Source organism: Fusarium subglutinans (assembly GCF_013396075.1).
Source record: "Fusarium subglutinans strain NRRL 66333 chromosome Unknown NRRL66333_c0000272, whole genome shotgun sequence".
NCBI classification, from domain to species: domain Eukaryota; kingdom Fungi; phylum Ascomycota; class Sordariomycetes; order Hypocreales; family Nectriaceae; genus Fusarium; species Fusarium subglutinans.
Genome location: NW_023502335.1, coordinates 1 through 53,427, shown reverse-complemented (window position 1 = coordinate 53,427; position 53,427 = coordinate 1). Strand labels below are relative to the sequence as shown.

The window sequence follows — 53,427 nt, the reverse complement described above, 5'->3', positions numbered from 1 at the left end:
TTTTAATATTTTATATACTTTAAGCCTAATTAATTTTATAAAGAAATAGTAATTATTTATTTAATATATTTAAAGTTAGTTATTAAAATAATAACCTTTTAGCTAAAACTAAAATCCTAAGTAATAATACAGGTAATAAATATTTTACCTATATATATTTATTAGTGTTCTCTACCTTTATATACTAAGGGCTAAAGCCTTTTCAACTACTAATAACCTTATTCCTATGTTCTAAGAGCAAAATTAATTGTCCAAGTTTCTCTAATACCTTATGCTATAAGTATTCCAACGGAGGTGTCCTCCATCTATCTGGAGGTTTCATCCTTCATCACATCCATCTTTTATCCCAAGTTATCTTCTATCTCTTTTATATCACAACCATATTCAGTATCTGCACTGCTATATAGCCATGCGTTTTATAACCCTCTGGAAGGCAGCCTCCAAACTCGGCAACATCCTCTCACCAGTACCGTCTCTGCCCTGGCAAAGACTGCCAACTCGGTCGACACTTACGACTATGTGGTGGTCGGCTCCGGTCCTGGCGGTGGCCCGCTGGCGGCCAACCTAGCCCGAGCTGGCTTCAAGACTCTTTTGCTCGAGGCTGGTGGCGACGCTAGTGATGCTATGATCACGAACTCGATGGCATTGACAAACACCGCCGATACCACTGCCCTGACATGGACGTACTGGGTCCGTCATTACGACGATGTCGAGTTGACCAAAAAGTACCAGCATCTTATATGGAAGCTTCTAAACGGAAAGTTGTGGGTTGGTCCAGGAAGCTCTGTACCGCAGGGAGCAGAGATTGTTGGTATCTAATATCCCCGTGGCGCAAAACTTGGAGGATCGTTTATTGTTAACTCTGGCCTTACTTTTCTTCCGGCTAATAGCGACTGGGAGTATATCAAGAACCTCACTGGCGATGATTCATGGAAGTATGTAATCCCCAAACCCGTCTACTTTTTCCATCCTGTCATCTCTGGGAACTCTGTAAGCTAACGTATCGAATCTTAGTTCTACTCATATGGGAGAATTGTTCATCAAGTTGGAAAAGAATGAATACCGCCAACGTGGTACACCAGGTCACGTCTTCGACGGATATGTTGAGACGATTCTAAGCAATGGGACCGTCTTTCACTCTTCACCCCAAGCAACTGCAATTCTAGAGGCCATGGCTGCCGAGGCGGGCCAAGACCCCAAAGACTTGGCAAACATACTGAATGTAGACCCGAACCAAGTCTTGAACCCCGAACGAGATCAGATGACAGGCCTCACGGGACTACCTGTTCATGCCAATGCTACCTGGGCCCGCTATAGCTCGAGGACACGAGTTCTCGACACCTTGCGCGCCGTTGACGAGAAGGGTAATAAGAAGTATCCCCTGGAAGTCCGCCTCAACTCTCACGCTACCAAGGTTCTCTTCGACAAGCCACGAGGAGGCTCACTGCCGCACGCCATTCGTCTCGACTACCTAGAAGGCAAAAGCAGCTTTCAGGGTGACCTTCGCTATATTGCGACAAGCAAGAAGGTGTCACGCAGGGTCCATGCCCGAAAGGAGGTCATTCTCAGTGGTGGATCATTCGGTACACCTCAGCTATTGCTGCTCAGTGGTATCGGACCAGCTGCAGACCTTAAGGCCTTGAAGATCCCTGTTATCGACGATAGTCCAGGTGTTGGCCGCAATATGCAGGACCACAACGAACTTGCTGTCATTGGACACGGTGCCCAGGCCTTCGATTACTCTGCTGCTCCTGGGGGTCCTCGCTCCCAATGCACCTTTGGGGCTCCTGGCGATCCATGTCTTGCACTTTACCTTCAAGGCAAGGGACCATACGCTCAGCCTGTTCTTATGCAACTGGCCTTCCTCAAGACCAATCACACCCCCAACGACGAGCATGATATTGCCATATTCCTTGGTTCTTTCGGATTCCGTGGCTTCTGGCCCCGGAATACCGGACAATCTTGGGATGACCCCCCAACGACCTGGGGCATGCATGGCGTCCATATACACGGTAACAGCACGGCCGGATACCTCAAGCTTCGCTCGGCCGATCCGACCGTGACACCTGAAATCAACTTTCGACACTTCAACGGCACAGGTTCCTCCGACGACATAGCTGCTTTGAAGGACTTCGTTGCTTGGGGTCGCCGCGCTTTCAACCGCGTCCAGCCACCATTCGCTTCTTATAATATCACGTGGCCACCCTGTGCAGGTACTGTCGGTGCCGATGGAAGCTGCTCTATCGCTGGCAATGACGAGGACTTTATTCGCGAGAATATCTTCGGTCATTACGTTATTGGTACTTGTTCCATCGGCCGCAGCTCTGGCAAATACTCAGTCTTGGACTCCAAGTTCCGTGTTCGTGGTGTTTCTGGCCTGCGAGTTGTCGATGCTAGTGCTTTCCCCAGGTCTTCTGGTGCTTTCCCTGTCATTGGCGTCTATATGTTGAGCGAAAAGGCGTCCGAAACCATCCTATCGGGCTAGTAGACTTGTATAGTACCTAGGAATTGCTTGCAGGCGATTTAAATCACATCGGCCAGGAGGATGGGTTATAGAGTCAACACAGTTATACTTTAGAGCTTCAACTTCCACCAATTACGCCAGGATCAGCTTGCCCACGACATGGATCCTCGTCAATTGCATCACTGGGACTACGGCGATCCAATATCGGATAACCATGATCACACAAAGTCCCTAGCAATCCACCCTTAGATCACTTTTACTTCATAGCAATCTATATAGTCACTCTCAGTATATAGACCACACTCATGAGCTTTTATAAAACCAACTTGCTAGTTATTAACATTTCACTCTGAACCAGTATCTTGGCATGCCAGTTGAGGTTATAAAACATTTCCAATGAAGTCACAAGATATCATCTCAATTTGTGCCACGCTCTTCGGCATTGTACAGGCTGGGCCAATTGACTCATGCGATGTCATTTCGGCGACTCCCTCAGTTAAAGTTTTTTCCACTGCTGTCATCGGGTCGTTGGTCGACGATGGTGAGTATTTTCGCGGCATACCCTACGCCAAACCACCAATTGGTCCTCTCCGGCTGAGGCCACCAAAGCCCATTCAAGATTTTGGCACGATTAGGCCAACGTTGTTGGCCCTTCCTATCCACAATTCACAGTCTCAGAGTCATCTCCAATATTCAACCACATCGCGTGGTTATTAAACGTCATGGAAGCGATTTCTTTTGCTGGCGCATTGGGGGCCAAACAAAAGACTGCCTGACCGTCTCGGTCATGCGACTACAGAACACTAAGTCCAATCAGTAGCTCCCTATACTTTTGTGAATGCATAGCGGAGGCTTCCAGATGGGGACTGCGCAGTCTTGCAACGCCTCGATGTTGATCCCCAAGGCAGTATCTCAGGGGAAGCCGTTCATCTTCGTAGGTGTCAACTACCACCTTGAAGGCTTCGGCTTCCTAGGAAGAAGTAGGTGCTTGCCGATAGTATAGCCGACCTGGTCCTTTTTGATCAGAGATTGGCCTTGGAATAGGTAGAGGACGATATTGCAGCCTTTAGCGGTGACCCAGACGCAGTCACAATCTCGGCGAGAGCGCGGGCGCAATGAGTGTCTTAAACCACATGGCTCTTTACGATAGCAACAACTAGTACAAGGGTCGGCCTTCATTCAGGGGAGCTATCATAAGCAGCGGCATGCTGACCTCAGCGGAGCCAGTTGACGGCGTCAAGGCGCAGAACGTTTTTGATACAGTGGTCCAGGAAGCGGGTTGATGTGCAGTCCCAGACAAGGAGAAACTAGACTGTCTTCGTGGACTTGATTACGAAACATTTCTCAATGCCACAGCCGAGATTCCTAGCTATCTGGGATATCACGGAATCGCACTAACCTATTTCCCTCCACCTGACGGTCGTATCATCACCGCCAGTGCAGAGATATTGGCCCGGAAGAAGAAGTACGCAGCTGTACCAATGATCATTGGCAGTACTCACGAGCAGTTCCGCTTCCGACAAACTGCACGTGATAGGCAAGCAGGGACAGTTCAGAATAACATCGCCATGATAGCTAAGAAAGATCTTTACAATAAACCGACCTTACATCGTCACTCCAGCTCACTGTGCCCTCGACTAAAACAACCGGCAGATTTCTTGTCATAACCAGTGGATAGATATAGGATAACTTAGGCAGAACTTTATAGAACTTTACAGAACTTTGAACCTCTATACTAAGTGATGAAAAGACTTATATAATTTAGCCTAAGCGTAGGACTCTTGTCTAAGTTTATTCTACCATTCTCTTCTTAAGTTCCAGTCTTATCTATTCACCCCTCCTCGACTCCTGTACCAAAGACAAAGAAGCAGCCAAACTAGCATTTGCCAATTCCTTGAACACACGCCGAGCCTCACGCAACTCCGCTCTCGCATTATCAAGCTGCGCTTGGAGAGCTGCGATCTCATCAGCACCACTCTGTGGATCACTGCCAGCCAGCTTCTCCACAGCACGGTAGGCAGCGAGCATGTTGTTTGCACGGCTAGCCTCTTCTTCAGACTGCCAGAAAGACCCCGGGGTGCCGAACGGTTGTGCCGTATTCAGTGCCTCTTCCATCTGTGCGAGGGCTCTCGGGACCGTGTTGAACACAGCGTTTCTCTGGATGAGAGGGCTGAGGCGTGCCGACAGGGTGTCGATCTCAATCTCAAGCTGGGCGATACGTTCTCGGAATTGGGGAATTGATCGGACTGTTTTCTGTGGAGGAGATTTCGTAGCGGCAAGATGACTGCTTGGTATAGAAGCTGTTTCTGGATCTTGGATCGAAGCAGCGGGCTCACGTTGTTCCTTTCTGAAAGTCACGTTCTGAGTACCAGTACTTGGTTCATCGTCTGGATTGAGGACTATGTTCAGGAGCTTTTGTCTTGTGGGCGACGGGTCTAGCGAAGTGGGAAAGCGGAGCTTGTTGAGTAGAAAGCCGAGAAAGCAGACAACGAAGACTCCACAGTTGATCGAGTCCTGTTGTTGAGGACAAGCCTGTCGAGAGTGGTCAGCATGCACACGAGGCCAACGAGACCAATGACTCTCAACTTACCATACGCGAAAGGCGGACAGAACGATCAAGTATGCTCTCGAAGCAGCCCTGGATCCGAGTCTCACGTTGTCCGCTGTGAAGGCTGTCATAATGCTCGATGCAAGCTTGCTTCGGGCGCAATACGGCAAGACTCCAATGTTCACCTTGGTACTTGTGGTGAAGGGGGATGTAGATGACCTCGTTGGACTCGCAGACTCTGGCAAAGCCGGCTGCCGGTCGGTGCGACTTATCGACCTGAATGTACAGCGGGTCGAGGACTTTTGCACTAGGGCTTCTGCTGGTGCGTGTGATGTGCTGTAGCAATAGATTGAGCACGTCGTCTGTCAGCTGTGCGGCGGGATCTTGGAGTTGCTGTTGGGCTCGTTGTGAAGTCGTTTGGCTGGTGTCTTCTTCATCCGCAGGGCCATCATCATGATCAAGAATCGATGAAGGAAACGACTGACGGCGGCGGAGTGGTGAGGGCGAGGGGCGTGGGTGAGGGGAGGAAACATCAAGGGCCTCGTAGCCATCGTCATCAAAATGGATCTCTTGCCTAGGGGAAAACAATCCATCTGAATGGTCGAGAGGTGGCCGCTCACGGCGACCGACCTCCACAGAAGGAGAACGTTCGACGGCGTGCTTCGGGCGTTTCGCAGTACGGTCCTGCTCCGAGTCCCTCGACTTTGGTTCTGATTCTGATTCTGATTCTGACTCTGATTCTGACTGGGGATAATCGGTCTCGTCACGGGCGTCAAGCTGACCGCCCGTTCCTGGGTTCAATCCGATTCGCAATTTGAATGCGCGAAGGGCCGCACCAGCCTTATCCTTGGTGAGAATGTGCTCGCCGTATGTAAACGCCGCATCGTGCAGCTCGCCGCCGGGCTTCCATAGGTCGGGCAAGGCAACATGATGCTTGAGCGCAAGCTTGGTTATTGTTGTAAGGGGCGCCGTAGTGCTGATTGAGACGCTCTCTGTTATTCGGGGCATGAATGTCGGATGCGCCCAATTTTGGCGTCCGCCCCAAGCCTCGTCGAGGTAGGTCAGTTGCTCGTCTCTTCGGGCCGCGCGGCGGAATTTTGCCCCGTGCTCTCGGACTTGGTGCTGAATTACTCGGAGCTTGGGAGCCTCTTTGACGAGGCCATCGAGGACCTCACGGCGCTCGGGCGCAGGGAGCTGTTGAAGGTTACGGTTGACGATGTCGGCCGCGGCGACATTCGCTTCGGGGGAGTCGTCCACAACGCGATCGATGAACCTCTTTACCTTTGAACATTTAGCTTCGTACGAGGATTTTGAGTAGGTCGTATGCTCACGTGAGCCTTTCCATCGGGCGCAGCAGCCCGAGGCGGCGTACCAGGCGCCATTTGGGAGGACCACTCATAATGAATCCCGCCAATATCGGCTTGGTGTTGTGGACAAGAGACGCGGGCGACCCAAGACGCGACTGGGGGACGTGGTATTAATAATTGGGGCGGAATGACGTCAGGTTGATTTTCAATTGACACCCTGATGTCATTTTTGGTGGCCGCCACAGCAGCCACAGGAGCCACAGCCATAACTACCGCCACACCTCCTGTGAGCACAAGCCACTGCAGCTGCACAGGTAGGCAACGTTAAAAAACGAAGTGTTGCATCCGTGTAAAGTGTACTCTGTAGATTAGTCACAACGAGCATTCCAGCTTTGATTGAAAGAACCTTCTTTTTTGAATTGAAGGTGGAGGTTGCGTTGGCCTTATCAAGCTATCCATTTCGCGTAGTGAGTTTAATCAGAACGATCAGAGAAGGCTGGGCTGGGCTACCCACAGTGTGACAGCAACCGCTTGATATTCAGAAAGAGTAAGGCAATATGACTTTAGAAGAGTATGGTTAAAAGTACTCAGCAAAGAGTTACCCAAGTTTAGTCTATATTCCCTAGATCTTTAATTACTTACAATAAGAAGGTTATGAGTTCCCTAAACTAACCTAAATTACCCTAAGTCTATTAGGTCCAGCCGTTATATAACCCTGTTTGTCTTTTGTCGGGCACTTACATTGAAGTGGATTGTATCATCCTCTTAACGTGATTTACCGCTCCAAGCTTTAAAGCTCCGGGAGAGCTGACACAGCTCCTCTCATCACACCCTTGGAGCTGTAACGTCGTCCAAACAGGCCAAAGTCAGTCTCCCCGCCTCTTTGCAGAGGCTGCTCTTTCGTGGCCATGCTCCCGTCGACTAGAACTTGGCCGTGGACCTTACCGAGGTTATAACTTGAAAATCGGGTTGAAGCTTTATTTATATCAGCAGCATCGATGCCACGCTCTCTCCATGGCGGTTACTCAATGCGTGACGTCAACTGTGCTCTAGGCCAGCGATGCTGAAGCAAAGCTCCCTAGGCCCAGAGGTTATGTCAGTGACAAACAAAGGTTAACTACAAGTCATTTGTACAGCGAGCCCACCCCGAGGTTCACGATGAGTCTTTCGGATCGGTTAACGGATCACATGAGATTAGGGACTGGGCCTCAAGTTATTATCTACTAATCGTGAGGTACCTGGAATTTATGGTCAGGTTTCAAGAGAACCATTAGCGGAATGCCACAGTACACTTGGACCAGAGCCCCGTCAACTTCACACCAGTATCATACCTAAGCCTCAGACTATCGAGCCAGCAGCCAGCCTCCAGAACTCATGGTTGCCAGTCACCTGTTCCGTAAGCACACAAAGATGTACCCCAAGATCCCTCATCTTCAGCATGTTCGTGTAACACTGGTATTTCATACTGTCATCATGTGGCTGTTATATTCACAATCGCCACCCGTGACAATAAGCCGTACACCTCAGTCATGGTTTAACTTAATCATGTCCTATGAACTTTGGTTTCGGCAACCTGAACCTATTCGACTTCCATGGCTTCACGAAGATCAGCTTTCATTATGAGGTGGGGTATCTCGTCTCTGATCGACATGTCTACCGATAAGCGTTGACGTATCAGTCGATGGCGTAGCAAAGGCAGCTCTCAGAGTCATGCCTGGCAGTATCTTTTCCCTTAAGTCTCAACGGGGGGAAGTACATTCTCAGGGCGGTAATGTGGTCTTCGATCGCTAAGGCCTCATGGCTATCAAGATCAAGTTTATAATGGATTTGTTCGTAAGCCGTTCTGATTGCATTAAGTTAGGCGAAATCTATATAAAAGGAGGCTAGATGCTCAACAACTGGATTGACTCTGCAAACGGATTGCTGTGGGAATGGATTGAGATTGAAAACAGTATTAAGATCCATTCCAAGTCAAGGTCTAGACTATACATGCTTGTTGTAAAGGTTCGCAACGAGATACGGCCTTGAATACCGTGGCGGTGAGAATGTAACGTGACCTCAAGTTCTTTCCCTTCCCCTGAATGACGGCCATGTGCCTTGGGGGCCTCGTAGTGTGATTGCGCGTTGTGTTTTTCGTGGACCTGCTCTGCCGATCTATAAACCTTGTAACAGGAGTAGACATATTAAAAGTAGCGCAAACAAGATAAGATATCCTGAGATATCGTTGAGGCTTATATCAAAGCTTGCAGTAGCTCGTCCATGACCATTGTGATTGTCGCCTTGTTGACCGTGATGAAGAATGTGATATTGACTATTGGTGGCAGAAAATTGTCTCTTTCTCGCTGCAATTCGTCATTCTCAGATTAATTAGGTCTACTCCGATCTAGGGTCCAAAGATAGCTTTACTCTTCGAGTCGAAGGAGTCATAACCCGAACCCTAACTCTCGAAAGTATTTGTCAGTTTTCATACCGTCCACTGAGAGCAATTCTTCAATTGGCAAGTCAAGAACTAGTGATAAGATAGCGTTCATGCATAGCTGAAGCTCGTCCACGAGTCCTATTAGCTTTTTCAAAGTCTTCCCGAGGAAGTGGTGGTCGTATTCTGGAAACATTCTCTTTACAGCCAATGCCGCCAATGGAAGTTCGGCGGTCGCCCCAAAATCCATGTGATCAGCCTTGGTAAAGATGGTGTCGATACAGTACAGGCCATAATCATATGATGTGGAAGATGGGGTCACAGTTGTGAGCTAGATGTGTTATTTGCAGTTGAGACTTGTGGCTGAGAGCTTAAATCAGCGGACAGAACTTAGCTTACAGCAATCCCGCTCAAGTACCCCAAGCTTGGACATTGAACTAATGGGTGTTCCGAGAGTTTCCATACACGGCCTCCGCCCTGGAAAATACCAGTAGATGCCCGCTCTTTGGTGAACAGGCCAGGGAAAGCAGCTCTCGCAGCGACCATAGAATAATACAAGTACTCTGAATGTGCCACGTAGTTGCTGAACTTGTGTGTTATGTGATTGTTTCCAAGGCCAGCAAAGTCCGTAGCAATGATAGCATATCCGCGAGCAACGAGAGGACCCCAAACGGCGGATTCGAACAAGCCAGGTCCGTTTGACGGAGCGCAGCTTCGAGAGACTCCTATGCTGGAGTGGGCGTAGACGACAGGCCTAAAAGTTTTAGACTTTAGCACAGACAAAGGAATCGCGATGAAATCAGTTGAGGGCACTGAAGATCCATCCTGGTCACAGGTCGTGTATTGGAAGCGGTAAATCGAAGTCCCATAATCGATGGCCAAGCTTGAGGTATTTATGGGTTCAAGCTTGAGCAGATCACCAGGACGTGACGACAAGAAATTAGCGGCTGTCTCGTAAAAGGTATAGTCAAAGTCAGTTCCAGTGATTGCCAAGTCAGCGGTGTTAGCGATATCGATAAGCGTTTAACACATTGATCCGCATCCAAGCTTCTCTCCAATCTCCGGCGTCACGTTGAAGCCTCCGGCCTGGCCTGAGGACTGGCATTTTGCATATGTGGTAAGAAAACCAAAGAGCAAGAAGGTTTTTAGGAAAGGCATAAGGAGTAGGTCTATTTATTGATTAACATATGAAGTGCAGTAAGTCCAAAACCTCAGATAACGATGATAGTTTTGATGATAGCCTGGTATACGGTGTAGTCCAGCGCTAGATAGCACATATGATTGTATAATGCTACTAATGCAATTCTCTGGTCTACCTTGTCGATCTTGTTGATATCTGTAAATACATTTCTGACCCCGAGGGTTCCGCAGCTCCGTGGACTTTTCGGCCCTGGTAAATCGATATAGGGGAAACCCGCCGCGTCATTGTGTAGAAGAAACACATAATCTTGGCACATGCCAAGCTAAAGAAAGTTCATCATCGTCTTTAGGGATTTCCTTAATAGCGAGAACCAGGATCGGCAGTGTGAGCGCACAAGGATATAGGGTCCTACCAATGCGTCTCGCGGAACTACGCCCCTCGGACCTCCTGGAACAAACCATAATTGAACACGCAGAAGTGCGAAGTAAGCGCAAGCTAGCCCTAGAAGATGCCAATAGATATTCACACGTTCATTGTCTGGAGAAGCAGTTATATAGCCAGTGTCTGTAAAACAGTAACAAAAGCGTCCGGGTCCTTTTACGCTTCAATCGCCCTATTTGAATAAAACGTCGGACTTCCGGCCAGATGGGCCAGGATAGAGCTTATCCGACTCCGGAAAGCAGTCCTTAGGAGATAAGGTTTTGACAGGAATTAACAAGTAGGGCGGTCCGCTTAAGAGGCTTTCAAACAAGCTCGGATGCGAAGCCTGGTGGCCGACTGCACTCACCGAAGAGTGCAACAAAGCTACTCGTATCCTGACATCGTTTTGCAGGATGTGGATGAGCTTTGCACTTCCCCAGTGATATACTGGCAGCGAACAGAAATCAGTGCTACACTGAGCAATTTAGTGGCTCCTAGGTCTCAGCAGCCAAAAGGCAGACCAGCGGTTCTAGTCAAGATTCCCACACCAGTATTACATGGATGTGTTGGGCTCGCCATGTTCACAACTATGCGGACTGGACTTTGGATGTCTGGCGCTGGTGGATCTGGGGTGGTTGTTGCCCGCAAGGAGAATTGTGACTGGTCGCCACCGTCTGCAATCCATGTCCAGACGTTGGGCTTTGGTTTCATGGCTGGGATTAATATCTACGATTGTGTTTGCCGTGATAATTACTCGAGAAGCTTTGAGGGCATTCAGCAAATTTCGTTTTGCTCCCGGTAGTGAGCTGAGTGCCGTTGCAGGGCCAGTTGGGTTAGGTAGCCTCGTGGAGATTGACATGTCCAAAGGTGATAAGCCCACGTAGAGTGTCATGGAGCGATTGAGACGCAATGTCCTGTAGAATGTAGAAGAGAGACGGCAAGCCGGATTAGAAACGGCGCGTTCCTGTTGCAACGGTGCAGGCCTGTTGGCCTATGATGATATTACTTACAGCAGTTGGGCGTATACTCATGGCTTGCTGCGTTGATGTAGTCAAGATTGATATATGTTAGTTGGCAACAGCTGTATTTGCCGCCTCCCTGGTCCCTTGGTTGTCTGAGCGTTAGACTTTCGACGGATTGTTAAAACTGCAATGAACCTGGTTAGATGAATCAGTCAAGAGTACCTGCATGAAGCCGTGTCTTTTATTTGGCTATTCGGTTCTGTGTCTTTATACGTTCAGCCGGATCGAGGGTGATTGAATGTAGTAACGAGCCCATGATTGGTTGGGTGACGTACGTTGACTGGAAAGGGGGGCGAGTCTTATCAAGAAGAGCTGATGGTTGCCTTGTTGGAGGACTCGAGTCAAATGAGAAAGAGGGGCGGTACGGGCGTACGTGCTCTCCATGGTGCTGACGGATGTTGAGGCCCGCACAATTGTGCGTCTAATCCAAGCTTATCCGTCTCCCGAAGTTTCGATCAAAGAGGGGCCTGTGACACTGAAAAGGGAGGCCCAGCGCACTCTAGCGAGACCCTGATTCACGGAAATTGTCACAGCAGTTTAAAGGCTGTGTAAAGCGTATCGGAATTTAGTTGGCTGCTGATTATGATTGCTACTGTTGCATTTGTCCCGGCTGCCATGTCTCAAGTTGTCTTACATGCCTTCAATGAAAGGTTGGATACTCTCGAGCTTGTATCCTTCTCATTCATCACGATACTCACCAACCCCCTAGGACAGATATTTCAGTCGGTAGCAGCGGTGGTTACTGCTTATGTGTGCTTGGAGCGCATCGAGAGGTTCCTCGAGATAGAGCCTATTGCTAACTACCGACAGCCTCCTGTGACTCTCCATCCCACAGATGATGAAAAGATGCCAACGGGTCTGGGTGCTTCAAGACCCTCGCTTTCAGTCGTCAATGGTAGCCTTGGGTAGACATCCGAAAATGGCACTGAGAAACATCCCGGAAGACTTGAATCACAAATGATCGGTTGGCCATGTTATGTAATGTCATCACATTATTGGGCTTCCAGATATGACTCCAGTTCTTATGCCAGACGTCATGATCGGTATATCTCCGTGCCAACAGTCTGGTCGTATCCTCATCGCTCATTGGTGGGTCGCTAGAGCATGTCCTGCACTTTCTTCAGCCGAGCTGGGCACTTTTGAAAGTTGGCCTCGTGGGGGCCTAAGCAGTTGATACACTGTTCTGGTGTAGTGTAATTATGCACTTGTCAGAGATTTAGATGTAGATAGGGCCACTTGCTTGATAATTGTATACTAAGAAAGTATGATGAGAAGGGATCGTTTGACTGATTAGTCAGTACATCAAGAGACTAGGACCTGATACAGAGCAACTTCGAAAGCTCAGTACGTACTTCATGGGTGCTTACAGGTAAGCAGGAGTCATGCATTTCATCGTTGATCCACAAACCATCCCGACTAACAATATATCGCCTGGCCCTGAATAAAGGGAGACGTGCACACCCCTCTTGCGAGAAAGAGAACGTGGCGTTGGTAGTATCATATTGCGAGCACACCCCTTGCTTCGGGGTGGGGCGAATCAATATGCGCCGACAAAAATAGAGAATAGATGGTATGGGCTTATCAAGTGAGAGTTAGGAATATGTGTATACTTCATTTACATAAATATCGACCCCGTTTGTATCAGCTCCAATATTCTTCGTAAGACGCCCCTCCCAACCCGCCGTCCGTAAAGTCCAATTGCAATGCATCTGTGATGAATTGAGTTGATCCAAGCCAACTGGACCAAAACTGCAATGTATCCGAGTTGGAGCCATTGTAAGAGCCAGATGCCACAGTACCAAAGCTCGCATCGTCACTCCAGGTTGCAGGCAGTCCCTCATTGAAACCCAGCCCATAAGACCGAGTTTCAGAAGAGTTCTTGGTGAAGATCAGTGAGCCATTCTCGTTTTGTTCCAGACCATCAACCGTTCTTTGTGAGCTAATGATGGCTTCTGCAGCGTTCAGAAAGGACCGGCATACTTCATAGAGACGACGGGAGCCTGGAGAAAGGTCTTGAAGGCGGGCGAGAGGTTTCACCGTGTCCTGAAGGAGTGCGATGCCAATTTCGTCGGATGTAGCTATGGCATGTGTGAAAACGATGACATAGGGTGTAAGGGATGGGTACAGGAGAGTGCTGCCAACAGGTCAGTTTAATTCGGGCAAAGGCAATAAGATAACAAGACGAGATTTACGTTCTGACGTAGTACATCTATTGGTAGATGCTTCGTGACTCAAGGCTGGTGAAGCACTTAAGGTGGCTCTCAAGACTGAATTTCACAGCGTTGTAGCACCGTGAAGATATCTCGACAGAGTCAACAAAGCCCAGTTCAGCCCGGTACACTACCGTTAGGACGGCGTAGGTGATAAGGTCAGCGCTCTCCATCGCCATTTGCAGCACGTCGGAATAGCAAGCGTCGGATGCTTTGAGCTACTCATGTATTAGACTTCACAGCTTTGAGGTTGAAATATGGAATGGTCCTACCGACTGCAGCTCTTCTCGCAGGCTTGTTATCCGCATAGCTAGGTCTTGGGTGATATGTGATCGTTCGCGCTGAGAGTGCTTGGCTGTGCTTGTTGAGTAGAGCTTATCATAGACCTCACCTTGTATCTTTGCGAATCGGATAGTGATATTAGTGTACAAGTCCCAGGGCCAGTGCTTTAGGTTCTCAGAAATCGAAAATGGCTCAACGTCGATGTCATTATCGTTAAAATTGGAACTTTGCCCCAACACAAGGGATAGGGTCTTATTGACTACGTAGAGGCTGTACAACGTATGCCGTTTCGACTGGGAAGCTTCCAATGTGTCATTTTGATAGGTAGACTCTCTGTGATAGCCGAGTTTCTGGCACATAGTCTGCCCCATTGAAACATACGTCCAAGCCAACCAAAGTCTGGACTAGTCTTGGGCCCTCGATGCCTATAGAAGATCATTAGCCAAATCTGCATGCAATCGAGGGAAGTCGGTATGTACGGCCATGGAAACAGTCTGGATGTTCTCGAGTGTCGGTATCACCAGGCCTTCATAGCGCTCTAAATATTGATCGAAATTCCTCTTGCATTGATCGGCGCAGTCGTTGAGATTGTACGCAGCAAAGACTGGATTGTTGTGCTGAGAGAACTCTTGGATGACGTTAAATAGCATTCCATGCATCAAGGCCATCGACTCCGAGGGGACTTCTCTAACTGGAAAGTATATCTTCTGGCAAAGACGTTCCAGTTGACCATGGTCGGTCCAGCTACTCGTGACGCCGCACAATGGCGTGGTGACTGGGCATGATCAGCTCTTTCCGTGCACAAGATGGGTCGGCACAAGGGCAACCTTTTACTTTATTGACTAAAGCAATGATCAGTTCGATAGGGAGAATATCTGTCTTTTCCCCTCTGATATCTTGATTAGTACTTGCACAATAGGTCTGACGGGCAGACTCGATCTTGGACAAACTGTCTTGCAGTGACGACAAGGTAGTGATCACTGCAGGACTTGCACTACCTCCTACTATACTAGTCGCAGATCTGCTCGCTTCTGATGTCTCCTTGATAAACGAAGAGTCTTCTTCGAATGTAGTGAAACTTGCGGGAGACTCATGATTCGTTGCGATGGAGTGGGGAGATGCATCATTTGGGTTTTTGGGCTTATCTGAGACATCCAGAAAGGCCTTTTCGATGACTTGAAGGCGTTCCTGGATTGCCTCGATCTGCGATTCACTGTGTAAATTAGCCAATTGAGTACATGAATTATGACCTAGCAGCAGAAACACACCCAATGGTTAGAAGCAGTTTTGCGGGGCCGCTGCTTAATAGGTCTTGGTGTGGGCTTGCATTCTATGCCTAGAAGCTGACAGCTTATGCATGGTATAGCTTTACTGCATCGCGTCTAGGAGAAGTTAGGCGACAGGTTTGGGTGAAATCTGGAACCTTGCACGTATTTTTCGGAGACGGCAATTCTGGCACTAGTGTCATTAGCCTGAGAGAGTGAAGTGCGAGGTGTGGGGAGAGGGGAGATACCGCACGCGATAGAAACGAAACCCGCTCGTTGGGAGACTCGAGTCCAGCCATTTGGTTAAGTCTGCAGGTTGGCCCTCTCGTTGGATGTGATAGCTATGCAGTGTGTGGAGTTGCCCGGATAAACAGGCACATGACGAAGGGGCCCATTGGCCTTTGACGGTCCTGACTGTAAGAAGTCGTTTCACGACATGACATTTACATATACCTACACAATCACTCCCTCGTGGCTTGCTAGGAAGCAACTACCAAAGAGGCCCTTGTCGACCTCCAGGTCGTGATGGAGGTGAGTTCCGAGAATCCCTTTTGTCCATAGTCAGCCAAGTGATGAATGGTGTAGGGTCGCTGGCCCACTAGCTCCGCTTTCGCGGACAACGGCACTCGGCCGTTTTCCGCAATCCAAAGCCGGAGTTTTATGGACATATCCAAAGCATCGAGAGTGGGCCTTTGAGCGGGGGTTCAATACTTACACTATAGCCATTCTACAGATAGATATGTCCACGCAGATCACCCCATAGCACTTATTCTGGAACTGGTCAAGATCAGGAAGGTGATAATTGATATTTTCGGCGACTGGAAAGCCTATTAATGTTCAACGAATCCAGTTTCACAACTAGTTCTCTCACTTCCAATTGTTCGGCATGAGGGGGTGATTCTACTCCTCTCGGACCGAAAGAAGCTACCAATGGTTCGATGAGAGCAGGTTACGGGCAATGAGTATCTTGCCTGTATGTGTTTATTGGTGTTCTTTAACTTTGTGCGCTGGGGGCTAAAGCCTCTTTTAACTACCGACAACCTTATCGCAGAGAGCAGGTTACTTAACAATTGGAGAGACTATTGTTCATCACACCGCAGGATGCGAACATGGCACTCGGGGTCAGGACGCTTGAATCGCTGCATCTACCTAGCCCAGCCACATGGAGCCTGAATCACACTGTAGGACAACCAGCTCCAGACTCTTGCAAGCTTCAGTGCAATGGACCCCGGACGTATAGCTCTATAACGAAGCTCTTTCACCAGGTCACTAGTGGTGTCTTTAGTACCTCCGTTCTATAGCTCGTAAGCCGAGGCCATATGCAGGGGGGCTGTAGAAAGTAGTGCCTGATGGAAATGACCACATTTGAAGAATTCATCACTTTTCGTAAATTACTTTGTTCGGCCTCATGAGGAACGCCAAGCCGAACATAGCTATCTGCTCATTTCCCTTTCACTCATTTTTCGCGCTGGCTACCTTTGTTTGTGTCTCCATTTCTTACAGCCTTCCGTGTTTCTGGCCCTTAAGAACGTACGAACAAGGCTTTAGTTTGTGTTATTGTTGGTTCTCTCTGGTACAGAAACGCGGCTGCCTCTCACGGCCCGAGATCGGATCCTGAAAGGCCGTTGGTAAAGGTGATAAAATACAGTTTGCCTCTCGTGTTTCAGTCGCTGTTGTCATCTGCTTCCTTTCTTACGCGCACATCCAGCTCGGAATTGCGAATTCCGTACCTTTCAAGCTGCCCAAAGCTCATTACTTCTTATGGCGCCATACAGGCATGGACTGCAAGGTATTCATGGAGTACTACGAAAACACTCATTTCGACCTCATCATCGACAATGTCCCCAAGCACGACGACTTCCGGCGCCTCTATCCGGCCTGGCATCGCAGCGGCACGGCCCGATATGATTTGAAGAAGCCCTTTGACGTAATGACAGTGATAACATATGGACGCCGCGCAAGCTTTGAAGAAGGAGCCGCTAATATCTATAGCCCACCGTTCAATAAGATCCTTACCCAAGATGAGAGGCGTTTCTTGGACTGCTCTCTGATGAAGTTCGTGCTAGTCCACGAGGTCATCGTTCGAGGGCCGCAGGATAAGTGGCAGCCTGCACCCCACGTTGCTGACGGTGCTATGTTAGTCCGCTTAGTCCGGAGGCCGGATGGACAGGATAGCACTGAGTTTCGCAAATCATATGAGACTTTGCAGGCGACTGCCATTCTATCTGCCGTCAATGGCTGCGTCGACTACCGCTGCAATTACGTCTCTGAGTTAGACCAGTACAACTTCATGACCTCTCAACTTACGGAAGAATACGGCCATGGCTTGACCGCCTCCTTTGACCTTATCGAGGAGTTTTGCTTCTCCTCTGTCGCTAACGCTGAGGCTGGAGCGCGAGCTCTAGAGGGTATTGGTGTCCACTCAACACTATTGCGGGGCATGCGGTACACTCATGCAATAGTTTGCGATACGCGTCAACGCACCTATTGAATCTTGACAGGCGACCTTTGTGTGGCTGGGACTTAACACACCAATCTAACAAGGCGCGAATCTGGTGCACTGTGTCTTGGCCAGTCAGTCTTGGGAGTTGTTGGCAGTAGTTCGCAAGGCCAGTCAGGTGGGTTCCATAAGTTACTTTCTGCTCGAACAGCGCCCGCCTCGCTAGAATGCCATCTAGCTTCTCCGGATGCACTTAAGCTAGGCTCTATATTATTCTGTCAAGCTTTCTTAATTTATCTTCAATTGTCCTTAAAAGTCCGTGAAAACTGGATGACTCATCGCCGGGCGGTGGTCCTGAAAGTTCTGTTGACAGGGCTCAACTACTGAGCCCATACGGGGCTCTCAGCTGTTAATGCGGAAAGCATGTAATAATAGCATATTAATGTCCGCAAGTCTTTCCTACATATTGTTGAAATATCATCTTATTACATCATGTAGTTTCCTGTTTTAAAGGTCTCAAACTTACTAGATTTTGATATCATAGCGGCTTGCTGCCACTCTGAACCTCGCAGAGAGCGATGGACGCGACTCTCTGGGCTACCGATATACGGAGGATGATATCCACCGAAGAGGGGTACCTTGATATCTAGTTATCTTTCTTCCCCTAGATTTGTTCGTTTGAACCGAGTAAAGGATTGTTCGAGCAGAAGACAAATGCTCAACGGGATGGCCGCGTACCCTTGAGCCAGGTGCGCACAGACAAGAATAGCGCTCAAATCCAAGAGGGCCTTTTTTTCCCCTCAAAAATATGTCCGAGTGGGTCTACCAGACATCGTATGATTGGCCGTTTTGTGCTCCATGACAAGGGCGTACACGGAGCACTAGACTAGCCCAGTCAGATCTTATAAATAAACCGTGAATGTACCGGGTAGCTGGCCTAAACATGCGACCATCTTAAAGCATGAAAGCGTCCAGTAATAGCATAACCTGCATTTAGAACGAAGCTGCGGCGCTGGTCAATTTGAAGCATGACTTCGACAAGTCTGACAGTACAGTTAAATCCAGAGGCAATGGCTTTGGTGTATGTATATGGCGCATATCATCACAGGAAGTATTGTCCTCACCTCGACCGCGGTCAGTAGAGTACTTTCTATCTTAGTAGCTAATGTATAGCTTATAGCATGGCAACGGCTAGTACTAGAATTAATTTAAAGAGTAGTTAAAGCTTTATACAACCTCTTTGAAGAAATTTAGTAGAATTGCGTTCAAGCAAGAGGCAGGGAGAGATATCAACAGTATTGCGTTGTGTTGTTCGCAGTGCCGCGCGCCTAGTAGCTGGTTCTAAAAATAGAACACTATTCCAATCTGGATAAAAACAATACAGCCAATGACTTACCAGAAGGCGGCCAACCAAACTTAACTTAAATTAGCTGCCCTCCCCATGGCTCGAGCCGACTAGTTGGACATTTTTGTCCAACATTCTACCCCTCTTTATCTAGACACTTCTGAGAGCAGATCTTGCAAGTAAATGCCAGTTAGTCGCTATGAGTCTACTCTGCGAATACTGCAGTAAAGTGCCACTAAGTCTCGAGGAGATCAATTCCCGGAAACACCAACTTTTCAAACTAGGATCTTGGCCTCGTATCTTTGCCAGCCCTTGCCCTCTGTGCCAACTGATCCAGAGCGCTTACCTCCAAGAACGCCGGATAAACTCTTTCAGAGACGACTTACCCAGTTCACATGCGACATTGAGCTGGGTAGGTTATGGACCGGGGAGGCGCCCGGTTTATATTGTTAACAATATCTTTCGCCCTTTCATCTCTTTCGCCGCAAAGACTTCCTCTCACACAATGTCAACTATTCCGTCTGACCAAGACATATTTTACCTTCTTCCTCTCCTTGAGACCGAAATAGACGTGCGGAGAGTCTTGCAGTGGCTATCTGAATGTACGAAAACCCATGGAGGCGAGTGTTCCTTGGAATATGCCCCTTTCAACTCGGCATTTCCAGGTCTACACGTCCTGCGCCTACTCGATGTTCAACAAAACTGTTTAGTCGAAGTCCAGGATGTTGTTCCCTATCTAGCGTTAAGCTATATTTGGGGTGCCGTTAAAAACATTAGGCTGACTCAACTGAGTATGAAACGTCTTTTGACTCCTGGTTCTCTAGAACGATTGAATGGACTTCCCAGAACTGTCCGCGACGCCATGGAACTGACCAGGAAGCTGGGAGTACAGTATCTATGGGTAGACGCCTTATGCTTGATCCAGAACGATATGGAGGACCTTGAGAGAGGCATTAATGTTATGGACCTGATCTACGAACGTTCCCTGTTGACGATCATCGCTGCTTCTGGGAATGACGCCAATGCAGGCCTTCCGGGAGTCCGAGCACGAAGTCGGCCGTCTTTAAAGCAAACTATCGAGATTAAGCCCGGAATTAGTTTGGGGTTATATATGGAAATGTCTACCTTGCTCAACGCATCATCCTACAGCTCAAGAGGATGGACGTAGGTGCCCTTGCGCTTATTCCTCACTACTCAACTTACATCCTATTATAGATTCCAAGAGCAGACTTTGAGTCGGCGGGCTCTCTACTTTCTGGATAATAAAGTGTTCTTTCAATGCGGGGACATGGCCTGTTCAGAAGCCGTCATTGACCAGTCCGAACAACAAAGACCAAAGACTGGGCATATACATAATGCAATTCACATGGAAGATCCAGTGTATGATTACGCTACCATACTAGAGAACTACATGGCTAGAGCTCTCACAAATCAAAACGACGTGTTAAGAGCTATGGCAGGTATTATGCGCCGTTTCTCAGTCAAGATGAATTATCGTTTTATCCAAGGACTTCCTACTGAAGCTCTGGATGTATTCATCCTATTCAAAGCTCGAGGATCCTGCCTTCATCGCCGTCCTGGCTTTCCAAGTTATTCTTGGTGCGGCTGGCAGGGGCATATCAGTGTCGAAACACCGAGGAGAGACGAATGGTTTTCAATATGCACATGGATCATTTGGTATGAGCGACTTCCGTCAGGACGTATAAGTCTTATTAGGGATCCTACTGCAAGCGGCCAGATTTCTGCTGATGATGCGTCTCGTATCGGCTGCCGACAAAGACCAAGATTTGATACTTTGGTTCTCTCGGGTTTCCCCACGACACACACAGCACCCACCGAAACACCTCCCCTTCCTTCGCTGCTGCCACCATATCCTCTCTTGCAGTTTTGGACGTTATCACTACGCCTGAAACTCACCAAGCTCGATGTTTTCACTGGACAGTGCCAAGTCCAGGGCAAGTCTGGCACTGATTGTGGTGTATTATTTGTTGACGGATTTGATGACTTCACAGTGTTCTTCTCATCAGACCTACACGATGTAATTGTACTTTCGGACCACGCGGACATGGATGGCTATTGCTGTAATGTGATGTTGCTTGAATACAAGGAGGGGCTTGCAGAGCGACGTGGTATGGGATACATTTACCAAGACCGTATTCATGATTCATTTACACCAGGGCCTGTCTGGAAAGAGATTATCTTGGCTTAGGGTTATTTTCTTTTTAAATGCTTTAAATTTACTATAAAACTCTTACTATAGTTAGTCTTAAAGTTTAAAATAATTATCTTATAAGATAAAATTACTAAGCTATTTTACTTTTAATAACCTATTTTATATAATTTTCTGTAATATTTAAAGAGCTGTTATAGTTAGGGAATGTATTAATAACTTAGCTGCTCCATAGATGAGGAATCGTTCATACTACCGAAAGGGCCTAAATATATGCTGACAGGCTCTCATAGTCGGTTGGGTTTCCTGCTCGGGCGACAAGTCTGGCCAAAGCCGTTGGCATGACAGCCTCGACCGGCTTCATGGCCCTGATAGGGTATGTTGTGCCTAGAATATTAATGGTGTCCTTCGCATGCTCGTCGTAGACCAACGGGACGTCAAGACCGACGACGAATTCCATCCTGCTATACATTGTCTCATAGCATCGCAGTACTGTATCTTCTCGAGCCTGACTTGTGATGCCATATTCGTCTGGTCCATATCAGGCATTTGGCCTGAAAACGCCGGAACGACATCGAGACGTATTGCACGCACTTTTAGCTGTCCTTTGATGCCTTCGATGGTCTGGCCTCCTGGAATAGATCCCACACTAAGTACCACGTTGTGGCTTGGAGGCCAAATTGCCTGCTATAGTCTGGGACACATGATGGCAACTTGCCCATTCTTGATCGACTGGGCAAATACTCCAGGATCCAAAGAGAGCGTGCTTACTCAATGAGAAGGCACGTCGTTTCCTTATACAGCTCTGGGACAGACTACAAAATATCCGGGTCTAGCAAAACAATTCCAAGATTAGTCAGGGCTTGATAGAATGCGTAGACTTTATCCTCAAGCTGTGAAGATTTGGGGCCTCTTGAGAATCTAAAAAGGGCTCCTTGCACAGGGCCGGTCCGCCCAGGTACTCGCGAGCCATCTTTGAGCTTTGATCCATCAGTAAGGAATCTTAGCAGCCCGTGAAAGCTTGTCGTTTCGACATATGGGAGATAAATATGCTTTGGAACCTCGTCGATATATCTTTATCCCTTCCAGTCTATGCATGCGGCAAAGGTTTCCCATGGCACCTCAGTTTGGCCGTAGATCATGGCCGGATATTGCGCACAGCAGAGCTTTTTTAAGTGTACGCGCTCGGTGAAGGTCATGATTCTATCGTCACCATGACCAAGCCAAATCAGCACTCACTCTGCATATACATAAACGTCGCCCATTAGCGTGAGCTAGTGGTTCCTCTCTTGCATTGCTGCTTGAGTTGCTGTCCAATAAAACAAGTTTGCGTACTTTGTTCTTGAGGCGCAGACTTCAGTGTGCGGCCTAACAGTTTTCCGTAATTAGGAGCTGATCGCCGTCACATTCAGTTGGTTGATTCCCAATGAGCGCGCCACAGACGTATTAAGGCTTCAGCTTTATTCCTATTGGTTCTGACGGATTGTGATGGGGATCAAGAAGGAGAATTCGATTTATGCGGCCAGGAGAGAGAGGACGATGAGTACCCATTGGCATTATTGAGGATGTCGACCTCAACGGGCCGTTTTGGGGATAGACGAGTTAAACAATATTCCTATAGCATGTGCATTGAGTGACAAGGCGGAATCCTCTGCATCACTAGCTAGTTAAGAAATTTCATGATGCTTTTTAGGGGAAAGAGAAAACGATATCTCCTTTGCCATATTTGGGTTTTATGCAAGCCCTGTAAACCCATGGAAGTCATAGTCGCTAAATGTGATATTGAACTATGTAGCAGGCCTAAGCTTTATGCTACAAACGATTGCAATTGCTCAAATGACAGATTCATTATTAGCAATAGCTGTGAACAAGCGATGGTTCTAAAACAAAGTAGTAGTCAGCAGGAGCGAGTAAATATGAATTAAGCCAATGTCTTTAAAAACACTTAATAGTGAGGCAAATCAGCCGTTATCTCTTATATAATATTAGATGTGCAGGTGGACCGCAAGAAGTTCGAAGCCCTGAGGGTATTCTGAAGAGGCAATATACAAGGCTCTGCCATGACTCGTGTTTACAATTAATGAGACAATGGCTAAAAGAAGGTGAAAGACAATAGCAGACTAGGTGCCTAACTTGTAGGAAGGGCCGATGTTGATTGAGGAATTACATACGATGGAGAAAAGCGGTTCTGGGAAGCTTAGGATTAGGAGTCCCGCTAGGGTTTATATTTTAACATGCACTGTACTTAGGTGACACCTGCATACTTATAATTAAGCTGATTTATCTAATCATAGGTTCTCAGTTTCTTCCATGCATAATTCGTTTATTCCTTCTTTGTGACTACGTCAAGACTATGTTAAATTTTCTTACAAAATGTTGTTCCTGTGAAGGATTTTGAGTGAGAAGAGAACAGAAACTTCGATCAAAGGTTGGTTTCTCTTCCTGCCTCAAGGGCGGGCTGAGGTACTAGGCTGAGGAAAAGGGCGGGCTACCTGAGCATATCAAAGAGTTGGAGGAGACTCGGTACTGATAACGGCAGCTGAGTATGGAGAATGGTTCAGAAATTGATCCCTTTACGAGTTCGTATTATCAAACGGCTAGTGAAGCTCTACACTCTCGAGATCCCGGGTTTCTCTCGCAAGCTAGACCCCATCAAAAACTAGAAGGCTTTCAATCCTGATGCCACCAAATCCACGATGATACAGTAGTTCCCGGCCATGGTGAACTGGAAATTCAGCTAGAACCATGATGCTGATATTCTCATTACTAATGCCTGCTTCAGCTAACAGTTGAAGTACTGCACAAAGTGTCTTTCCCGTGGCAAGTACGTCGTCTATTATCACCACTGATGCGCCCCTAGGAATCAGACCTTGACTTATCTCAATCCTTTTCCCTCCTAGATCATTAGATCCCGAGTCCGAGATATGCGACGAAGGCTTTTTGACAGAAACGGTGGGTGGGGGAAGCTTGCCGGCTTCGCGGATTAGCGCCAAGGGGACGTCGACTTGCTGGGCTAACGGCGATGCATACACGAAGCCTCCCGTTTCGCAACAGGCCACCGCACCGACTTTACCCCAGTCACCTTTGAACTGAGTTCGTAGCAGAGAAGTGCACAAAGCCAACCCGCCCTGCTGTTGGGCGATGTTGAGGACATGTCGGAACTCGATGTTTGGGCGTGGGAAGTCAGGCACAGGAACCACCATACTAGCTAGTCGCTCCACGTCCTTATGGAGGAGTGGAAGCAGGTATTTATCCGCAAACCTTCTGACCGCTTTGTCCCCCGTTGCTTCATTGTCAAAGACAAGACTATGGCAGTAGTCCAAAGTGGTCGAATTAGACGTAGAATTACTACCATTACTGCCACGATTGTCATTCTTGCACTGGTAGTCATGTCCATCATCATCATTGACTTGGCACTTCCGGCGAGCTTGTCGCGTCGTTTCACTAGCTGTGACACGAACGTCAAGCAATCTGCTGTTCGGAACAAAATGCGACAAGGTTGCAGTCGGCGCCTCATCTCTCATCCCAGTGATGACTAGCACATCCATATCTGCTGCATCAGACACCACATTCAGGAAGTGCTTCACGGGCAGCCGAGGTTGTTGGCGCATCTGTTCCTTGAAGAATGCCGTCAATGCTGGTCTATGTTGTTCCTTATAAGTGCGATCGCCTAGCAGAGAATCCAAATCTGCGCCGGTAGCTGCTGCGTATTCTCGCTTGGTGGCATCGCTGATGCTGGCCTTGCGTGCCTTGCAGTGTTTGTGGGCACATGTAGGAAACACGGAGACCCAAATATCAGCGCAGTAGTCTTTACCGACGCCGCTTTCTCCCGTAACAAGAATAATTAGCTTCTGTTTCATTGGTGGTTTTGGGAGTGGACAGGTGTAAGCCAGCACGTTACGCGGGTCTAAGCTCTGCTTGAGCCCGGCAAGGCGCGGTCCGTTCGGTCCGAAGGCCTTGGCCGCCAGCGCCGTGTCTCTGGGATCTGGCCCGAGATCGGCACCGTAAGCTCCGCTGCTCAGGGGCAATAAGTCTCTGGCGACGTTATACACCCATTGCAGGGCACCCATAGCAACTTCAGTTCCGCCTTGGTCACGAGGCCAGACAGCAGTTATCACGCAGGCAAAATCCCAGTCTCGACAGCCAAAAGCGGTAACCTCATCGGCCACATCGCTGACAGCTCCACCTCCTTGAAGCAGATGAATATAACAGAGCGGAGACGGACGAGTCTCCATGGCCGCTACTAAAGCATTGGCGATGTCCATGGCCCCGATTTGTTTTAAAAACAAACACCGCTTGAATGAGGACGTCTTGCCACCACCGTGTCCACCGTGCATACCGGATATGTACATCTCAGTTTCGAACAGGCCGACGCCATCGACGGTCTCAAGAGTATCTTCCGGTCCTAATGCTGAGCCTAAGAGCATATGCGGTTGGGGAAGAACTTTAGTCGTAGAAGATTCGATCAACGTCACGCCAAGATGTATCTGCGCGTCATCTGAATACAAATACGCATCCGCGGAACAATCTCTGGGGAGAGTTCTGGTACATTGATCAAATTCGTGAAGCCTGAGCCGCGCTTCATGACCGCCATGTAGGGGGATACTCCAGTTTCGGACGGCATACGTTCGTGCCGCATGAGCTTTAAAGATAATGCTGACAACGATGCCAAAGTTCGTTCCAGCGCCTTTCAAAGCCCATAAAATATCACTTTCGACTTCTGACGGCATGGCATCGGTCGGTCGATATTCTCTTGGTACGCGACCGACGGATAGTACTTGACCAGAGGCAACGCTGACCATTACAGCACCCACGATAGCGTCGCACGCAAGTCCATGCAACCTGGCCAGGTGCCCAATGCCGCCCTGCAGCCATAGCCCTGAGCCTACACTTGGGCGGGCTCCAAGCGGTACTGTTAAGCCTACTGCCATAGTCTTGCGGATAATGTCTCCGGTGTTGCAGCCAGCTTCCGCGACAACTAGGGACGTAGAATCGAAGTTGGTTTCTCCTCCATCCCTCTCAGCTATTACCGTGTGTACTTGATCAAAAGCACTCATGTCGATGGCGACGACGTTTGGCCAAAGACACTGGCCGGAATGGCTTCCACCTATGACAGTAAGGCCAACGTTTTGTTCAAGGGCCCATTTCACGCACTGCTGGATGTGCTGAATCTGTGTCGGCTTAACAATCGATGCGGGACGGTGGAGACAGGCCTCCTGGTTTTTAATTCTCCTGGCTTGATTCACCAATGGCATCTGCGCCATCAAGTCCGGCAATGCAAATGCATGTTTCGTAAAAGTTGCCATGACGTTGGGCGAACTGAACAAGAGATGGTCGGGGTGTGCTTTTTCACGACGACCCAGTGCGTGGCACAGCTCACGCCATTTACCCCGAATGGCTTTGTTAATTGTCGCATCTCGGAAGGCAAAGCCCGCGATAAAAGAAGTAAATCGGTCCAGTGTCTCATCGTCGGTTGCTACCCGAGCGACCCCAGTAGGGAAAGACGCGGTCTGATGACATACCAAGCCGTCAAGGTTCAAGTCGCCATCGCGATGGAACACCACCACTATTCCCGGTTCTGGGTGCTCTTCAAGTGATTCCAGTGCTTGCTCGATAAATCGGCGTTTAGGTTTCATGCCGTACATGCTGTGACAGAATATCACGACATCGAAATTCCCAGCGTCACCTGTCCCAAAGCTGGTACTGCTCTTTGTGTTTTTGTTGTCGTTGTCTGGTGCGAATGGCATCTGATGAACATCGGGTGGGCGTTCTAGACATGGCAGAGGAGGCTCTGGTCCTGAGGTTGGGTGAAACCAATCATCTAATCTTGAAACAAACAAGTCATCAGGCTCGAATGCAACATATCTCCTGACTTTGCGCCTGATATAATAGGGCAAGTATCCAACAACGCTCTTTGGGCCTGGCCCAATTTCTAGTACCGAGATACGGCCCCGCGAGTTCAGTAAACGGTCTAGGAGCGAAGAGAGTTGAGGGACAATGAAGTTTTGGTATGTCATCGATTCCGAGCCTTGCATAAGGATGTCGAAACCGGCGCTGTACTCCACATTGGACAACGGCTGGGTTGCATGCGATGCTGTCGCTCCCGCTGCCTGCCTAAGACTTTGCTTCAGGATGTCGAGAGTGGCCATAGCAGCTTGCACTCTTTCATGTTATTAGGGATGATAGAGTATGATTGCGTATGGATGTTGGTTGAATTTAGCTGAACAGTGTAAATACGGACCTGAGCTGTTGCCGCTTCTTATCTGCCTTGATGCTGGGTGTAATAGAAGCGTCAGAATCTTGGGTTTATCCAAGAGCATGTATCGATTTTTGACTAACCAATCAAATAACTTTATTCTTATTCTTATGCTTTCTCTTATTAGTGAAATGTTCGCTCCGGGAGTTATTGAGATGATTAAGTCCTCGTTAGATAATGGGTGGAACTTTGATGTACGCGTAGGCCTTGTGTTATCTTTGCAACGTTAATATGTGACCACGTCAGCTCCCTCATCATTCCATGGGGTCTTAGCTCTCCCTATCAACGAAGACCACGTTTACCGCGTGGTGCGTGGAAGAACTTATGGGTTACCTTGCGCGAAACACCCTCTTTCGGCCGGCCTCCCGCATGGCCTATCATGTGCTGCGAAAATCCGGTCGTGCTAGCAATACATGGTGGGGATTCTGTTAGGCTGTTCATGAGAGACTGTATTGAAGCATATGAATTCAAGATCCTCACCGTAAGACAAAAGTGCAATACATGTATCCATGTATCATGCACCACATCGATAGGTTGTACGTAATACGAAATTGTAATCCAACTCTACACAGAAGGGGGACAAAGCATCCAATAGATGGGACCATTAACTGCCGTCAAATCCGTAGAGAATGTAGTAACCAGAGTTAATCTTTTCCGAATCGACTGAATATATTATAGCGAAAGCTGTCAAGATTCAGACCTACATCTAGTGGTATGAAGAACATTAGCTCTGGAGTATTCAACATTCCACATTTCATCGGGTCCATGCAGACGTAAGCATCAGAGTCAAATCTTGAGCTATACATATGACACGTAAGCATGGAGCAATTTGAACCGAGCTAGACAGTGATCATAGGGGTTTTGTGGTGTCACACACAACAGATTGGTAGCCGGCCTCCAGCAGAAATGCAACAAACTGTCCATTTTGAAGAAGGGCTTATGGAGACAAATCCTCACATGTTTATCGGCTTAGATAACTATAATTTGTCTTTAATGCATAAACAGTGGTGCATTATATGCCAGTCTCAAAGCTGATACGGCGAAAGGAGAGGCATGTATGGTTGTGAATGCACTCTGTTTAACAGAGTGTAGGTGAGAAGATAAACCATAAAGCTATATCTACCCCCAAGTTCCTTTATCCGTACGTTTACTTAGTTGATAAGCAACCCTTTCTCACGATCAGGTTTTTTTGTCTTCGTTTCCAAGCCTTTCTAGGTCGCGGACTTTCAGGTCATATTGCGACATAATTTCTTTCATGAAGCCTTGCCTTGTGCCTCTGTTCCCCGTTGGTTTACATCAGTTCACATGGCCAGTTCAAAAACCGGCAGCGTCTTGTCTAAGAAACGGGACCGCAACGATGCTACTGTCTCCTCCACAATCAGCGATAATTTAACCCAAGATGGACGCAAAAGACGGAAAAAACGCAAGCTCAGCAGCTTTGGGGCTACTTCTGATAGTAAAGTTTTGAGCGCCCCCGATCAGGACAAGAAGTCGCTCGGCCCATTCACCAGTTCCGGAGATTCTTGTAAGTTACTATAGTGTCACTTTTTACTGAGTCGTCTTGAGTTTGAATGTATAAATACAAATTTCTTTGTATTGCCACTGATAGTTGAACTTTGCAGCGACAAAAACTACAACTCGCGAAGGAGACAGCTATGAACAGGCCGCCTTACGCCTGGAAAAGATGCAAGGTGCTGTGCGAACTTTGTTAGAATGCATTGGCGAGGATCCCGGTCGTGAAGGCCTCCTGAATACCCCTTCGCGTTATGCCAAGGCATTGCTGTTCCTGACCAAAGGCTACCATACCAATGCGGAAGATGTCTTGAATAACGCGCTATTTCATGAAGTCAATAATGAGATGGTCATCGTGAAAGATATTGACATATGTAGCCTTTGTGAGCACCATCTCGTGCCCTTTATAGGAAAGGAAAGCTCCCTTTTCCCCGGCAACATCTTTTACACTGGACTCTGGGATATGCCGGCTAATTCTTTTTTCTAGATGCACATTGGTTATATACCCTCCAATACCGTTATTGGCCTCTCAAGGCTTCCTCGAGTCGCCGAGGTATTCTCTCGTCGCTTACAGATTCAGGAGCGCCTGACGAACGAGGTCGCTCATGCCATTATGGCCATCCTTAAGCCTCAAGGTGTTGCAGTCGTCATGGAGTCTAGCCACTTGTGCATGGTGATGCGTGGCGTTGAGAAGACCAGTGCCACAACTCTGACAAGCTGCATGTTGGGATGTTTTAAGCGGAAGAGTAAGACGCGACATGAGTTTATGCATTATGTCGGGGTGGACAGATAAGATAAAGGATATCGGACTACGGATTTTACCGATGACAGGATGGGATGCTACGGTTGATAGGCTAGTTGCAAAACTACCAAGAAAGAGGTTTTTATATACCCTACTGTACCGATTACCACTAGTAATGGTGTGAAGGAGGACTTGCGATAGCTGCTCTACAGGCCCTAGCAAGTAGTCTGAAGTTCAGAGATTCAGAGCTTACAAATTAAAACAAAATTATTAAGAGATATAGACCCGAGAAGAACTTTTTACCTCACTAGTGAAAACCCGAGTTACATAAAATATATTCTTGACTGACTCTCTTGTGAAACCCCAGAAACAAGCGCTAAAAGTAAGAATGAATTTTAGTTCGGGTTATTTCTTGCCATGAGGTAGATGTTACGCCAGAATATGTGAATGCGATAATGCAGCTTCTTCGATGTAAAATTCCCTTAGCATTGGTACAGGAGGCCTACCACCTTGGAAAAGGTAAAAGTTAGGACACATAAGCGTCATAAGAAAATGAGGGGTAAACATGTTAGCTCACCTTCAAGTGGGTTCATATCAATGGCAATTGGCCGGGTTCACATTTCCTCTAGGTATGACTCAAATGACCCCCACTCTGTGTTGGTTGAGCTTTACATGGCAATGAGACATGCTGAAATTGTAACAAATGAGACTAATCAATAGCCAAATTGTGGTGTAGTCCTACAGAAATGAGGCCAGCCGCAAGCAGGGCATGAATCACCTACCACAGTCGCAATAGGTAGAGAGTCGACATCATGTTGGTCATGCTACATCAGACTTGTCATTGCAAAGAATAAATGATCACATAAAGGTTCCAAGTCATTTGAGCTATGCTTGTACTGATGGAAGTGTGTGATATGCCTGTAAATGATTCCAAAATTCCGAGTACTAACCTATTCCGTTACACATACTGAGCCTCTTAAGTCGTGAAATGTTTATAGCCTGAGTTTAGAATCGTCGCAAGAGGTCTTCTTTTACCTAAGATACGGTGAAGCTTTCAGACATGGCCGTCCTTCAAGAAAACATTGACCCTAATGGAGACACCTTGATCATCTTCTCCTACTTGGCTGTGCCTACCCAGAGCGCGGATGAGCCAGTGCCTGCCGAAGAGCAAGCTGCAACTGCTGAGCTACTAGCTGTTGAAGAACCAGCTGCTGTCTATGAGCGAGACCATATAGACGGCCATTCCACAATCTCCAGCATCGATAGGACTACCCACTGTCACGAAGGTTTGGGAGAACGCCGCCCAGAAAGGCTTTTTCACTAGTAGAGAACTGACTTATTTTCCTACTGATTTAGGAGATGAATCGGTATCCGAACTGAGATTAAAGGTGTCCAAGAAACACCTTACAGTTGCATCACGACGTGCCAGAGCGATGTTCCAAAGCGACTATCGTGAGACTCGGAAGACGGAAGTTGATGGCCTTTACCACTGGGAAATCGGGCCCCTGTTTGATCCTGAAGCTTTCAGGATTGTCATGCAGGTCATCCACGTGCAAGCTCAGGATTTGCCAGATGAGGTCACGCTTCAGATGATAGTCTCAATAGCTGAGATTGTGGATGACCTTCAATGCCATGACGCTCTATCATTCTTTGTCAAGGTGTGGATCAATCGGTTATCTGAGTCAGTTCCCAGTCATATGTGTGATGAGCTGGTTCAATGGATCTTCGTTGCATCGGTATTCGGCTTGGATGAGAAGTTTAAGCAGGCAACAAGAGTGGCAATTATGTGCAGTACCGGGCCTATAGATCTATTAGGGCTTCCTATGCGTCCAGATATTGTCGGTATGTTCACAACCATTTCGTAAGTAAAATGCTTACCAGAGTAGATAAAATTGAGCAAAGGAGACAGGATCTTCTCGAAGATTTGATCGCACAGTTGAACGCCGTGTTGGACAATTTATGCTTAGACCGATCTTGTCGGGTCCTTGCATGCAGGCTCATGATGCTTGGAGCATTGACTCACCAAATGAAGAATACTAACTTGCACTCACCTCGAACTGTAAGGCCTTTCCGCAACCAGAGTCTGTCCTCAGCACTTGAAGCGGTGCGACACTTTGACTCGCCTTCTCTCTATCTCCCATCAGAGGATATTTCTCACTATCCATTTGATCACTTTGATTCCTCCTTTCAAGGGTCTAAAGAGGATGTTTGGGTGTTGCAGAAAGACGCTCCTTCATCATCACGCCGCAAAAAGAAGGACAGAGGACTGTTTGATGAGGAAGACGACGACGAAGAACTAAACAAAACTCCTAGACGACTAAAGTTTCACTGCTGTCGCTTACAGGCTTACCTAAAACCTGTAATAGATCTCTTGGAAGCTAAAGTCTTCACCCTAGATATAGGTGGATTTTAAGTAGGCTCAGGGTTTGGCTTGCGGACAGTAAATCGATTTATTATATCGCTGAGGTAAGTAAAAAAGATAAGAAGGTGAACTATTTTAAATAAATAATAGCTATATTGCATTTTTAAATGTAAATCAGATGCATAACGAATTCTAACTATTTAACGTTGTAAAAGATACTAATTGTTACTTAATATTTAAGATTGTATTTTTAATAGACTTTATAAATTAATTTAAAGAATACATAAAAGTTAACTATATTTAATAATAATTAAAGTAATTATATTACTTCCTAATTTAAGAACTATTTAATATTATAAACTATTTACTATATAGGTTAAGGAAACCTACTAAATAAAGCTTTAATATATATTTATAGAAGCTAGTCTAGTGTCTATATAAGATATCTTTAAATTCATAAGTAGTAAAATATTTCCCATGTCCTTTAAGTAAATCTGTTCCGAGATGCCTCTCTAATTGTCTTTCATGAAATAGGCTGCCTTAGGATCAATAACTCATCAGAACTTAAAGAGGCCTATCCTGAATCAGACACAGCTTCAGTTGAGATTTTGAAGCGCTGTTAGCTGAGTTGAAAGCCAGAAATACTTGCCGACGGAAACTCTCTACGTAGCAAGGTCGTAGCCTATGATCAAGCCGCTCAGTGAGGTCGACATCTCGCGGATGCGCATCAAACAGAATCATTCAGGTCCAGTATATTGCTAGGATGTGCCAACCCACTAGTCCACCAATCTGAAGCGATACTTCCAGATGTTGTAAGCGATGGACCTGCTGTTGAATCCAGATTCTTTCGTCGACGAATTCCCAGCCTTGTCTCAAGATCGCGAGCAGTAGTATCCTCCAAATGTCTGCTGAGCTCCCAAAGTAACGTTTTATGGCGTTTTCGTACATCAGATATGAAGCACGGAGCAGGGTTCCACGACGGATACAGCTTCTGATGACTTGCTGAGGCGCTCATTTGCAGTGGGTGGCGGGACATAAATCGATGACACAAGAAGCAAGTCTTCTTACTCGTTCCCATAAAAGCAAGTCGGGGCGTTAGTTCAGGATGGTGGTCATAGAAACTGAGCATCTGCATCTCTGCATGTACTGTCAATGTCAGGCGGCAAGCCTGACGAAACCGCAGCTCAGGGTCCCCGGTGAGCCAGATTTGACCCAGTTGAGACATGAGCTTATCGTGGTCTACATCAGTCAGCTTCTGAAGTACTGTCTTCAATGCTGCTAAGTCGTTTCCTAGGGTGAAATATTCTTGATCTGGGGCATTAATCACTTCGATGTGAATTGACGTGAAAAGGAACGGCTGCTTGACCGCTAATTTGATCATCGCCTTTGCTGCTGCAAAGTATCGGCCAAGCTTGTATACCTGAAAGACCCAGTCCGGCAATTCTTCTTCACCTGGGCAAAATAACGCTTCAAGATGCTCAGAGTAGACCCATTTCGCCCGTGATGCCCACTTAATGTGGGGAACCAATGCGGCAGATACAGCGTTGGGTTCAAGAGACATCAGGACCGGAAGATGTTCCATCCAGGTCGCGAAGCCGGCCTTTTCGGGGTCGGAGACAGTGTCTTTTCTCAGGTTGTCGACCACTTCCTCAATGTACTGTTGAGTTTTTGGATCACGAAGCCTTTGCAAGATGCTTTCTATTCTCAGACGTGTAAGATCAACAATCTTGAGTAGGAGTTGATATTCTTTTTGCTGAATTGGCAGTTCTGTGCCATTGCGTGTCAGTAATCCTGTACATGTTTAGATGGTGAGCTTTGTTACATACCTGTAGAAGAAGCAGAAGTAAGGTCATCCAATACATCATTTAGACGCTGAAGTAGTTGTTGAGGGACACCAAGGTTCCGAGCAAGTCGCAAGACGGTTCCTGTAGGATGCCCTTGCTCCATACACACAGCTGAAGCTGTCTCGCCGCTTTTGGCAGAAGTTGAACAGATTAGAGCGAATGAGTCTAGGAATTTCTTATGAAGACTTTCCATTTTTCGCGCATTTTCATGGGGGTGCATGTCCAGGCTATGTACTGTCGGTTCACCTCGGACCGGGTCAATTAGGGAAAGCAGGGTTGCTACTTTAACAAAGCGCTTATGGGTTTCGCCAGTTATGGCACCGTTTTTTGACATTATGCTCATATTAATCGAGAGTGAAGCGTCTTGAACAACGTTATGGCTGCAGATGCAGATGGGTACTACGAGCTAAGTACTAAAATCATGTTGGAGGCTGGGGACAATTACGGGGCATTATTGAGGAGCTAGCCATGTCATCATCAATGTGGCAGGGGTCTACGTGCCCGGCCTCCAGCATGTACCTTTGTATTGTTTGGACCTCTGTTCGCAAGGTCCCCCGCTCACATCAACATCTGTCCTCATGGCCGTCCTCCAACATTAACGGTTACAAATGGAAGGTTTTTGATCATCGTTATATCGAGAATAGATACTCCTGGTTCCTGGTGGCTTTCCATTCCCAAGTCAAAACTCGTGAAAGGTATGTCTTTCTGTACTGATCACCCATTTCGACATGGTGCCCAAAATCCGCCCTTGAGCGGAGATGATGCACCCACACAGGATCAAGGGCAATACAAAGAACCACAGTGCCCAGATTCTGTGGCACTCCATGCAAGCGTTCCTATACCTGATTATGCAAATGCAACCTCTGATCAGGACCACGGCGCGATCGATCCAAGTCTGTTGATGCAGGCTGCGACGCCAGAGCAGCAACGGCTTCAGCTGCTTGCACCATCCCATGACGCATGAGCAATTGGCGATTTGCAATCGAACAACCAGCGACCTACAGTCACTGCTGAAGATACGATGCAAAAGGTGTTTGAGCCCTCTGGCGATGCAATAGTCCCACAATCCAGCATTTCCGCAAATCAGTCTGGGCCGGCGAGTCCCTCTCCAATCGATGCACAGCATTTCTCCGACAAGTCAACAGATCTGATCGAAAGAAAACCACGACTCGTTTGTAATTGGAAAGATTGCAAACATAAAGCTGCCGACAAAGAAGAACACGAGTAAGTGGTCATTCTTTACCATCATCTGGAACAAGCTTCTTTCTTGGCATTATTGGACACATGCTGATGGATAGCATTCTTTGTTTTCAGCCAGCATATGGCACAACACAGGTCATGCCCCAAGAGTGACTGTTCTTGGGGAGACGCTATTGAGGAAAAGCAGGTTAGGCGCCATGTATGGAACAACCATAGGCCGTGGGCTGAGCAAACCAATTACCATCCTATAGACGGAACATGCCCAGAATGCGACAAGGTATACACAAGACAGGATAATTTGAAACGTCATAGGGACGAGTGTCACCAGGGTAAAAAAAGAAAGAAGAGAGAAGTAGATTAGTTATCGGGTTATAATCAGTGTTGCTTTTCTGGTTTTTGATTCTTGGAAGGACTTGTGAACAGGTAGTTTCTTGAATAGAAGAAGAGGAGAACGATTAGATTTAATTTTCCTACCCTGCCTTACTCCGGTTCTTCTTTACCTTTGTCCCTTAGCCGTCTAGAGCTGTCTGTTACATAATAGTTTCCGAAAACTCGTAGGCTGAGGCAAAGTGCTGTAGCAAGATACAGTGGTCTGCTGAAGAGGGCCACAGGAAGCTGTATGATCCGGTGGCCGCACAGCTATCGCCATCAGTCGTGGCTATTCACATTACCCCTAGTCCCATAAAAGATACCATATGCCGCTTAAATGAAACTGAAGAGCTAGTTGCAGGTGTTCATAATGAAGTCGCGGGTGTGCATAATAAGGAAGGACGGCCGTGTAAAGGATTTTTTTAATAGAAAGCAGCTCGATAGTGGCGTTAGTAAAGAAGCCTAAAAGGGTAGGTACCTAATACAGTAATTTCATCCAGTTTTTAAATGCTAAGATACTATAATATGGAAATTGATACAGTGGCATGATCTCAGCTCTGAATCAGGCGTATTAACTCCTGGCCCGTAGACGCGTTCACATGTCGTGGCCTTATATCTTTCATAGCTTCCATAATGCCTCTCTCTGTAATAGGACGATGTATAGGCCTTTGTAAAATGAGATGGATAAGTTGCATAGCTTATAAGAGGCTTAAGATGGCCTTCTAGAGATATTCCAGATGAACGAAGGAAAGGGATTGGAGGGATTAAGGGTTTGGCCCGAGCCGGTCTGGCCCGGCTTAAGTCTCTTATCAGGCCCTATTTCACGGTTCACGATGTGGTTACTTCATCTTCAAGGCCCAGAAGGTTCATGAGGACAAGGAAGAATGCCCATCTGGATTCGATGCAAGGGTTGTTTTCGGCTTCGTTGCGGCGCTGTCGGAGTCTGGCTGCAACCACAGCAGCTACAAAGCCGTTTGGACTAAGCGCCAGACAAGGCGGTTTAGTCAAACAAGTAGGAGTAAGAAAGGTAATGAGTTCGATTAATGGGATGTGCCACCTGGTAACTATTAATTATGACAGGACAAGGTGTCAAGAGTCCAGATAAGCAGCCAGCCCATGCTGTTTCTGAACTATATGCTTAATTCTTTGCAACTAGAGCGACTCACCCCGATAAAGGCGGTTCAATAACGAAGCGGTAGGTTTAAAATTGCAGGTTTGTTGTGGGCGGCTAGACCAGGTATGATCAGTAATCAGACGTGAACATAAAGACTGGGTGGTGAAAGTAAAGCGTCATGTCTACATTTACTCTTTAAATGTTTAAATACTATATAATATATGATAGCGTAGCTATAATAACTATAAATATAAACTCCTAATGGTATAAACCTTTCCTATTTTAGGAGTTACAATTCCGTTATTAACCTAAAATCTCTATAGCTTGTGCTAAATCCTGAAGCGCCGTCTGTAGGGTTTGACGCCTTTCCTGAGTCACACGTGACTCACTCGCAATCAGTTGTAGCTTCTCATCACTCAAGTCTAGCACCCACTGCTCAGAAAATAGAATGAGGGGACTTGATGGGCCTGAAAGCAAGCAGTGATCAACTGCCTGGTGATAGATGTTATCGACGAAGCGCTTGCGTGCCACTTTATAATAAGCCTGGAGAATGTCGTGTATCTCTTCCGCTGTATGCTGGGTATTGCTATGGTTGTTTACGACTGATGAAATATCATCAAGCTTGATAACTTGCTGCCCAGTATTTTGATCTTTCCACGCCTTTTTTCTCAGAGCTTGATTAATTCGATCGTTCCGTGCTTTCTGTAAGTTCTCGTTGAAATAGTGGTTAAGCGTGTAGGGCTTTTTGTGTCTCTCAATGTGAACCAAGTGAATAGCCTGGTTCATGCTATCCTGATATCTGATAAGGAGATCAGCCATCAAGCCAGATATGAGCTCGTCGAGGATACGAGTTTCATAACAGACTTTACGGAGGGCTCCCAGTATGAACTTGTGGACGGACAAGACGACTCTACTCAAGTACTCTGTTGCCATCTTCTGCCAGTAGATAGACTGTTCTTGAAAGGCACTGGACAGGATTCGTGGCCCAAAGGTACCTAGTTCGACACCTCGAGAACGTCGATGCATTTGAATGATCCAAGGCATGATTCCTGTCGATGGTTGATGTGAGATACAGTCTCTTGTTAGAATACCCTCTAGATCAGGATATAAGTTAAGATCAAAGCGCGTAGATGACTCCTCATCATCTTCTTCTTCCTCATTTTCAGAATCAGAAAAGGCTGTAGAAATTCTACGGGTCCGATCTTTTTCTTCAAAGCTGTAAGTGTGCGCACAAGCTTCGAAGTCGACAGCAAATTCATCTGTCGTGTTAATAACCTCCGTGATGAGACGTAAGTTATCATCCTCGAATGCTTGATTCGTTGAGTAGTCAGCATCCAATGCTGCTCTCACAATGTTCTGGAACTTGCTCGCAACGCTAACTAGAAACTGCTGCTGTTGTCGTCCAGTCTGGCGTGGAGGCCCAAGACTCGCCAGCTCTTCTTGCTTCTCAGTGAGCTTGCGACGCGTCTCGGATCGGAGTTTAGGGAATGCCTTGTCAGCGATCTGACCAAGAAGCTCTTGTAGGCACACTCGCAGGGGATTTATCCCAGTCTTGTGATCTGGCAGAGCGGTCCAAGGCTCATCTTTGAACATGTCTTCACGGCGCAGCAAATCGGTATCCCCATCAGAATCTTCGTCGTCGCCGCCACGGCTCCTAACGACATGATAACCGAGGGTGAGAGGTCGTCGCTTATTCAGGACCAGGTCGCAGACGACGGCTTTCGAACTTCGTTCTTTGAGAAGATCAGGCTTCGTTAGAATACCCAGTGTACGCTCGCCAGTTGGGTCGACCTCTTCAGCAAATGCCAGAATTTCCTGAGTGGCAATATCGACATTACATGGTAGAACAGCCAAGATTACTGTGCGACTATCGCGAATGTAATTCTTGACCATCCTTTCGACTAACTGACGGTCTTTATCTGTAGTGACTCCTTGGGTAGTGATACGAAAGATTCCAGGAACATCAATGACTGTCAGGTAATCTTCGTCTGGTCCACATCTCTCAATTTTCAACACGTCTTCAGTAAACGTCTTAATACCACCTGGGTTTCTGGGCGTTTTGATCCCCATAAGTGTGTTCACCTGTTACCCGAGAGTCAGCATCGGATTTCCAAGATAGCTGACGCTGTCTGTACCTCATGCAAAATGTCTGGGAACTCAGTGTTGAGCTGCTCAGTCGAGTCCACTTCCTTGATAAAACTCTCGAGTTTCTCTTTGTGCTCGACTGGGGCATTTGCTCCTGGAATGATACTGATAGTAATACGAGATATGATATCGCGGCGGTGAGTGATCTGAGTTGCATAACGAGTGCAAAGCTCTTGGCCACGCGGAAATGGTACTCCAGTCAAATTTTCTAGAAGGGATGACTTCCCAGAGCTTTGATCTCCCACGGCAACCAATTGGGGTAGGGCAAGGTAAGTAGCAATGTTTCTCTCGCGAAGCTGGTCAATCTTGCGCAGTCGGTCTGGGCTGGTGAGCATAGATTGACTCATAGTGAATTCTTGGTAGATTAAGACTGTTGAGTAAAGGACGGGGTTGTTGAGCACAGACTAAGATTTCGAGGACAAAAAGTCTGGGGACGGTCAAAATCCTTTAATTTTGTTGGCCGGAGGCTCTCTTCAATACGCTCGCTGTCAGACTTAGCTCCGCTCCTCGCCCCCAACCATCTGGACGTCTTTCGCGAGCGCATAGACCCCTCGGTGGGCCTCCAACTTACATCAACATTGACGATGACGAAGACAAAGCCAAGGGACCAATTATTCGCAGGAGGACAACGCATAAATAACTCGTCGGAAAATCGCTAGAGAGACCTGCAGAAAAGCAAACAGGCTTCTCAAAAGGAGGCGGCCAATTGAGTGCGATTGCTCAAAGTGAGAGATAACAGTAGCCCAATCAGACTTACCACGATGGGGTAATTGTCACAGGTGTTGGTGACAACATGTACTGCATTAGTCCTAGTAGGCTAGTTGCCTCTTCTCTCATGCGGGAGGCCTGCCATTACATATTTTCTGGCGGCCTTTGATGCCCAACGTTTCCGGTCTCCCATTTCCTTCTGCGAGATCTCACAATCTTTGGGCAAAGTACCTATATTGTTACAGCCCAAATAAAGGCGATGGCTACTAAGGAAATTCCCCTGCTAGATGGCCCTCTTTTCCCACCCCAAATGAACGCTGTCATCGAGCGCTGTCTATTTTGGTGTCAAAGCTATCGTATTGTCTCTCTACCAAATGGTTAGGCCAGTCAATAAGGGTGGGAGCTTGGAGAGCGACTCCTGCGGGACTGCATGATCGGGTTACGAATTCACCACAACGCGGAACAAGGGTCTGCTTCTTCAGTATCCTTGTGGCTCGCATGATTGCTACCACTCACAATTGTAAAGGTAGGAAGCTTCCGATATGCTGTTTTTCTCTGTCAGAGAGATGTTTAGCTTGAATGATCACATGTTTAAAATTCGTAAGCTCTAGTACCTGATGCTCCATCTCAACAAGCTTAAAGGGCCATCCTTGACCTTTCCCTGGGCGTTCTTGTGGCCATCAAAGATCGGAATCCCCTCCCTCAGGTACCCGACAAAGCCTGTGGTGTTGCAAAGTCGTTCGCATAAACTCTTGCAGCAACCTGAACCCTCGAGAGAAATTCGGAGTTTTATATAAGAGGCTCAGATATACTTGGCGGGTCGTTGGGTATCATTGACCAACAACTGGGTCTTTGATAAGTAACTGCCAATTGCTCCTTCTGGTGCTGGGTAACTGGGGCCTGTCAGATCAACAGCCTAAGTCTCTGCCCTAGTGTCCTTTCCAACCCCAGTGATAGTAGTAGAACTGAGTGTTAATGATCTTATAAGAATGAAACTTAGCATTTGACTACTTTCAACTGTAAGGCTAAAGGAGAAATATACATTGCCTTGAGTTATTCGAACCCCATAATCATGGCATGAACTGAAGGAATGTCTTTCAGTTGAGTAGAAGACAGAACAAAGTTTTTATATCGATGATCGCTTCTGTCAAGCTGTCATTGCGTTCTCCTTCAGGCAGGACACAGATGCAGTCGCCAGTAGTCATAGCCATCATGAGTGTATGGACAGAAGCACTCAACATGTCAGAGGAAAAGTTCAGGTCCTAGTCTCTGTCGAGAAGCCAAAATGGCTTGCCTGTTGTATAACGAGTTGGACCCGATTTAGAAAAGAAACACATAAAAGAAGAATTCCATAGAGACAGGGATTCACATACTGAGTAATTTCTATACTAGAATAATTTCTTGCCTGTTCCTGTGTTTCCTTTTTTTTAAATTTAGCTTGTATATATATCCATGGCCAACTAAAGTAAACGCAGTACTGATATCTGCAGAAGATCCTGGTAGACATCTAGCCTTTAGCATATTGAGTTTCGAGCGTAATTTAGCCGTCATATGTTGACTGACGGTATTGTCTTCAGTTGAATGGTTTCGAAGAATAAAAGGCAATGAGTAGCTACCGAAGATTGCAACGCGATCACCGGTCTTGGTACCTCCTGGGACAAGGCCAAACTTCCCTCGGGCTGTAATGCACCATCGGCGCCCAGGCGCAAGTGCCATACCATGAACCAAGAAATGGCGCATATGCGGTAGCCACGGCGATTCATCAGGGTTCCCTCCATTTATAAGGAACGTCCCATGCCCAAATACTGCAGTAAAGCCTTGGCGGAGGCTTTCTACTTCGGCGGCTGGCTTGGCACTTAGGGAGCCACAGCTGAGGGTATGGAGCATGATTTCCACTGCCTGCTCCCCTTCGACGTTCTGCTTCATCAAGAGGTTGCCGCCCTCCCATAGGAGGGTAGCTATTTCAGAGAATGTTCCCCATGTAAGGTTGCTAGACATCGGTGTGCTTAGGCACTTAATGGTGTCAAGTATGTGGCCCGTGATTACCAGTTCCGAACCAGACAACCGTATCTCAAGCGCCTTTTTCTCATCAAGACCGCTAGATAGAGCAGGTAATTCGTCCTGCAGAGATGAATCGTCTGTATCACGCGACCAATCCTGAGAAGATATTAGCAAATCTGTCTCCGTATTTCCAGTTGTAGGTGTACTTACAGGTACCCAGGAAGGAATATTCAAGGTTTTTGAAACTCTGCTATCAACTTGATAGAGCATTGATATTCCCTGACCTCGTTCAATGAAGAATTTGGCAAAATCCTGGTAAACGTCTTCTACACTTCGTGAATATGTCACAAGATGAAGGAAATCTGAACCATCGGATGCCATGCCAAGAAGTCCGAAGATTTTGTCACGCAGATTAGTTGCCTGTTTGCGACGGGCAAGATTCAACATGTGAACCAGAGGAACTTGTTTGGTCAGATGGCCGTCTGCCCCACGTATTTGGTTTCGCTGGTTGATTAGCCCGATTACTGCCCAAATAGCGGGTGGTGTGCTTATAGACGAACTAAATTCATCTTTTGGCACAGAGTACAGAGCTGCGTTAGTGCTATACTTTCTCAAGTATCGTAGACATTGGCCAACCATTTCAATCTCGATGCCGACATTCGAATACCATAGAGTGATCGAGGTTGCCAGTGAGGCCTCTTGGACGATCCAAAGGCGCTGAAAATATATCGAGTTGAGGAATTGCCGCCAATGTTTCCATACCTCGTCATCTTCTCTAGGAATGCCATGATCCTCGAGGACTTTGGTTGACGGACTTGGCAACCTGACTTCGCGAATATTTCCCGTCTTCCCCGCTTGGAAATTTCCAAATTCTGACTCCAAGGCGGACATAATGTTGGTTTTGGCGTCAGAGTTTGTTTGCCCCTCTTCCTGACAAGTTTCTTTCGAGGGAGAGAGCTGGAATTGGCAACGGTCACCCGCTCTGATTATCTTTTGCATGAGATGTAGCAGCTCAATGCCTCCAGTCGCTTCTTTCCGTCCAAGGTCTCCATGTACATGATCCGCCTTTTGATAGATGCGAGCCATGAGCTTTACCTGAGCCTCTCGCTCAGCGACATCATTCTGGTTGATGCAGATTGCATCAACCCAAAGAAAGCGACGTTCTGAAAGCAGATGTTGCTTTATCACATCCAGAGCCTCGTCATCAAAGTCTTCTGGAGTAGTAGCGCCAGTCCTTAAAATACTGATTCGTTGTCGTAACCGTAGTAGAGCAGTATAAAGGTTTTCTCCGACATGAAAAGGTTTGCCGTCAATAAAGATCTCATGCGGGTTTTTCTGGTCGCCCCATACATAGGATAGCGCTGTGTATCCTTGGAAAAGATGCAAAATAGTGCGACTAGCTGATTTCATCAAAAGACCCGGAATTTCGAGGTCTGAGTTGCACCTCTCTTGTTGCAGACGTGATCTCTGTGTCAAGGTTGGTTCTCCACCTGAACCAGGCAGAAGATGGCAAGGTCCATCAGATACTTTCCAATCGTGGTCCAGATTAATGACCAGCTGGAAGCAGCGGATGGGATCATTGCTCTTTCCTGGGGTAAGTAAGATGACTCGGGTTTGCGTCGGAGCCGTGAGAGGGAGATACTGGAAATCTTTATTTAAACTCATAGTGTCATTTGCATTTGAGGCTTGTGGCTCGGAGCTTGTATTACCGAAGATATCTGAGTGATAACTATACAATAAGAATATGAATTTTCACATGAGAGCATGAGTTTGCTGGAGTTGAAGATTGGCCCTCTTTTAGGCAACACTGCTGTGCCGCTGACTGTTAATCGCGCTGTTACAACCCCCGCATTTACATCATGTGGCTCCTGCAATTTCCACCAATTACACCAGGATCATATCTGATAAAATACAAGACTGGCAGGTTCGCTGTCCCGTGACTCAAGACTGATCCTTGTGGGGTCTGGATGCGACATTCGCTTAGGGATTTTCTTGTCTCGCTGATCCAACAAGACAGTGTTTCAACCTGATCGGATAGGTAAAAGCTTATATCGGGAAAGAAAAAAAATATCGTGTTGTCATTCATTATCTGTGTTCGCAGCCTAAAGCTTAACCTTATAGGCAGCATTCATCCCCATCGTCAACCTGATCGGAAATAGCGCCACCTGGAAGTAAAATGCGTCTACTATCAGCCAAAGGTCTCTTTTTCAAGGAGTTCCCTGGCGACAAGATCCCGAAGTATGCAATACTTTCTCATCGATGGGAAGGTGAGGAACCGTCTTACTCGGATATGAAAACCAGGGTGACACACAGAGATGCCGATGTTTTGGGTGCAGGACCACTGTGGACTGAGCGGAATTACCGCAAGATCTATCAATTTGGTCTTATGGCTTCGCAAGCCGGGTATGAATACATCTGGGTCGATACTTGCTGCATCGACAAGTCAAGCAGCACTGAACTTCAAGAGTCTATTAACTCGATGTGCCGATGGTATATGGAATCAGGCGTTTGTTATGCATATCTTTCAGATGTGACTATATCTGCCGATGTTGTGACACACAAGACAGGATCAGCAGGATCGAAACCGTGGACGGAATCGTTCCAGAACTCTCAATGGTTCACTCGGGGCTGGACGTTACAGGAGCTTCTAGCTCCCAGGGAGTTGATATTCTACGATAAGAATTGGCACATGTGTGGGAATCGTGTCGAACTACAAGATGCCATTCAAGCGGCCACTGGCATAGATGGAACCAGTCTCATTAAAGCCTCCTACGAGGAGGGGGCATACTTAAGATCGCTTCGATCGGGAAGACTTTTTACCTGGGCCGCAAGTCGACAGACTACTCGATGCGAGGATAGAGCCTATTCGCTCTTGGGAATGTTTAATGTTAACATGCCATTGCTATATGGCGAGAAAGATCGGGCATTCTATCGTCTACAAGAGGAAGTCATCAAGGTCAACGAAGATGTATCCTTACTCGCATGAAATTGCACAGAAGCTGACGATGGATTTGCGCCAAATGGGCTGGCCAAATCCCCCTCGCAATTCCGGAACTATCAGAATCTGATAGCACGAGACAGCGTTCGAGTTCCCTATGTTGCGTTCAGTCCCACAATGACAGCACGAGGGTTACAAGCTACACTAAAAATCAGAAGGGATCCATACGAGAAGGGGCTTGGATATGCTGTCTTGGTGCATGAAATGAACCGGAGATCTCTGGTTCTTCCTCTTCTGTTCTGTTCGATGACATTTGTGAGAACTCCAATACAGAACGAGTGCGTTAGATTCTCAGACCCCATTTACGTTCCATCACGATTTGTGAACGAAGCCAAACCAGAACCCACCTGCTTCATTCGTCATACAGAAGCTGCCCACCTCTACGAACCCGGTGATGGTCTCAGTCTCGGTTTAGCAGTCTGGAATAATTACACCACTACCTTCACCTATCCTGTTCAGGCGCAAGCTGGGCGTCGACATTTTCCTGCGCTGTTAGGAAGATTTCCCAAGACTCCAAAACAAAATGGCAACGACTATAGCTTTATTGTGGAACTAGCCGCTCGAACTGATCCGAAGCGGAGATATGTTATCATTGTGGAATACTGGGCAAGTGGCACAACCATTACAAATATAACTACAACAGTCAAGAAACTTCGGTGGCCTATCAATCTAGTATATGCTATGAAGCTTTTGCAGCGCAGACAAGTTAAGCTGGACTTTAAGTCACACAAGCTCCCGGACGCGTATGGCAACACTATTCCGAGAAGAGAAATTATTTATATCTCGTATTTTACCCGTTTATGGGTGAGTGAATCTGAAAATAACTTGGACAGGGCGACTGTACGAACACGACAAGACCTCGAAGTTAGAACGATTGGCGTGACAACCAGGTCTTTCGCGAAGTAATCAAAGAAGTTCTGAGGCTTTCTGTTGATTATTGTCAAGGTGGTGTGCAGCCAGTGTTACGATAATGTGGCCGGGGGGCTCTTATCCGGGATGATCAAAGCTTCAGGCATTGACGGGTCATCTGACAGGTCACAGGTTGGAGTTTTCCATAGGTATAAGATGGAAGTTTCATGTTAGCCTGGTTAGCTCGGCAGTCGAATAGAGAAGTCGGCAAGTTAATGGTGAATCAGAACCAAGCCCAAGGCTCGCGGGGTACTCAATATGAACACCTTTTGTCCTCCGTAGCGGGCGTTATGGGTTCGCCCTGTTGAATGGACTATGCTACAGGAGATGAATTTAATAGCAAGCCAGAAAAATAAAAGTGTGCCTCCCTCGGCATTGACGATTCCCGAGTAGGATACTCAAACACTTAGGACAGAGGAGCCAATCAACAACGATTCGTAGTGCACGTTAATATCATAGGAACGTAGCTTTGAAGCAGAAGGTCCGTAAAGATCCGGAGATGACAGAATCAGCAGGTGGATGCAAACGATCCGTGCCCATATGCCATTGCCATTTGGCGTATGAGCATTGGCGATTTCATCACGGTAGCCTTTGCTTTTTACCTCAGTCAATAAGTAAGGTCATCATGATCCTGGTGTACCGTAAGCCACAGCTGAAGTAGTGGTGCTTCTGCCTGTAGCTTATGGAGTGCACCTGAGACACAGTGACATACAAATTCTCACGGCGCTGATCCCCCAGCTCTCCGCCCTCAGCTGTCAAGGCGGCAGCCAAAGGACCAGTCTTCAACCGATACCGACAAGTGCCGACTTCCGAAACAACCAAAGATTTAGGTGCTGGTTTAATTGGATTTCTGTGAGGGGCCTATCCCAGAAGTATGCACGGCGATTATCTGCAGGGCGGTGATAACTGGATAACCTGTCAAGACAGGATGGAAAAGAAGTTAAGTAGGGCCGACTCGAGCCGCGTCCTAGTGAAACGGCTCATAGGGAATATTTATTTCAGCCGATTACTTGCCGCTGCCGTCCTATTCTAGCCGTGCTAACGTGTTGTTTGATTGGAGGAATTAGAGAAAGTTGGAGTGAAACACGGCTTGGGAGAAACATGGCTCAAGAGAAATACAGGCTATGTGTTAACTACCTAGCTAAAAGGCTTTCCAGGGCAATTTCGGACCGATAGCTAAGTAAACTTAATAAATTATAGGTTTTAGAAAGTTAATAATATTTAAGTCTCGAAGCAGGATAACTTTATTGTTTTTAATCTACCTTCTATTACAACAATAAACCCCTTTACTCCATTCTATAAGTCGCGCCAATCAGGGTTTTACTAGTCTACTATATCTTGTCTTCCTCTTCACAATGCTTATCAACAGAAGTATCTTGGCTGTCGCGTTTGCCGGCACTGCTCAAGCAATCAGCCGTGCAGATCCACCCTATTTTCCCGCAAATTGCAAAACCCCCAGCGTCACCCCCGAGATCCGTGACCTCTCAGCACGCGATTTCTTTGGCAAAACGGTTTACCCCTGTGTCAAGGTTGGAGAGACCTGTAAATCCTTCAAGGACTGCACACGTCCCCCGGCTGCTGAATGCCACAAAGAGAGAACGGACCGGAAATACATTTTCCCTCTGCCTGGGTCTTGCATTGACGGCTTCTGCCGCCACATCTCGAACAAGAAGGAATCCCCCTGCGACTGTCTCGCTGGATGTGATATCAAAGACTTCGATCGCGATCTGAGTTGTATCGATGGGAGATGCAAGGCTGCGGAATGCGCTCCATGTGGCGAGTTTCCCAACAACCGCGCATGCTGCGCCCCTGGGGTCAAAGGTCAAGATGGAAGATGTTTTTGCGGTACTGGTGCAGGAGAAGGATGTGCCACAAACCCTGAGAAGTGTGACTCTGGGAACTTCAATGATATGTGCTGTGGTAGAGGTACGGATAATGAAGGCAAGTGCTGTGCTTCCGGTTCATGCAACGGTCGATGCCTGCATCAGCCGAAGTAAGCCGAATACTTTCCCAATTATAAATATTCGGGAAGAGAGACAACTAGGCATTGAAGCTCGACATGAAGTCGGCTCATAGTTGAGTTACGGTTGGGTTATCATTAAACGTGGGATTAGGCTTAAGATAAAAAGGGCTTTTTTACTGCACTGAGGTTTTTCCCTATAGATAAACTCTATCTTTATTTACCTGTAATTACAAGACAATTATTTCCCATTATCTTTCGTGGTCGCAGAATCTTGGAGCCGCCGGTTGTAATGCCGTTGAATTAGTGCAGTCTGGGATGTTTCGATCAGCGCCGTGTCTGAACGACAGCCGAGTAACGTCTTTATTACAGCTTTCAATAGATGCTTAGAGTGCTGTCTGATGGCTTTTATGCGATCGATCTAAATCAACAGTATTTCAGTCCAAGGGTATGAAATGGTCGATATTTGCGCCCCCCCACATCAGTTTCTGAGTTGCCTTCGTGCTATAACATCGCGCAGCAGCTGTGAGCGAAAGCGTTGTTCCAGAATCCCATGGACAGAGTTTGGAAGGTGGTCGACGATTAGGATCAGCCCCTAGGGCGAGAAACATATCGATCCTTTCCATATCATCAGCCTCAATCGCCGTTTGTAGAGCTGATGGTCGACAAAGTGGTGGAAGGGCATTGATGTCCGCCCCATCGTCAATCAACAACTCCACCCACTTAAAGCCTGCGTTAGTCACAGCCTCAATTAGGTATTGGTCAAAGGGCCCTCTACTAAAGCCGTGCAATTCCTGGTGAAGAGGAACCCTAAGGTTCGTTTTGTTTTCAATCAACAATGCGATAACATCAGTTCAGCCAGGCTTTTTAAGTGCTAGAAGTAGAGGAGTCCTATCGCGCGACGTTGCAATGGTCTTGTCAGGGTTAGCACCATATTCCAGCAGTAGCGTAACGGCCTCTGCATCGTGTAATTGAGCTGCTCAAAGAAGCGCAGTCATTTCGCCGTCGTCAGTCCATCGGGTGCTGGCAAAGCCATGACTGTCTTCAGGATCGGACCCGTTCTCGAGTATAAAACCAGCGAGAAATTGTGATTTGCCGTTTATTGCACCAAACAAGAGTTTCGACAACAAAACCCGCGTGACACTTTTCTTTTCGCGACAGATTCTCTCTAATACAACTCTGCCGCCAACGCTCGGCGGTATGACTTTCAATAAATCGTAACCTTCGATGGACAGCAAAAACTCGTTTGCGCACCGGTAGAATACCCACTTCCAAAAATCAGCTGCAGGAAACTTGGCGTTGTCGTGGATTCTGCGTTCGCTCGGTAACTGGGCTTTGACAATTGACATAACACGACCGAGGGTTTCGGCATCCGCAACGGATCGCCTTTGCGTTTGTAAAACAGTTCAAGCGATCTGCACTATATCCTCTTGTCTTGCCAATACAGTTAAAGCTGGCAAAGTGTTTTGCGGATCTCCGAGCGTCGCATGGGCTGTACCTTTGTTAGCATGATTGGCTTTTAGCTATTTTCTGTCTTTACTGAAACAGCTGTGAATGAAAAACCAGGGGACTTGATATCAATGCAGCGATTGACGGTAAAGTGCGCACTGTCAATTCATTGTTTTTATCCGTGCTTCCGGAGGTTGGAACTTCTCAGCTTAGCATCGGCCAGCTGAGACAAATGCTCATAGGAAGTCTTACCTGGAGGCCCGTAATATTGCGGTACAGCGCGTCTTCCGATCTCTTTTTTTAGCATCGCTGATGAAACTGGTTTACCATGGACAAGCACCTCCGACTTTTTGCCGTCCCGTTGTCGCTTCTGTACTGGCTATAGTCTATTCCTATTTGTCTGCAGTCATGTTCTTGCTAAAGTTCCATATGTTGAATTTTCGAACGAGTTGAGCCTTTCTAGCCCAATACTAATCTAGGTACATGACACAAACAGTTCCCTGATGTAAAGTTATAACCGGTATCTTATGCTTTTTCAAGTAAAGCTAACAGAGCTCATGTATCTGCATTAGCGATTGCCTATCCTAGGCCGCTTCATTTAAGGTAAGAACTGGATAAATTTGTTAATATCTCCAAACACGAACTAGCTGGGCTTAAGGATGAGGGGAGGCTGATATATCTGTGCTTTGATAAGGGCATTCTGGCAGGGATTGGAATCCATTTCGGACTCCGTGGAGCTTGGAATATGCATGTCAGCGTTGGGGGCAACAGCAGGATCACAGCTTTGATAAGCGGCTGACAAATCAAATCACCTTAGAAACCATACGTCACCTTTGTGCCGTTTATGATATAATGAGGATCGCTTATTTCTATGCAAAAGCCGCGTTGTAGGTATCACCGCAACTCTATCTTTTCAACTTCCACCAGCACCATGCACTACGCAACTGCATCCATTCTCCCTGCTCTCCTCCTTTCGGGCACCCTTTCTTCATGCCTTCCTTCCCAGCCAAAAGTCCGGGAAATAGTCGAGATTCCCGGCGTCCGGATCGAGAATGTTGCTTCTCGATCCAATGGTGACCTATTACTTAGCACAATGGGGGAAGGCAAACTCTACTCATTGAATCCATATAAGACCCCTTCTAAACCGAAGGTGATTGCACAGATTGAGGGCGTCAACAGTCTATTTGGCATCACCGAGATCGGCAACGATGTCTTTGCTCTAGCGGCGGGGAATGACACCGGACAACAATTCCAGAACAACAGCATGAAGCTTTCGCTACTCAAGTTCAACCATGGCAAGCTGTCTGTTGATACCGTTTTTGAGGAGTCCAAATATGGCCCTGTTAATGGCATCGTGGCACTTCCCCATCACAAGCATGTCATCCTCGGTGCTGACTCTGTTCGAGGAGAGATTTTACAAATAGATACAAGTACAGGCAAAATCAGAGTGGCTATTCAGGATAAAGAGCTTACCCCTAGCAGTGATGGCCCCTATGGTCTTGGTGTCAATGGCATTAAGATCTATAAAAACCACCTATATTTTACCAATACCGATCGCCAGACCTTTGGCCGAATGAAGATTGATAAGCTTGGAAATAAGGTTGGAGACGTTGAAATTATCTACAGGCTTGAGAAGGGATCTCCCTCTATACCTGATGACTTTGCTATGGATACAAATGGCAATGCTTATGTTGGTTTTTGGCAAGACAAGCTGATTAAGATCACACCTGATGGCAAAGCTAAAGTGCTCTCAGAAGGACTTCTTGCTGGACCCACTAGTGTGACCTTGAAGAGAGATGGTAAGAGTGTTTTTGTTGTCACAGCTGGAATGAACAACGATAATGTATCCGGTGGCCAAGTGGTCCAGGTCAGAATCAAGAGATAATGATAAAGCTCTAAGTGGCGGTATTATTGAATTCATTAATAAGTTATTTAGATGAAGTGTCTAAAAGTCCTTACTGAGTTGACTAAGGGCTCAATCCATGCCAGATTCTGCCTACCGTTCTAGCGATGCTCAGGTGCAAGGCCTGGGCTCCTTTGATACACTCCATAGCTGATGCTCACATTCACACGTGTCTTCGGTAGGACTCAACGTAAGGAACGTCAATCTCCTTAACAGCTGACTATTAGATACTTTCAGAAGAAAACAAGGCTAAGAACCCGTTTTTTAAGAACGTATTGAGTGATAATAGCAGCGACGCAACCGGTATAACCAACAAATTTCTCCTCTTACTGGACCGGTTGAAGTGCGAGGCTAGAGCTTTGAACCGGCATTAATATGGGGCCCATCGATTACGAGTTACACTTTAGTCCCTTTGCTCTATGAAAAGTCGTTTGAATGTGTCTCAATAAATGAATGGTGATTTCATTAGCTGCCCACAGCAACCTATGGTGCACCGCCCCGGACAATCCTATCTATTCCAATTAGGCAATTCCATGAAAATAGTCCGTAAAGGCTAATTTACTGAGGGAGCCATGTGGACTTTCTGTCCAGATGGTCCAGGAATGAGGTGAAATTTTGGCTGTGAGTCTCCTTATCAGTTACCCAAACACTGTAAGAGCAATAAGACATAAGAGAACAGTATGTAGAATCACATGTCTTTGGGAAGGGCTTACAATTGCTTTCCTGCCGCCTTGAAATATTGGCTCCCATAGAAAAGGGTAGAGTTCGAGTCAGAGCCAGGACCACCTTCTAACCCAGACACTGAAGGATCTTCGTCTAGGTCAGGTTCTTCTCGCTCTGTTTCCTCTAGCTCTGGCAAAAAGGCCCAGCAAGAACCCTCGAGCTCAAGACCCACAGTTTAGTCATACTCCTCTGCGATATGAACGGGCCACTCCCCAAAAGAGCGGTCCAGGATAGCAGTGTCGAGGTCCTGCTCAAACCAAGTAAAGAACCCGCGTCGAAAGGGGTGGAAATCATCGCTATAAGTTTCTACAACTTCATTGGCTTCTATCACGTCAAATTGGTAAGACATGACGTAGCAAAGCCAGAACGGAAGCTCAGAATTAGCGAAGGGGTGGCGGTGAATTTCCGTGTCCAGCTTGAAAGTGTAGCGCTTATTGGTACATGCACATCGTCTGACATAGTCTTGAAAGTACTTCTCATATCTATAAAAGGACGGATGTGAGTTCTCAGGCTGTTGAAACGGTTAATAGGAAAAGTATGTACCTTGTCATAAGAGAGTTATACTCGCTGGTACCGAATATGAGGTTTTCCGGGACTTGGGACGTGTGATAGTCACCATTGAGACCACCCCACGAGAATGCAGCCCGATGAAGCCACTGAGTTTATACCCAATCAATATTAAGAAGCTCCCATGATGACGATGAGTGGGAATATAAGCGACTTATCTCTGCGGGCCAAACACCTGGACTGGGCCATTTGCCAGATCTCGGCACTATAGAGCCTGTGTCCTTCCAGCCCAAAATCGCGGCAATCTACGATACCAATGTTAGAAGATGTTTGCGACAGGGGAGTCCTGATACTTACTTCGTTGGCACTCGATCCCATTACCTCATACTGCGTGTACATCGTCTCTTCTACCTTTGGCGGCTTTCATCTTAGCAGCAAAAAGTTTAATTCTCACATAGTTCGTGTCTGTCTTTTTCTAGATCGTTGCTGTCTCATGAGAGACATATTCATCTCTCTCAGTACATGCGTTTATGGACTCTATCGCGTCTTTAACCTCTGCATGCTGCTTCTGTCCCGCGAGCTTGATGTCCTCGTTCGCTATGGCGACTGGCGACAGTGGCATTGGACGTTGAGGATATGCGGTATTGTAGCTATTTCAGTCCTCTTCAAATATCCAAGTCTCATAATGTCGCATGGGAGATCTGCCAAGCTACTCTATTATCAGTTACAATGATAGCTAGATCCGTTAGCGGGGTACAAAAACACGCACCCAATGTAAAGCGACCCCATTCGTCATCTCGTCTAGCTTTTCGCTAGAAATGAGCGTTACGTCTTGGCGCGTTGTACGTTTGACCTTAGCGGCATTGATGCAGTGATAAAGAAAGTCGATTTTAACTCCGGGGCACGGCACTATGAAAAGTTGGATGGCTGGGTTAATGCAACGGTTCCAACCTCCGGCTGACTCAATACTGCGTGCTGCTTTCTTATAGCGAGCAGCCCGGGCATCGTTTTCCAGGCCATATTCTTTCTCGACGGTGAGCTGAAACGGTCGTCCTCGCTCGTTGCGTACCCAGAAGCACTTGCGGTCGGGTGCATTAGAAGGAAAAAGATGGTTAAATTCAGGAATCGGGTGATCAGGGTCCATCAGGTTCACTTCTGAAAAGTAATTGATCACCAGCTGCGAGATGTAAACCTCTTCAATATGAGGGGCGGGTGTATACAGCTTTCCGATTTGGTCCGAGTGAAGCTTGACATAATATCCATCCTGTGGGATGTGCATATTCAGGCTTTGATAATCTTCGTCTATCAAAGTACACGGATACGCTTGGTTCGCACCAATATATCGATCTCGGCCCTGCCGAAGGTATTGGTACAGCGAGCGCAGCCCAGAGTGGCCCTGAAGATCCAGCTGGCCTATGTCCTGACCATTGGCGGGAGTAAGGTTATGGGTAGTTAAAATAGGCTTTAGCCTCTAGCGTATAAAGGTAAAGAATACTAATAAATATATATAGGTAAGATACTTATTACCTTTATTATTACCTAGGATCTTAGTTTTAGCTAAAATATTAATATCTTAATAACTAACTTTAAATATATATTAAAAGGTTAAATATCTTTATAGCCAATACGTAAGGTATAGCTAATAGGGTCTTATATAATGAGAATAATATAATATAATACTTATTTTTTAATATA

The 53,427-nt window shown here is 47.0% G+C and overlaps 13 protein-coding genes across 13 annotated transcripts; 6 read left to right on the top strand and 7 right to left on the bottom strand.

Annotated features, from left to right (window-relative positions):
* Window positions 1–4,291: 4,291 nt before the first annotated feature.
* FSUBG_12518 (Sentrin sumo-specific) lies at window positions 4,292–6,394 on the bottom strand (the record flags this gene model as incomplete). The annotated part of the gene is made up of 3 exons (XM_036677315.1): window positions 4,292–4,996; window positions 5,055–6,293; window positions 6,344–6,394. 3 exons carry the CDS (start codon window positions 6,392–6,394, stop codon window positions 4,292–4,294), a joined length of 1,995 nt encoding a protein of 664 aa, XP_036532020.1.
* A 6,565-nt stretch (window positions 6,395–12,959) lies between these two features.
* FSUBG_12517 (C6 transcription factor) lies at window positions 12,960–15,374 on the bottom strand (the record flags this gene model as incomplete). Its single annotated transcript, XM_036677314.1, has 7 exons — window positions 12,960–13,452; window positions 13,550–13,746; window positions 13,801–14,080; window positions 14,216–14,235; window positions 14,290–14,585; window positions 14,821–15,013; window positions 15,324–15,374. The coding sequence occupies 7 exons, from the start codon at window positions 15,372–15,374 to the stop codon at window positions 12,960–12,962; spliced, it is 1,530 nt and encodes a 509-aa protein (XP_036532019.1).
* Window positions 15,375–16,870: 1,496 nt separating this feature from the next.
* On the top strand, window positions 16,871–17,566 carry FSUBG_12516 (uncharacterized protein; the record flags this gene model as incomplete). Its single annotated transcript, XM_036677313.1, has 1 exon — window positions 16,871–17,566. One exon carries the CDS (start codon window positions 16,871–16,873, stop codon window positions 17,564–17,566), a length of 696 nt encoding a protein of 231 aa, XP_036532018.1.
* Window positions 17,567–19,365: 1,799 nt separating this feature from the next.
* On the top strand, window positions 19,366–21,069 carry FSUBG_12515 (uncharacterized protein; the record flags this gene model as incomplete). Its single annotated transcript, XM_036677312.1, has 2 exons — window positions 19,366–20,024; window positions 20,076–21,069. 2 exons carry the CDS (start codon window positions 19,366–19,368, stop codon window positions 21,067–21,069), a joined length of 1,653 nt encoding a protein of 550 aa, XP_036532017.1.
* Window positions 21,070–23,672: 2,603 nt separating this feature from the next.
* Window positions 23,673–27,179, bottom strand: FSUBG_12514 (adenine phosphoribosyltransferase; the record flags this gene model as incomplete). The annotated part of the gene is made up of 1 exon (XM_036677311.1): window positions 23,673–27,179. The coding sequence occupies one exon, from the start codon at window positions 27,177–27,179 to the stop codon at window positions 23,673–23,675; it is 3,507 nt and encodes a 1,168-aa protein (XP_036532016.1).
* Window positions 27,180–30,600: 3,421 nt separating this feature from the next.
* Window positions 30,601–31,922, top strand: FSUBG_12513 (het-d; the record flags this gene model as incomplete). Its single annotated transcript, XM_036677310.1, has 4 exons — window positions 30,601–30,826; window positions 30,951–31,401; window positions 31,605–31,862; window positions 31,907–31,922. 4 exons carry the CDS (start codon window positions 30,601–30,603, stop codon window positions 31,920–31,922), a joined length of 951 nt encoding a protein of 316 aa, XP_036532015.1.
* A 707-nt stretch (window positions 31,923–32,629) lies between these two features.
* On the bottom strand, window positions 32,630–33,939 carry FSUBG_12512 (uncharacterized protein; the record flags this gene model as incomplete). The annotated part of the gene is made up of 2 exons (XM_036677309.1): window positions 32,630–33,669; window positions 33,729–33,939. The coding sequence occupies 2 exons, from the start codon at window positions 33,937–33,939 to the stop codon at window positions 32,630–32,632; spliced, it is 1,251 nt and encodes a 416-aa protein (XP_036532014.1).
* Window positions 33,940–36,143: 2,204 nt separating this feature from the next.
* On the bottom strand, window positions 36,144–38,921 carry FSUBG_12511 (dynamin family; the record flags this gene model as incomplete). The annotated part of the gene is made up of 3 exons (XM_036677308.1): window positions 36,144–36,262; window positions 36,819–38,511; window positions 38,565–38,921. 3 exons carry the CDS (start codon window positions 38,919–38,921, stop codon window positions 36,144–36,146), a joined length of 2,169 nt encoding a protein of 722 aa, XP_036532013.1.
* Window positions 38,922–40,742: 1,821 nt separating this feature from the next.
* On the bottom strand, window positions 40,743–42,948 carry FSUBG_12510 (heterokaryon incompatibility 6 OR allele; the record flags this gene model as incomplete). Its single annotated transcript, XM_036677307.1, has 3 exons — window positions 40,743–40,778; window positions 40,846–41,439; window positions 41,494–42,948. 3 exons carry the CDS (start codon window positions 42,946–42,948, stop codon window positions 40,743–40,745), a joined length of 2,085 nt encoding a protein of 694 aa, XP_036532012.1.
* Window positions 42,949–43,459: 511 nt separating this feature from the next.
* On the top strand, window positions 43,460–45,187 carry FSUBG_12509 (het-domain protein; the record flags this gene model as incomplete). Its single annotated transcript, XM_036677305.1, has 3 exons — window positions 43,460–44,251; window positions 44,555–45,024; window positions 45,115–45,187. 3 exons carry the CDS (start codon window positions 43,460–43,462, stop codon window positions 45,185–45,187), a joined length of 1,335 nt encoding a protein of 444 aa, XP_036532011.1.
* Window positions 45,188–46,545: 1,358 nt separating this feature from the next.
* Window positions 46,546–47,187, top strand: FSUBG_12508 (uncharacterized protein; the record flags this gene model as incomplete). The annotated part of the gene is made up of 1 exon (XM_036677304.1): window positions 46,546–47,187. The coding sequence occupies one exon, from the start codon at window positions 46,546–46,548 to the stop codon at window positions 47,185–47,187; it is 642 nt and encodes a 213-aa protein (XP_036532010.1).
* A 2,343-nt stretch (window positions 47,188–49,530) lies between these two features.
* FSUBG_12507 (uncharacterized protein) lies at window positions 49,531–50,484 on the top strand (the record flags this gene model as incomplete). Its single annotated transcript, XM_036677303.1, has 1 exon — window positions 49,531–50,484. One exon carries the CDS (start codon window positions 49,531–49,533, stop codon window positions 50,482–50,484), a length of 954 nt encoding a protein of 317 aa, XP_036532009.1.
* A 916-nt stretch (window positions 50,485–51,400) lies between these two features.
* FSUBG_12506 (uncharacterized protein) lies at window positions 51,401–53,427 on the bottom strand (the record flags this gene model as incomplete). Its single annotated transcript, XM_036677302.1, has 3 exons — window positions 51,401–51,707; window positions 51,769–51,881; window positions 52,502–52,996. Coding segments are annotated over 3 exons (915 nt in total), but the record flags the coding sequence as incomplete, so codon positions are not given.